General features: G+C 33.2%; 2 protein-coding genes across 2 annotated transcripts; one reads left to right on the top strand and one right to left on the bottom strand.

Moving 5' to 3' along the window:
* Positions 1-5817: 5817 nt before the first annotated feature.
* Positions 5818-7363, bottom strand: LOC132556522 (uncharacterized). The gene is made up of 3 exons (XM_060220967.1): positions 7314-7363; positions 6445-6644; positions 5818-6179 (listed from the first exon to the last, which is right to left on the bottom strand). The coding sequence occupies exons 1-3, from the start codon at positions 7361-7363 to the stop codon at positions 5818-5820; spliced, it is 612 nt and encodes a 203-aa protein (XP_060076950.1).
* Positions 7364-22948: 15585 nt separating this feature from the next.
* LOC132556332 (PR domain zinc finger protein 14-like) lies at positions 22949-57609 on the top strand. Its single transcript, XM_060220758.1, has 10 exons — positions 22949-23013; positions 38059-38318; positions 40171-40275; positions 40463-40623; positions 40912-41185; positions 50459-50588; positions 56011-56137; positions 56476-56586; positions 57098-57251; positions 57527-57609. Exons 1-10 carry the CDS (start codon positions 22949-22951, stop codon positions 57607-57609), a joined length of 1470 nt encoding a protein of 489 aa, XP_060076741.1.
* The last annotated feature ends 14480 nt before the right edge of the window (positions 57610-72089 follow it).

Here is a 72089-nt window from a genome sequence, read left to right as displayed (position 1 = left end):
AAATCAGCATTGTTGTATCTTCCAACAGGTATATTGTATCTATATAAACAGATACATTGTATCTATATAAACAGGTATATTGTATCTATATAAACAGATACATTGTATCTATATAAACAGGTATATTGTATCTATATAAACAGATACATTGTATCTATATAAACAGGTATATTGTATATATATAAACAGGTACATTGTATCTATATAAATAGGTATATTGTATCTATATCAACAGATATATTGTATCTATATAAATAGGTACATTGTATCTATATAAACAGATACATTGTATCTATATAAACAGGTATATTGTGTCTATATAAACAGGTATATTGTATCTATATAAACAGATATATTGTATCTATATAAACAGATATATTGTATCTATATAAACAGGTATATTGTATCTATATAAACAGGTATATTGTATCTATATAAATAGGTACATTGTACCTATATAAACAGGTATATTGTATCTATATAAACAGATATATTGTATCTATAAAAATAGGTACATTGTATCTATATAAACAGATACATTGTATCTATATAACCAGGTATATTGTATCTATATAAACAGGTATATTGTATCTATATAAATAGGTACATTTTACCTATATAAACAGGTATATTGTATCTATATAAACAGATATATTGTATCTATATAAACAGGTACATCGTATCTATATAAACAGATACATTGTATCTATATAAACAGGTATATTGTATCTATATAAATAGGTACATTGTACCTATATAAACAGGTATATTGTATCTATAAAAATAGGTATATTGTATCTATATAAATAGGTATATTGTATCTATATAAATAGGTATATTGTATCTATATAAACAGATACATTGTATCTATATAAACAGGTATATTGTGTCTATATAAATAGGTATATGGTATCTATATAAACAGATACATTGTATCTATATAAACAGGTATATTGTATCTATATAAATAGGTATATTGTATCTATATAAACAGGTATATTGTATCTATATAAATAGGTACAGTGTACCTATATAAACAGGTATATTGTATCTATATAAACAGATATATTGTATCTATAAAAATAGGTACATTGTATCTATATAAACAGATACATTGTATCTATATAAACAGGTATATTGTATCTATATAAATAGGTATATTGTATCTATATAAACAGGTATATTGTATCTATATAAATAGGTACATTGTACCTATATAAACAGGTATATTGTATCTATATAAACAGGTACATTGTATCTATATAAACAGATACATTGTATCTATATAAACAGGTATATTGTACCTATATAAACAGGTATATTGTATCTATAAAAATAGGTATATTGTATCTATATAAATAGGTATATTGTATCTATATAAATAGGTATATTGTATCTATATAAACAGATGCATTGTATCTATATAAACAGGTATATTGTGTCTATATAAATAGGTATATGGTATCTATATAAACAGATACATTGTATCTATATAAACAGGTATATTGTATCTATATAAACAGGTATATTGTGTCTATATAAACAGGTATATTGTATCTATATAAACAGGTATATTGTATCTATATAAATAGGTATATTGTATCTATATAAACAGGTATATTGTATCTATATAAATAGGTACAGTGTACCTATATAAACAGGTATATTGTATCTATATAAACAGATATATTGTATCTATATAAATAGGTACATTGTATCTATATAAACAGATACATTGTATCTATATAAACAGGTATATTGTATCTATATAAATAGGTATATTGTATCTATATAAACAGGTATATTGTATCTATATAAATAGGTACATTGTACCTATATAAACAGGTATATTGTATCTATATAAACAGATATATTGTATCTATAAAAATAGGAACATTGTATCTATATAAACAGATACATTGTATCTATATAAACAGGTATATTGTATCTATATAAATAGGTACATTGTACCTATATAAACAGGTATATTGTATCTATATAAACAGATATATTGTATCTATAAAATAGGTATATTGTATCTATATAAATAGGTATATTGTATCTATATAAATAGGACTATTGTATCTATATAAACAGATACATTGTATCTATATAAACAGGTATATTGTGTCTATATAAATAGGTATATGGTATCTATATAAACAGATACATTGTATCTATATAAACAGGTATATTGTATCTATATAAATAGGTATATTGTATCTATATATTGTATATTGTATCTATATAAATAGGTACAGTGTACCTATATAAACAGGTATATTGTATCTATATAAACAGATATATTGTATCTATAAAAATAGGTACATTGTATCTATATAAACAGATACATTGTATCTATATAAACAGGTATATTGTATCTATATAAATAGGTACATTGTACCTATATAAACAGGTATATTGTATCTATAAAAATAGGTATATTGTATCTATATAAATAGGTATATTGTATCTATATAAATAGGTATATTGTATCTATATAAACAGATACATTGTATCTATATAAACAGGTATATTGTGTCTATATAAATAGGTATATGGTATCTATATAAACAGATACATTGTATCTATATAAACAGGTATATTGTATCTATATAAATAGGTATATTGTATCTATATAAACAGGTATATTGTATCTATATAAATAGGTACAGTGTACCTATATAAACAGGTATATTGTATCTATATAAACAGATATATTGTATCTATAAAAATAGGTACATTGTATCTATATAAACAGATACATTGTATCTATATAAACAGGTATATTGTATCTATATAAATAGGTATATTGTATCTATATAAACAGGTATATTGTATCTATATAAATAGGTACATTGTACCTATATAAACAGGTATATTGTATCTATATAAACAGGTACATTGTATCTATATAAACAGATACATTGTATCTATATAAACAGGTATATTGTACCTATATAAACAGGTATATTGTATCTATAAAAATAGGTATATTGTATCTATATAAATAGGTATATTGTATCTATATAAATAGGTATATTGTATCTATATAAACAGATGCATTGTATCTATATAAACAGGTATATTGTGTCTATATAAATAGGTATATGGTATCTATATAAACAGATACATTGTATCTATATAAACAGGTATATTGTATCTATATAAACAGGTATATTGTGTCTATATAAACAGGTATATTGTATCTATATAAACAGGTATATTGTATCTATATAAATAGGTATGTTGTATCTATATAAACAGGTATATTGTATCTATATAAATAGGTACAGTGTACCTATATAAACAGGTATATTGTATCTATATAAACAGATATATTGTATCTATATAAATAGGTACATTGTATCTATATAAACAGATACATTGTATCTATATAAACAGGTATATTGTATCTATATAAATAGGTATATTGTATCTATATAAACAGGTATATTGTATCTATATAAATAGGTACATTGTACCTATATAAACAGGTATATTGTATCTATATAAACAGATATATTGTATCTATAAAAATAGGAACATTGTATCTATATAAACAGATACATTGTATCTATATAAACAGGTATATTGTATCTATATAAATAGGTACATTGTACCTATATAAACAGGTATATTGTATCTATATAAACAGATATATTGTATCTATAAAATAGGTATATTGTATCTATATAAATAGGTATATTGTATCTATATAAATAGGACTATTGTATCTATATAAACAGATACATTGTATCTATATAAACAGGTATATTGTGTCTATATAAATAGGTATATGGTATCTATATAAACAGATACATTGTATCTATATAAACAGGTATATTGTATCTATATAAATAGGTATATTGTATCTATATAAACAGGTATATTGTATCTATATAAATAGGTACAGTGTACCTATATAAACAGGTATATTGTATCTATATAAACAGATATATTGTATCTATAAAAATAGGTACATTGTATCTATATAAACAGATACATTGTATCTATATAAACAGGTATATTGTATCTATATAAATAGGTATATTGTATCTATATAAACAGGTATATTGTATCTATATAAATAGGTACATTGTACCTATATAAACAGGTATATTGTATCTATATAAACAGATACATGGTATCTATATAAACAGGTATATTGTATCTATATAAACAGGTATATTGTATCTATATAAACAGGTATTTTGTATCTATATAAATAGGTACATTGTACCTATATAAACAGGTATATTGTATCTATATAAACAGATATATTGTATCTATAAAATAGGTATATTGTATCTATATAAACAGGTATATTGTATCTATATAAACAGGTATATTGTATCTATATAAATATGTATATTGTATCTATATAAACAGGTATATTGTATCTGTATAAATATGTATATTGTATCTATATAAACAGGTATATTGTATCTATATAAACAGATACATTATATCTATATAAACAGATACATTGTATCAACAGGTACATTGTGTATAAACAGGTACAATGTTTCCAGTAATACTACATGGTATCTATCAGTAGGTACAATGCATCTATAAAAAGGTCCGTTATATCTATAAACATGTAGCCAGATACGAACGAGTTGCTTTGATAATGTACACATTACATATCTACAATAATATAACAGCTATCGACCAATATCTTGTGTGTCACATTTGGAGGGATCATTTACGTGCTCTCTAGATTATTGTGTATAAAAAAAACATTAAAATGACAAGCGGTGAGATGGTAATCCCTTGATAGCTTCCTGGATGCCGTCTAACGTGTGTCCGTCCAGATGACGTTTCTGACCGCTGTGTGGTATCTACACAGCCGTAGGCCGTTATAATAGGATCTCGGCTGTTACCCTGACCGATGGTTAGTCACGGTCTAGTAGTCGCTTCCTGGCCTCTAATTCAGTGTTCAAAATGTGAACCTTTTATCTCGAAATTATCACGTTTTCCTTCTTCAGTGGACTTGTTTCGTACAGATACAGAAAAAGAAGTCTCTAGTTTTTTCGTGAATGTGAAAGACGCTTCGGTAAGCATTGGACGGTGTGGACCACCATGGTACGGCGAAGCTTGCTATCAAACACCTGGTATACGCGATGGAGCGTGAACTATTCCGAATCTTAATCTGTCGACTCTTCATACCTGTGTTGAGGGAAGCGTTCCATGATGAATGATTCAGGTCAATTTGACTTTGATACACACAAACAAAAAAATTAACACTGAATACAACATAAAAACGATTTTATCTTTATCATATTAAAAGAAATGAAAATTAAATCTATCATGGCTACAAATCAAGTACCGCATTTCTGGTCTATTTTACGGGTCAAAATCTGCATGACTTTCTTCCAATACATCCGACTTATATTCTAACGAATCAATGATTCGCGATTTTGACATCTATTACACACTTGTCTTATTATTTCACAGATAAGATTTTCACGGTCACGTTAATGTACCGCGAAATAGTGAAATTGTCATCCCCGCGAAAACCAGGTTTAATATTATTATTATTTAATAGGTTTATGTCATACGATAGGCTTTGTTGTTATAATATTATCTTGCCATCGCCTTCTCCTCCGTAGTCACCATCTACATTTATCGTGATTTCCTACACCCCTGTCTCTGTCGTAATCACTTACTCAATTGTCGTCATCTACTCCTCTGTCGTCATCTACTCCTCTGTCGTCAGCATCAGCTCCTCTGTCGTCATCTACTCCTCTGTCGTCATCTACTCCTCTGTCGTCATCTACTCCTCTGTCGTCATCTACTCCTCTGTCATAATAATCAGCCTCTGTTGTCATCATCAGCTCTTCTATCGTCATCTTCTACTCCTCTGTCGTCAGCATCAGCTCCTCTATCGTCATCCTCTACTCCTCTGTCGTCAACATCAGCTCCTCTGTCGTCATCACCTGTTCCTCTGTCGTCATCATCAGCTCCTCTATCGTCATTTTTTACTCCTCTTCCGTCATCGTCAGCTCCACTGCCGTCATCATCGGCTCCTCTGTCGTCATCCGCTACTCCTTTGTCGTCAACATCAGCTCCTCTGTCGTCATCCTCTTCTTCTCTGTCGTCAACTTCAGCTCCTCTGTCGTCATCCTCTACTCCACTGTCGTCATCATCAGCTCCTCTGTCGTCATCATCTTCTCCTGTGTCGTCATTATCTTCTCATCTGTCGTCATCCGCTACTCCTTTGTCGTCAACATCAGCTCCTCTGTCGTCATCCTCTTCTTCTCTGTCGTCAACTTCAGCTCCTCTATCGTCATCCTCTACTCCTCTGTCGTCAACATCAGCTCCTCTGTCGTCATCACTTATTCCTCTGTTATCATCATCAGCTCCACTGTCGTCATCATTAGCTCCTCTGTCGTCATCAGGTTTCTTTGTCGTCAACATCAGCTCCTCTGTCGTCATCACCTATTCCTCTGTCGTCATCATCAGCTCCTCTGTCGTCATCCTCTACTCCTCTGTCGTCATCACCTATTCCTCTGTCGTCATCACCTATTCCTCTATCGTCATCATCAGCTCCTCTGTCGTCATCATCAGCTCCTCTGTCGTCATCACCTATTCTTCTGTCGTCATCAAAATCTACTCCTTTGTCGTCATCCTCTTCTCCTCTGTCGTCATCATCTTCTCATCTGTCATCATCCGCTACTCCTTTGTCGTCATCATCAGCTCCTGTTTCATCATTATGTAATTATATGAATAATAAATTAATTTCAATTCTGATATTAGCAAAGCTTTTCACAATGCATGGCACAATAGCCTAAACTAAATATATATTTACACATACATTTCAATATAATTACACAAAAATGGTATATGTAATAATGTATTGAAAGTATTATATTCCTACTAAACAGACAGAGGACCAAGAGGTATAACTGACGGATACAAATCTCACGTGAAGTCGGAAGTAGTTTTCAAACCGCTGACAGTTTAAAACATAACTCTAGAAAAATGAATCGATGAAATAAGTTGGAAATAATTTTGTAATCGGGATAAACTTTAATACATCCTATTTTCATGGCAGTTGTTTGTGAAACATCTTGGTCTGTACAACAATAATGATTTAGTCTTATTTTATGATTTACTTATGACAAAAGAATTTAGAAATGTCGGATAGAAAATCTATCGTGATTTGTGTTCGTCATATTATGGATTGCTCTTCATCCAGTGTCATCTTTGTCTAAACCTTTCTACATGATCTATAATGGAGATTTGTCACTTTTATTAGAGAATCACTTTCTGTATCAATATTGTGTATTGTATTGTTCGTCAACTACCTGACAAGGATAAGTGCGGAATGATGAATGTATGGACAACATTCCGTCATCTCCAGATCAAATTTAAACCGCGGACTGACATTGTAGTAGCCAAATTAGCATTCGCATGAAAAAAACCCAATGAAATACCAACATGTCAACATAATGATTATTTATTTAAACTAAACGTTGTCTGTTGTCCGATTCCTATTGTATTGAAATCTTTACATTAACGTTATTCTGAAATTCAATTATTACAAACATGATATACTTACAAAGTACTACAAACATGATATACTTACAAAGTACTACAAACATGGTATACTTACAAAGTACTACAAACATGATATACTTACAAAGTAGTACAAACATGGTATACTTACAAAGTACTACAAACATGATATACTTACAAAGTACTACAAACATGATATACTTACAAAGTACTACAAACATGATATGCTTACAAAGTACTACAAACATGATATACTTACAAAGTACTACAAACATGATATACTTACAAAGTACTACAAACATGATATACTTACAAAGCACTACAAACATGATATACTTACAAAGTAGTACAAACATGATATACTTACAAAGTAGTACAAACATGATATACTTACAAAGTACTACAAACATGATATACTTACAAAGTACTACAAACATGATATACTTACAATGATATACTTACAAAGTACTACAAACATGATATACTTACAAAGTAGTACAAACATGATATACTTACAAAGTAGTACAAACATGATATACTTACAAAGTAGTACAAACATGATATACTTACAAAGTAGTACAAACATGATATACTTACAAAGTACTACAAACATGATATACTTACAAAATACTACAAACATGATATACTTACAAAGTTACAAAGTACTACAAACATGATATACTTACAAAGTACTACAAACATGATATACTTACAAAGTAGTACAAACATGATATACTTACAAAGTACTACAAACATGATATACTTACAAAGTAGTACAAACATGATATACTTACAAAGTACTACAAACATGATATACTTACAAAGTAGTACAAACATGATATACTTACAAAGTAGTACAAACATGATATACTTACAAAGTACTACAAACATGATATACTTACAGAGTACTACAAACATGATATACTTACAAAGTACTACAAACATGATATACTTACAAAGCAGTACAAATATGATATACTTACAAAGTACTACAAACATGATATACTTACAAAGTACTACAAACATGATATACTTACAAAGTAGTACAAACATGATATACTTACAAAGTAGTACAAACATGATATACTTACAAAGTAGTACAAACATGATATACTTACAAAGTTCTACAAACATGATATACTTACAAAGTACTACAAACATGATATACTTACAAAGTACTACAAACATGATATACTTACAAAGTACTACAAACATGATATACTTACAAAGTAGTACAAATATGATATACTTACAAAGTACTACAAACATGATATACTTACAAAGTACTACAAACATGATATACTTACAAAGTAGTACAAACATGATATACTTACAAAGTAGTACAAACATGGTATACTTACAAAGTACTACAAACATGATATACTTACAAAGTAGTACAAACATGATATACTTACAAAGTAGTACAAACATGATATACTTACAAAGTAGTACAAACATGATATACTTACAAAGTACTACACACATGATATACTTACAAAGTAGTACAAACATGATATACTTACAAAGTAGTACAAACATGATATACTTACAAAGTACTACAAACATGATATACTTACAAAGTACTACAAACATGATATACTTACAAAGTACTACAAACATGATAGTACAAACATGATATACTTACAAAGTAGTACAAACATGGTATACTTACAAAGTACTACAAACATGATATACTTACAAAGTTCTACAAACATGATATACTTACAAAGTACTACAAACATGATATACTTACAAAGTACTACAAACATGATATACTTACAAAGTAGTACAAACATGATATACTTACAAAGTACTACAAACATGATATACTTACAAAGTACTACAAACATGATATACTTACAAAGTAGTACAAACATGATATACTTACAAAGTAGTATACACACTACATAAGTAATATAACACTCTATAATTAAGTATTACATTATATATATATATATATATAATAGTTATAAATAATCCACGAGCATTATGTAATTATAACGTACTATAAACATAAGATACATATATATAATTAAATGTCGGTTAGAAATAAACAGAATCAGTACGTAATTCTCCCTATCGATGACAATCAGAAGATCAAAGGCTGACAAATCGTTCTGCTCATCAATCATTTATATACATGTTCAGTTGAACGGGTATTGTCTGTGATTCCAATGGCACCATTAGATATTGTACTTTTACCGTTAATATGTTACAACTTCGCGACATAAATCTAGGGTAAGGAAGCCACACCGTTAGAAGCATGGATACCGCTCGATAAAACACGCCATTATATCTCTATTGGCGGTAGTTACAAGCGTAAGCTGACTTGAGGGGCGACATATTTGACATATTTCCGCCCATTAACTCGCGTTTAACACCCCGGGTGAGCACGGCTCGCTATGATGGAGTATCGGGTGATCGGTATTAGCCTTTCATATAACTCACTGTCGTGTTTAATGGTGCCGAACCCCCCAGTAGCTGTACCAGACGTTGTAACGCTGTTAACAGAGATCTGTATGTTACAGACTTCGGAAGGAATTAAACAAGGGGAGAGGACATCATGTTGGAATCATGTTGCTGAGAGCAGTTTCTCATTTCATGTTATTCCAAAACAGAAAATGTTGTTTTCTTTTTAAATTTACGCTGGCATTGTGAGTTAAACATCAATAATGAATTAAAGTAAAAACTAACTCGATTAAAAATTCCTTGTTTAAAGAGTAATATCCCTTGTTGTCTACGTTAGCAACAAACAACAGATCCAATATGGCCAGGATGCGTTTCTATCTATATTTTAGGACTATAAAAAGCCTGCCAATCAGGTCAGCAATCTTTTACAGTTGTTGGTATTGAATAACACCAGTAACATTGGCAGTGAATTTTATTTATTTATTTATTTTGAAGTAAACGTGTGTCTAGATTCGGTGTCACTTGAGTTACCAAATATTGATATAAGACCTTGTAGAATGAACCCAGAGAAAAGTATGCAATGTAGAGACAAGTACTTTACTACGATATGTTCGTCGTCAAAACGATGTAAATCATAGTAAGTATAAATGCTATCACGTGATTTGTCTAGAGAGTCTATTGACTATTACAATTATCTAACTGGTTTATGTTTTTATATTTTGTTATGTATTGTTTTGCACAATAATTTAATTATATCTGTCACTACAAGGTGTTTATCAGCAGCGAGAATGCTTTCTGACAGATTTTTTCTCCGTCTATATGGCTTTTGGTTATGGTTACGCAAGCAGTGACATTTACAGTGTAGTGATTGACACTACTGAATAGTTTGTTATAGGATGAACTTGTAAATAAAACTGTTCAAATTTGTACTTTTTACGTGGCTTCCGTCATTATTTCATTATACTAGAATCATTTATCTACAGAAGTACAGAGGCACTGCAATGAAGCGTCATCATTGAGTTTTATCTACCACAATAACTTTGAAAATCTTGTTGAAGATTCCTCTCACATGTCTTTTTATATCTAGCCATCGTAACTCTGATTTAGATTCCCCGTTTGGATAGTACGGGGCTAGAGAAGGTTTTAACTATATTAGCCATCGTAACTCTGATTTAGAGTCCCAATAGGATAGTACAGGACTAGATGTTAACTATATTAGCCATCGTATCTCTGATTTAGAGCCCCGTTAGGAAAATACAGGACTGGAGACGGTTTTAGATATATCTAGCCATCGTAACTCTGATTTAGAGTCCCCGTTTGGATAGTACAGGGATAGAGAAGGTTTTAACTATATTAGCCATCGTAACTCTGATTTAGATTCCCCGTTTGGATAGTACAGGGATAGAGAAGGTTTTAACTATATTAGCCATCGTAACTCTGATTTAGATTCCCCGTTTGGATAGTACAGGGATAGAGAAGGTTTTAACTATATTAGCCATCGTAACTCTGATTTAGATTCCCCGTTTGGATAGTACAGGGATAGAGAAGGTTTTAACTATATTAGCCATCGTAACTCTGATTTAGATTCCCCGTTTGGATAGTACAGGGATAGAGAAGGTTTTAACTATATTAGCCATCGTAACTCTGATTTAGATTCCCCGTTTGGATAGTACAGGGATAGAGAAGGTTTTAACTATATTAGCCATCGTAATTTAGAGTCCCCGTTAGGAAAATACAGGACTGGAGACGGTTTTAGATATATCTAGCCATCGTAACTCTGATTTAGAGTCCCCGTTAGTACAGGACTAGATGTTAACAATATTAGCCATCGTAACTCTGATTTAGAGTCCCCGTTAGGATAAGACAGGACTAGATGTTAACTATAGTAGCCATCGTAACTCTGATTTAGAGTCCCCGTTAGGATAAGACAGGACTAGATGTTAACTATAGTAGCCATCGTAACTCTGATTTAGAGTCCCCGTTAGGATAAGACAGGACTAGATGTTAACTATAGTAGCCATCGTAACTCTGATTTAGAGTCCCCGTTAGGATAAGACAGGACTAGATGTTAACTATAGTAGCCATCGTAACTCTGTTAGGATTTACAGGACTAGATGTTAACCCATCGTAACTCTAGGATAAGACAGGACTAGATGTTAACTATAGTAGCCATCGTAACTCTGATTTAGAGTCCCCGTTAGGATAAGACAGGACTAGATGTTAACTATAGTAGCCATCGTAACTCTGATTTAGAGTCCCCGTTAGGATTGTACAGGACTAGATGTTAACTATAGTAGCCATCGTAACTCTGATTTAGAGTCCCCGTTAGGATAGTACAGGACTAGATGTTAACTATAGTAGCCATCGTAACTCTGATTTAGAGTCCCCGTTAGGATTGTACAGGACTAGATGTTAACTATAGTAGCCATCGTAACTCTGATTTAGAGTCCCCGTTAGGATAGTACAGGACTAGATGTTAACTATAGTAGCCATCGTAACTCTGATTTAGAGTCCCCGTTAGGATAAGACAGGACTAGATGTTAACTATAGTAGCCATCGTAACTCTGATTTAGAGTCCCCGTTAGGATTGTACAGGACTAGATGTTAACTATATTAGCCATCGTAACTCTGATTTAGAGTCCCCGTTAGGATAAGACAGGACTGGAGAAGGTTTTAGATATATCTAGCCATCGTAACTCTGATTTAGAGTCCCCGTTAGGATAGTACAGGACTAGATGTTAACTATAGTAGCCATCGTAACTCTGATTTAGAGTCCCCGTTAGAATTGTGCAGGACTAGATGTTAGCTATAGTAGCCATCGTAACTCTGATTTAGAGTCCCCGTTAGGATAAGACAGGACTAGAGAAGGTTTTAAATATATTAGCCATCGTGACTTTGATTTAGAGTCCCCGTTAGGATAAGACAGGACTAGATGTTAACTATAGTAGCCATCGTAACTCTGATATAGAGTCCCCGTTAGGATAAGACAGGACTAGATGTTAACTATAGTAGCCATCGTAACTCTGATTTAGAGTCCCCGTTAGGATAAGACAGGACTAGATGTTAACTATAGTAGCCATCGTAACTCTGATTTAGAGTCCCCGTTAGGATAAGACAGGACTAGATGTTAACTATAGTAGCCATCGTAACTCTGATTTAGAGTCCCCGTTAGGATAAGACAGGACTAGATGTTAACTATAGTAGCCATCGTAACTCTGATTTAGAGTCCCCGTTAGGATAAGACAGGACTAGAGAAGGGTTTAACTATATTAGCCATCGTAACTCTGATGAGATACCACTATTTTGATGAATTAAATGATTTTTTTCCAATAATCATCGTATACATATGTGTTCCTCCATTTTGTCTTTCCCTTTCTTTGCTGTGGTAGGGTGACTTTTATGCTTGTTTATGTACCACTAGTATTGTTAACACAACACCGAAGTGTCAGTGAACCAAAGTGCATAATCTGAACGACTAGAAAATTTTGTATCATGTTACAGTAAACTGGACTTTTAAACCGATGATAAATGCAGGTATTTATTTCCGCTGAATTTGGGAAAGCTATAACACCAAATATTTTCATGAAAAAATATGTTGGTTAATTAATATTATCTAAGGAAATTTTTGTTCTTTTTTGTTTTTATTTTTGCTTTTCAACGTAACAGCAGTTATTTATTAGACTCTAGCTCATACTGAACTGAACTTCAACTGAAACGAAATAGTTTACTTATGAAAACAAGAAATATATCCTCTAAGTCCAACGTATATACCAACCAGAACTGGAAATCAGGGCCACAAGTCCTTAACGTATGCTTTACTGAGCTACATCGATAAAGATTCAAACCGACGAAATAAGGGTCAAGGACCCCGAAAGCCTCCAGTGTTTAATGTATGTGACAGCTGATTAAAAAATTTGATAATATGAATATGTGTTAGTATTGTTATGACCCCCTTCTGATAATCAGTGGTAATTTAACTTTAGCGTATCAGCGAAAGTAATGTTAAATAAATGTGTTTTATAACTAAAATTTGTTTCCATTAACATCTTATCAACCATGATACTTCAGTTTCTTTCTGCATTTTTTTTTTGTTTTTGTTTTTTTTATTCCAACAATATTTTCACGTTCCGGTCAATATACTTCCTCTCGTTACAAAGACACACGTATATAGGACAGCGCTGGACATAACATTAGTATTGGGAGGTAATTCATAAGTATGTTATTACGAATTAATCATTTTCTTCTGTATTTACTTTTCAATTTCTATTTGAAGATTGACCTTTACATATTGAATTAATTAATAGTAGATAAAATTAAGTACTGTGTAAACTCGTTTCTCTCGATAAAAGCTGGTTGTTCGATTTGATCTAGATGAAGAAGAAATAAGGCTTGTGTGCTTCAAAACTATTGAATAAGTTTCCTAATAGTATGGTAAACACTTTCAAAAGAATAAAGTGTATGTATAAAGAATAAGCTGTATGTCAGAATAAAAGAATAAACTGTATGTCAGAATATAAGAATACAACAGAGATGGGGTACCTTGTTTTGGTATAAAGTAAGGCTACACTACAACAGAGATGAGATACTCTTGTTTTGGTATAAAGTAAGGCTACACTACAACAGAGATGGGGTACCTTGTTTTGGTATAAAGTAAGGCTACACTACAACAGAGATGAGATACTCTTGTTTTGGTATAAAGTAAGGCTACACTACAACAGAGATGAGATACCCTTGTTTTGGTATAAAGTAAGGCTACACTACAACAGAGATGAGATACCCCTGTTTTGGTATAAAGTAAGGCTACACTACAACAGAGATGAGATACCCCTGTTTTGGTATAAAGTAAGACTACACTTCAACAGAGATGAGATACTCTTGTTTTGGTATAAAGTAAGGCTACACTACAACAGAGATGAGATACCCTTGTTTTGGTATAAAGTAAGACAACAGAGATGGGGTACCTTGTTTTGGTATCAAGTAAGTCTACACTACAACAGAGATAGGGTACCCTTGTTTTGGTATCAAGTAAGTCTACACTACAACAGAGATAGGGTACCCTTGTTTTGGTATAAAGTAAGGCTACACTACAACAGAGATGAGATACTCTTGTTTTGGTATAAAGTAAGGCTACACTACAACAGAGATGAGATACCCTTGTTTTGGTATAAAGTAAGGCTACACTACACCAGAGATGGGGTACCTTGTTTTGGTATAAAGTAAGGCTACACTACAACAGAGATGAGATACTCTTGTTTTGGTATAAAGTAAGGCTACACTACAACAGAGATGGGGTTCCTTGTTTTGGTATAAAGTAAGGCTACACTACAACAGAGATGAGATACTCTTGTTTTGGTATAAAGTAAGGCTACACTACAACAGAGATGAGATACCCTTGTTTTGGTATAAAGTAAGGCTACACTACAACAGAGATGAGATACCCCTGTTTTGGTATAAAGTAAGGCTACACTACAACAGAGATGAGATAACCCTGTTTTGGTATAAAGTTGGTACCTTGTTTTGGTATCAAGTAAGTCTACACTACAACAGAGATAGGGTACCCTTGTTTTGGTATCAAGTAAGTCTACACTACAACAGAGATGAGATACCCTTGTTTTGGTATAAAGTAAGGCTACACTACAACAGAGATGAGATACCCTTGTTTTGGTATAAAGTAAGGCTACACTACAACAGAATAAGCTGTATGTAAGATGAGATACCCTTGTTTTGGTATAAAGTAAGGCTACACTACAACAGAGATGAGATACCCTTGTTTTGGTATAAAGTAAGGCTACACTACAACAGAGATGAGATACTCTTGTTTTGGTATAAAGTAAGGCTACACTACAACAGAGATGAGATACCCTTGTTTTGGTATAAAGTAAGGCTACACTACAACAGAGATGAGATACCCTTGTTTTGGTATAAAGTAAGGCTACACTACAACAGAGATGAGATACCCTTGTTTTGGTATAAAGTAAGGCTACACTACAACAGAGATGAGATACTCTTGTTTTGGTATAAAGTAAGGCTACACTACAACAGAGATGAGATACCCTTGTTTTGGTATAAAGTAAGGCTACACTACAACAGAGATGGGGTACCTTGTTTTGGTATAAAGTAAGACTACACTTCAACAGAGATGGGGTACCCTGTTTTGGTATAAAGTAAGACTACACTTCAACAGAGATGGGGTACCTTGTTTTGGTTAAAGTAAGACTACACTACAACAGAGATGGGGTACCCTGTTTTGGTATATAGTAAGGCTACACTACAACAGAGATGAGATACCCCTGTTTTGGTATAAAGTAAGACTACACTTCAACAGAGATGGGGTACCCTGTTTTGGTATAAAGTAAGACTACACTTCAACAGAGATGAGATACTCTTGTTTTGGTATAAAGTAAGGCTACACTACAACAGAGATGAGATACCCTTGTTTTGGTATAAAGTAAGGCTACACTACAACAGAGATGAGATACCCTTGTTTTGGTATAAAGTAAGGCTACACTACAACAGAGATGAGATACCCTTGTTTTGGTATAAAGTAAGGCTACACTACAACAGAGATGAGATACTCTTGTTTTGGTATAAAGTAAGGCTACACTACAACAGAGATGAGATACCCTTGTTTTGGTATAAAGTAAGGCTACACTACAACAGAGATGAGATACCCTTGTTTTGGTATAAAGTAAGGCTACACTACAACAGAGATGAGATACCCTTGTTTTGGTATAAAGTAAGGCTACACTACAACAGAGATGAGATACTCTTGTTTTGGTATAAAGTAAGGCTACACTACAACAGAGATGAGATACCCTTGTTTTGGTATAAAGTAAGGCTACACTACAACAGAGATGGGGTACCTTGTTTTGGTATAAAGTAAGACTACACTTCAACAGAGATGGGGTACCCTGTTTTGGTATAAAGTAAGACTACACTTCAACAGAGATGGGGTACCTTGTTTTGGTATAAAGTAAGACTACACTACAACAGAGATGGGGTACCCTGTTTTGGTATATAGTAAGGCTACACTACAACAGAGATGAGATACCCCTGTTTTGGTATAAAGTAAGACTACACTTCAACAGAGATGGGGTACCCTGTTTTGGTATAAAGTAAGACTACACTTCAACAGAGATGAGATACTCTTGTTTTGGTATAAAGTAAGGCTACACTACAACAGAGATGAGATACCCTTGTTTTGGTATAAAGTAAGACAACAGAGATGGGGTACCTTGTTTTGGTATCAAGTAAGTCTACACTACAACAGAGATAGGGTACCTTGTTTTGGTATCAAGTAAGTCTACACTACAACAGAGATAGGGTACCCTTGTTTTGGTATAAAGTAAAGCTACACTACAACAGAGGTGAGATACCCTTGTTTTGGTATAAAGTAAGGCTACACTACAACAGAGATGAGATACCCTTGTTTTGGTATAAAGTAAGGCTACACTACAACAGAGATGAGATACCCTTGTTTTGGTATAAAGTAAGGCTACACTACAACAGAGATGAGATACCCTTGTTTTGGTATAAAGTAAGGCTACACTACAACAGAGATGAGATACCCTTGTTTTGGTATAAAGTAAGGCTACACTACAACAGAGATGAGATACCCTTGTTTTGGTATAAAGTAAGGCTACACTACAACAGAGATGGGGTACCTTGTTTTGGTATAAAGTAAGGCTACACTACAACAGAGATGAGATACCCTTGTTTTGGTATAAAGTAAGGCTACACTACAACAGAGATGAGATACCCTTGTTTTGGTATAAAGTAAGGCTACACTACAACAGAGATGAGATACCCTTGTTTTGGTATAAAGTAAGGCTACACTACAACAGAGATGGGGTACCTTGTTTTGGTATAAAGTAAAGCTACACTACAACAGAGATGGGGTGCCCTGTTTTGGTATAAAGTAAGGCTACACTACAACAGAGATGAGATACCCTTGTTTTGGTATAAAGTAAGGCTACACTACAACAGAGATGAGATACCCTTGTTTTGGTATAAAGTAAAGCTACACTACAACAGAGATGGGGTGCCCTGTTTTGGTATAAAGTAAGGCTACACTACAACAGAGATGAGATACCCTTGTTTTGGTATAAAGTAAGGCTACACTACAACAGAGATGGGGTACCCTGTTTTGGTATAAAGTAAGGCTACACTACCACAGAGATGAGATACCCTTATTTTGCCGTAAAGAGATCTGTTACATACCCTATACAGATTTTCAACTACATTTGGCACAGACTTAAGATATTAAAACTGATGACAAAATACAGCTTTGAGATAGAGATAAAATATCCAAAAAAATCAGATTGATAACTGTTTATAAATCAATAAAATAAAAAATGAAAACGACGAACCCATCATAGGAATATATTTGTTTATAAATAAATAAGTGATCACATTATATAATATATATATATATATATATATATATTCTGTTCATTAAAATGTTTAATATATATATGTATATTAATATGTATATTTGCAAATCTTCCGGAAATGTATCTGATGTCAAATGACCTTTTTGATGTTAAGAGTGTAGGAACACATTAGCAGTATATATCATATTGATTCTAAGTGCAATATACATTGGTTTACATAATTGATATACATTGTTATAAATAGTAAGTATGCATCGTTACACACAGTAAATATACATTTTTATACATAGTAATTATACATTGTAAATACACATTGTAATACATAGTAAATATACATTGTTATAAATAGTAAATATACATTGTTAAAAATAGTAAATATACATTGTTATAAATACTAAATATACATTGTTATAAATAGTAAATATACATTGTTATACATATTTAATATATATTGTTTGTATATTAACTTTGATCTAATACAGATGGATCTAATAATGACCTTCTATGTTTGGTATTGTTGTATTACTTTAGTATAATTCATTCATCAAAAAATAATAACACGAGCTGTACTACGGCAATAGCTTGGATTGTAGTCGTAAAGAGACCGATGATCAAACTCGAATACATTATATTCATGATAATGTATACCGATGTTCTGTTGAAATGACGAGATGGAATTATCATTGAATATAACGTACACTCCATCAGCATTCCGTCAGGTCTTAAAACAGTAATTGGTTTGCTCTACCTAACCATATCAGTCACGATACTTAAAACTTGTGACAGTTAAAGACATAATGTGATAGTACTATAACAATACAAGTACACGCATCATTGACCCTTCTGATTTGTCATCTGAAACGTTGCTTCAAAAGATATGCTTCACTTGTCGAGACTTCATGAATTTTTCAAATATGAAGAACTAGAAATGGCGCTGAGGGTCCCACAGAAAAAAATCTAACACCAGTGTTTCTATGTATGATAATCGTTTGATTTGTCAACCGATCCTGATTTATCATTCATAGCTACGTAAAGTCACTAGTGCTTCATTAATAAAGTCGGGGACTAACTGCCTTTGGTGTAGAGTCGGAACGACTGAGTTTTGTGTATAGTATTAGTTAAGAATTATACAAATTGTTGATAATGTTTCCAAATGCTAATTCTAAAATCAAAGTAAGCACAGTAATTGGGCATTATTTGGCCTTTGTGACATACAGTTTGAATTGAGGTTTTGTTGACATGTGGTATATTGTTTGTTTGTTGCATAAAAAACCCAAGTATAGCAACAAATAAGTTTTAATAGCTTTCGGTGTAGTATAATTCCTGAAAATAGCATTTTTAATCATAAACAATACACTTTTATCTAGCAAATATTGATACAGCATTAAATGGAGAAATGTTAAGATATAGATGGGATTCATGAAATAAGTTGACATTATTTTAGCAGCCAAATCTAATCGGACGTAGTTAGCATCGCTGTCAGGTATTTTTGATAAGCAAGCAACGATTCTTTTAAATGACGTCAGTATATATCCCGATATAAATCGATAGTTAATATGATTTTTCTCATTTGAAAAAGTACTTGAGAGAAGTCGTTTCTTCATTCTTACGTAAATTATAGCAGACAAGTATTGTTATAAAGATTTAGTTATTTAAGTTAACAGGCAGCACACATTGTTATCAATAAATATTTAGTAATGTGTGTTATCAGACAAGCATTGTTATACAGATTCAGTAATGTCAGTTATCAGAAAACAAGCATTGTTATAAAGATTTAGTAATGTCAGTTATCAGACAACAAGCATTGTTATAAAGATTTAGTAATGTCAGTTATCAGACAATAAGTATTGTTATAAAGATTTAGTAATGTCATTGTTGTTATAAAGATTTAGTAATGTCAGTTATCAGAAAACAAGCATTGTTATAAAGATTTAGTAATGTCAGTTATCAGACAAGCTTTGTCATAAAGATTCAATAATGTCAGTTATAAGACAACAATCATTGTTATAAAGATTTAGAAATGTCAGTTATCAGACAAGCATTATTGTAAAGGATTTAGCAATGTCAGCTGTCAGTCAATACGCCTTTTATCAAAGATTTGATAATATCGTATATCAGTTTAATGTGATTTGATCATGCAAGAAATAAGTATATCCTTTAGCCATTATTATCAACCCATGATATATAAGATCGACATCATTTCTAAACATAAAGTTTGAATGAACAAAGAAGAGAATCAGCCATTATTAATGAACAAAAACGTAGTATTCTGTGATTAAATCATAAGGATCAAATTTGGTCAAGTTTTCCCATTTTACTCTTGATAATACATTAACATAAAAAACTTCCTGGTACAATTTTCATTCTCCGTGTAAATTTTTCTTTTCTTTACAATTTGTCCTAGTTTAATCGAATTTGAGTTTGAATTAATAATTCAATTGACATCTCGGTAATTTTATTGTTGTCTCTTTCATTTGTTATGACTCAATATTTAAGTAAGACATATTTGAATACAAGCATTTATATATTCATGATTTGATAAATATAACTTCAATACAATCCCCCTCCCCCCCCCCCCAAAAAAAAGATAAAATAAAAACCAAACACACTTGGGTCAGTGTTAGTACAGAGCTGTTATATGAGAAGTGGAAATTAATATTGTTAAAAAAGTATATTGAAATTCATTGCTTTCAGTACTTCATATTGTGTAAAGATAAACATGTCTAAGACCTATTATCACATTATTCATATACATGGAACACTAACTTCATAGAAAATACATGTTTGTCTCTTTGCTACGTTTAAACCAAAAGTTATTACATTATATCATCAATATCACGTCTACATATAGGCGGTCCTTTTCTGTAAGTGGCGATATCTGACTGACATCCTTTTTCAGTGTACTAAAATAATTAGCGGTAGTCGCTTGTTACATGGTCGCTAGACAGGCCTACATGGAGTTATAAAGTCACTTCACATATGGTCTCCTACGACCTTTAACAGGAGAGCTCGCTCCTGTCCTCCCAGCATATGCTCGCTATTTTTTTTATTATTTTGTGTGATTTTAGTATTTTATAGAAGATGACAGCTTCAGGTCCGCAAGGCGATTTGATTTCACGAAGAAAATCAGATAGAAACACTTTGTGTATCTCTTATTCACGTGTTTAGTGTAGCAGAACAGTATGTAAACATAACTATACAGATATATATAGATTATATATGTAACTTATTGTTACCACATAAGAAAGAAAAATCAACCTTTCTGTTTTTGATGAAATAGAATGTAAATGTTTTGTCATCTAGATACGTGGCTAATACATGTTTATATTGTTTACAATGATGGCTGTTAAAAAACAGGTGAGACTAAATAAGCACTGTTTATTATTTACTTATCAGATCAGTGTTGTAGAATACAGAGCATCGATGTATAATTATATGTTAATCTTTATGAAAACAACATTTTATTATTTTCAGTTGTAATCACTCATCCGTCATTGAAGGAGATGGTTATCAATGACGGGTCATCGCGTTCGCCAAGGTTGACATTTCAATAAATCCTCGGCTTTATCCATCTGATTCGTATTTCATACGAAACATCTGTTTTAACCACAAATGCTGCTCCACTTTCTCAGTCGCCTGAACACAATGGCACTGCCAACACAGATATTACAGTGCTAATCAACTAGTAATCACGGTCATGATGCGCTCTAGAATTGTTTCATAAGATGATACCTTGTTTTCAGTTAAAATTCCACAATTTTCAGGCAGAATATCTCCGTTCGTAAGGAGGAATACTGTATTTAAAATAGTGTGTACATGTCCCTCCTTATGAGAGTAGATTCAGGTAAAACCAACACACGTACATGTTTGCATGTATCGCTGTGCACTCAATAGAGGCATTTAACTAGTTATCTAGGTACACTTGCACCTAACATATTATGAATTTATTGTATTGTTATTGTTACTCTATTACCCTTACCACGATAAAGTGTCAAAACATAGATGTCAGTGAAAGTAAAGCCATCGACACCTTGTAATGTACCTCAGGTAAAAATTGCCCCTTAGTAACAATATTTGTAGTTAATGATACAAGGTAATTTATGTAATTAATCCGATTTGTTACAGCGTTTCCTCTATAAAAAGTGAAATATGTAATTATTTAATAATTAAATTAAGCTGGCATGCTAATCACGGTTAAAATTTCGTGCTGTCCTTTCTTTTATTAACCATTGTCATTAAAGTTTCATCCTAACCACACGCGCTAAGGCACGTCAAAGAGCGAGATGCCGCCCCGGTTCCACCTCGTGCGACACTAGTTTCCTCTCGGCCTAGCATTGCATATTTAATCAGCCTTAAAACCCGCCTCAGACGAGCTATGGTACTGATAACACCATCATTGTTAACACGGGGAGCCGTTTGTGAGCAACTGGAGAGATTTAATGAGCAGAAAATTGATTGATAATTTCCTACGCATGCGCGGCCATAGCTGTCTTAGCTAGGAGTTAGCATCACACGTTCCTGATTGGTTAAAGTATAGCTGTATTAAAAGTAAATTTATAAAAATACACTATGGCTATGTTAACAATTTTAAACTAGAAGGAACTGTCGGTGAGGAAGACACAATGGAAGTGCCCAGTCTACAACCTAACTTTTATCCTTCTATAGAACAGATCACAGATTTTCAAAAGTAAGTTCTACACTTTTTGATGTTTTAATTTGATGTTACCACTTATGGACAATATACAAAGTAATAATATCCAATACACTAGTATGGTATCTACCAGACATAAATACAAAGTACTGACATCCTTATCTATTTGTTTATTTTATTTATCTATACATTTCTGATAGGTAACAATAACTATTAATTTCGTTTAAGTACGATACAGCGGCAGCTACTTTTCCAGACAAATTTTTACAATGTGTTGAAATTGAGATAAACTTTTCTACGTATTTCGCAGTAAAATTAAATATGTACTGAGGCAATATTTTATGAAAAACATTTTTTGGTTTAGAAATATTTTTGTCAATGACTTTCAGAAAATGTTTGTGAAAAAAAATACATCAACAATGTTTTAAAAGGTACGATAATTGAAGGAGTTTAACACCACAATTTTACGTTTTTTCACACGACTGAAATTAATAAGTTATGTATAAGATATTTGTCTACTTAACTTAACATAATTTAATCGTCTTATAATTACTTATAATGCACTACACATGAATTGATTTCTCGATTCGATAATGTTCAATATTTATTTTGTCGTAGTTACTTTAATTATATGGGAAGCATATTTCTCATCTGTCGTCACAATTATTATTGCACAAACACCTTAAGAAATCACGACGAACACCTTCTGTGTGTGTAGGCCTATTAAGTAACATTAAAAGCTAACTTCAGCCAAGTGCAACAGATCTAGAAGGGCGTTTAATTACCGGGTGCGACACTATTATCTGGTGTACCAGTAACATCAGCTGTATGTTTATGGTTATTTAACTAAAGCCGATTTCAGTCATTAAATGGTGCACTTGTAGAAATTCTCACACGTACCTTGAATTCCTACCGTCCTAGCCTACCGTATGTTAGAACAGATTAATAATCTTAAAGATGTTAGATATTGAATTTCTCGTCATATGGTGCATTTTATACAATAAAAATGTGTAATCAATGTCTCCGATAGTGTTCTATATTACATCATCTGGAACATGTGGAATGCACAGCCAGCATGCACGTGAATTTTAATTATTGAGCAGGCGATGTAAACCTAGTATTTTATTATCACAGCATATTGAAATAAGATATTTCTTCATTAAAATGTAAATGAAAAGTGTGTGTCATTAGTTTTACTATCAAAGATATAAATCCGTCTTTCTGTATTGAATATATTTTTTGTACCTGTCAAGCATTCAAGAATCAGAATATTATTCCATCGTTCCTTTGTAATCTGTATATTGGTATTTAACGTAATGCTGTGTTCGAAGGAAAATTAAAATTCAAGACATTTCTGTTACCATTACTCCAAAATTTAAAACTGAATATTGAATTAAAATATGTAGTTAATAACATTTTGTAAAGATTATCCTGCGATAAATGATGCTATACACAGTTTGTAAATATATTCTATAATAATTATTTAATACATACTACGTCTTGGATCGGTAAAACAGCAACAGAATAATTAATGATACCTTTTCTATGATGATACCCATAAATATTGTGTAAATATTTTTCTTCAACCTCAAGATAGAGAATTCTGTAAATTGATGCAGCGATTCCCATACATTTAGAAGAAGCATACATCTAATATGCTTCATTGCATTGGTGTTGTGAATTATGATCTGGTTAACATGACATTATCTGTGTTGGTCCTTATGTTAGTGGAAAGAGAACAGCCCATCCGAAAGTACACAGTAGCAATTCTATCGATTTTCACCATAAACGGTTACGGTGTAAGATTAATGTCAAGTTCTGTAATTATTACCATTAAGAGTTATGTATTTAAGATGTCAGATTGAGTCGGTCTTTTTGATCTTGGTCATAATAATATTTAAAGATGTGGATTGATGGCCGATAGTCACGGTCACCTGTAAAACGTTTTACTGTAAACACATGTTCAAAATTTCCTCTACCTAACTATTTGAAAGATGGAAACCATGTGTATTTTTTAAATACCTATTTCACTCTCAATAAAGAAAGATTAGTAAAGGTAATAATATATCTTTAATCTATCTCTTTGTCATCGTTAATTAAGTCCTAAAGTTTACTTCGATTAAAGAGAAAACTCCATGACATAGAAGACAATGATTACAAAATGCTCCGAACTACTGACGTGTCTTTTGTCCTACGCACTATGACAAAATGTTTTATCAGTTAAGATAGTGTTACATTTATTCCGCTAGATGATTTTATGGCTCTTGGTGAATCTTAAAAGCCATAGGTTTACAAATGTACCTGTTATCTGTATCGATGAAAGAAGCACATTTTATAAACTTTCTTGTGTAGATAAAGTTTATTAAAATATGAAATATGGAGATAACATGTATATCAAAAGCGGAAGGTTAAGTTTTATATTGACAGCCACATATAAATTTATATAAGCGTTTGTACCTTCATAAGATAAAGTGAAATATAGTTGTTTTGTGGCATTTTCTTGTTATGTTTATGTAATATTCGAGTGGATCTTGAGTAGGATTTATAATTATGAAGTACTGATGTACTTGAAAGTGGAATAAATATTTATATATATCAAAAACTAGTTATATATAGGTGTAAACATGTATTTAGAGTTCTTTATGGTGTTATATCGTTTATTTGGTTTTACTTCATTATTATTTTTTCTAATCAATATGCTATATGGTACAGATCCATCTTTTTATTGATGGAAACTTATTGTTAAAAACATAATCGCTAATACAAGGGACACTATCTAACCCAAATATACACATTCACCTGCATTTATAGGAGGTGCCCGATGTAATTTCAAAAATGATAAAAAAATTTTCGTTAACCATATATTAATACCATTTCAGTAGGGCATTACATGTAATTTCTTTTATTCTAAAATATCATTAGAGTCGATTTAAAAATTTGTAATCAATCTGTTTTGACAGAATGAAGCAATATCTGAATCCTATATTCACATAGTTTTATACACACTGTCGACAGAATTTTTCCCCTATTAATAAAGAGCGCGATTTTAAGGATAGACGTAAAATATTGTGCACATTTGTGTCAAAGATCATATCATATTGGATGTTTCATGGTATGAATTCCTGATAGGAACTAATTTTTGTTTTATGATAAATATTGATTACTATTGGTTTTTCCTAGTTCATTTCCATATTTTAATGTTTTTAGTACCCTTGCTCATGTTTATATTTATCATTATAATATAAATCAACATATTTAAAAAAAAGAGCAAAGAGCAGTTTCGAAAAGATGCTAGCACAGGAATGAATATTAATTTAATGAGTTTTGAGAATAATCCTATCAGTAGATAAAATAATTCAACATACAGCTATTTCGACTTTACTGGATTTCTCTGTAATGGTAAGGGCAAAAACAATGTTGGAGAAAAAAAACTATGAAATATATAGCTTTCCTAATAATATGCTTGAAAACAAGAGGAGAGGCGTTTATGGAATTGATTTTGAAATTTTGAAATCGTCATCTCGGATGTACAGAAACTTTTGATGTAATAAAGTTTGTACATGTTTACACCTATATATAACTAGTTTACTATTATGTTTTTTGTTAAAATTATTTTAAAGTTTATTGTTGTTTGTACTCTTTCACTACAGGTGCAGGTAATCACCTGCTTATGGTTATGTTCATCCTATTTTTTGTGGGGTTTGGCCATTTACAAAATTATGTATGCTACGTCTCTACTTTCAAATGGATTTTCTTACTCTTTTTTTCTTCGCAAACCGGGAATGATCATGAAATCTGTGTATCCTTTGTATGTATGTATTAGTGGTAGTCTATGGGAAAGGATGATGAAGTTAGCAAGACACTGCGACAGACTGGAGTTCTCTCCATATTGCTGTCAAAATTCTTGATTTTTTCTTTAATATCATTAAAGCTGTGAGTCTATGTTTGTATGGAATTATATGTGTAAAATTTTGTTTCTGTTGAACGGAAACAATAACACTATGTAAAAATGTAATAACATTTCTTAGATATTTCCGATTATAAAAAAAAAAAAAAAAACAACAAAAACAAAAAAAAAAAAAAAAAAACAAAACAAAAAAGTGATAGGCTGATGGAAATTGAGATGAAACTTGAAACTTAGTTACTCAATAGAAAAAAAATTACCACATTGAAATCCCTGTGGTTTAATAGTTTCAGATTGCCTATCCAGTTTGCGTACATACCCAGCTTGTTATTGCTAATTTTCTATTCATCATTTCAGCCAGTCAGTTCCATGAATACCTAGTAGAAAATGCTATACGTAATTCAAGTTAAGACTATTTAGATGATAAAAAATCGTTTGGTTAAAAGTTTCCCAGAAGTTTTTATTTCGATAGTTCTTTCATTCGTTCTTTATGTTCCCTTTAGTTGTTTTGATTTCGATGCATGGCTTTGATGATGTCGTACACATTGTTTTTTTAACATTTGATGTTAATAATGTTGTACACATTGTCTTGTTTACATGTAATGTTGATGATGTCGTACACATGGTCCTGTTTACATCTGATGTTGATGATGTCGTACACATGGTCTTATTTACATGTGATGTTGAGGATGTCGTACACATTGTCCTGTTATATCTGATGTTGACGATGTCGTACACATTGTCCTTTTATATCTGATGTTGATGATGTACACATTGTCCTGTTTATATCTGATGTTGATGATGTCGTACACATTGTCTTGTTTACATCTGATGTTGATGATGTCGTACACATTGTCTTGTTTACATGTGATGTTGATGATGTCGTACACATTGTCTTGTTTACATGTGATGTTGATGATGTCATACACATTGTCTTTTTTAACATCTGATGTTGATGATGTCGTACACATTGTCCTGTTTATATCTGATGTTGATGATGTCGTACACATTGTCTTGTTTACATGTGATGTTGATGATGTCGTACACATTGTCCTGTTTATATCTGATGTTGACGATGTCGTACACATTGTCCTTTTATATCTGATGTTGATGATGTCGTACACATTGTCCTGTTTATATCTGATGTTGATGACGTCGTACACATTGTCTTGTTTACATGTGATGTTGATGATGTCGTACACATTGTCTTGTTTACATGTGATGTTGATGATGTCATACACATTGTCTTTTTTAACATCTGAAGTTGATGATGTCGTACACATTGTCTTGTTTATATCTGATGTTGATGATGTCGTAAACATTGTCCTGTTTACATGTGATGGTGATGATGTCGTACAAATGGTCTTGTTTACATCTGATGTTCATGATGTCATACACATTGTCTTGTCTACATCTGATGTTGATGATGTCGTACACATTGTCTTGTTTACATGTGATGTTGATGATGTCGTACACATTGTCCTGTTTATATCTGATGTTGATGATGTCGTACACATTGTCTTGTTTACATCTGATGTTGATGATGTCGTACACATGGTCTTGTTTACATGTGATGTTGATGATGTCGTACACATTGTCTTGTTTACATGTGATGTTGATGATGTCGTACACATTGTCTTGTTTACATGTGATGTTGATGATGTCGTACACATTGTCTTGTTTATATCTGATGTTGATGATGTCGTACACATTGTCCTTTTATATCTGATGTTGATGATGTCGTACACATTGTCCTGTTTATATCTGATGTTGATGATGTCGTACACATTGTCTTGTTTACATCTGATGTTGATGATGTCGTACACATTGTCTTGTTTACATGTGATGTTGATGATGTCGTACACATTGTCTTGTTTACATGTGATGTTGATGATGTCGTACACATTGTCTTGTTAACATGTGATGTTGATGATGTCGTAAACATTGTTCTGTTTACATGTGATGGTGATGATGTCGTACACATGGTCTTGTTTACATCTGATGTTCATGATGTCATACACATTGTCTTGTCTACATCTGATGTTGATGATGTCGTACGTATAGTCTTGTTTACATGTGATGTTGATGATGTCGTACACGTCGTCTTGTTTACATCATACGATATCTTTATAATAAATTAAAATTTTATTCCATGTCTTTTCTCTCTCCTTTTTTGAAAGTTTTTGTTTCAGCACGGTATTGCATGTTATCTAATGTCCGACCTTTTAACATCAAATCCGACCTTTCATATTTCACAATATAATAAATTTGTCTTAAAACCCTCATAGAAATATGATAACAAAATGAAGGCGAGAGTAAAATGCTCACAACATTTCTACTTGAAATGTTTTAACACTTCGGTATGTATATAAATCTTTATTGGCTGATAAACGAAATATGTTATAGTTTCTCCGAGATGCGAGAGATATTCTCTGCATATCTTACTAGATATGTCCTGTCCCAGTTTTAAATACTTTTATGATATATGTCTTATAACAAATCCACGTCTATCCATTACCTGAGTTTTATTTAGTGGAATTTAGAGATATCAAAACCACTTTGTGCTTAAATATATAATTTTAGTCCATTACTGCCAAACACGGCCATGTAGCATGTTCAACACCTTTATAACCTTTTTATAGATCTGGACTCGTAACCAGGAGAGATTTGCTGTAAGTTCACTTCTGTTAAATCATGATTATTGAAAGTGGCGATAGGCAGATAATTAAAAAATTGTACACGTACCTTATATATTAGAGTATATGAGTGTGTGTGAAAGTCGTCTTCGTGATGTGCTATGTGATAATTGTGAAAAAATGAAAGTAAACATAGATTTAAGATGTGTTGATACAAAGAGCAGAGGCACTGAACAGCACTCAGACAACTGTAAAATACAAGTTCGCCCTTTATAAGTTATAGTTAGAAATAAGAAAAACAAAATGTAACAGACGAACAAATGTCAAGTGAAATATTGTTTTTATACAGAAGAAATATACATATATAACGTCCTTATTGTTACGCACAAACAAAAGATCACATTAATTAACATGTTTTGATGCAATCACTTAATTATTATATTAATTATGATGTTTTTCAACACGGAACAGAAGAAAAGATGCCAAAAACAAAATGAAAACCCATTTGTTGTGTTTAATTTGTAACTTTACCGCTGCTAATCTAACACGACATTGGTATGATATATTAAACAGTTGTATCATGTAAGGTAGTATTCATTTGTGTGTCTTCTGAACAATACTTTGTCGGAACTATGTGCACCAATAGGTAAGGTTTTTTTTTTTTATCTCGTATGAGAATATGCATGAATAAACTTGCTTTTCCATTATAACGAAGGTAAAATGCTATCAAAACCGGGTGCTTCAATGAGCTTTTCGCTGTATGACAAAGGTTAAGCGCGGTCAAATCTAGGCACACCAATGAAAACAAAGAAAATACCAACATGTCAATATAATCTGTTCAAACATAAATTCAATAAAATCAGGGCAAAATAAGAAAAAAAAGAAAGATTTACACACAGATTCCAGAAAACAGTACAAGGAGAATAAAACCAAATATTCCGGAAGGATAAGTGTCTTCTGCTTTATCGACGATACCCGTCATCTAAAGCTTGGTCAATCCAAGTTTGAAAAATAAACTTGATATTTCTCGACGGATCTCATATGTTTGAATTGCAAACGCCCTGCAGAAATATAGTTTTATTGTGTAAAAAGCCCTTCAATATCAAATCAGGTGCGACTTTTATGAAATATTCAAAATCCTGTGAACAAACAAAATGTGTTGGTATAACAAAGGTCTATTGTAGTTAAAACTAGCTGAACAAGTTATTTTTTCACTATGACAAAAGTCTATTGTAGTTAAAACTAGCTGAACAAATTATTTTTCCACTATGACAAAAGTCTACTGTAGTTAAATAGTTGAACCAATTTTTTTTCCAGATTTCCAACATAACAACAAGCTTAATTACACATTTCTCACGTATTTTCCTTGGAAATGTTTGATATATTGTTTGACTTTGTGTAGAGTTTAAATAAATACCTCCAGCTACAGGACGAAACATAAGTAACTTAGCATTGTACTTGTGTGTACATAGTGCAAACAAAAGAAAACACATTCCAGGCTATTATTAGAATTTCATTATAACGCAGTGTAGAATATGCTTATTGCGGTGAAAAATAAGTTTATTTTATCAAAATGTTAAATTTGTAGTATAATGCTATTTTTTATCTATTAGATTTATCTTTAAGTAATTTATCTATCAATCATTTTTATTATTTCAATGCATTTCTTAAAGTATTAAAATAATCACCCCAATGAGGAAATGTATATGTGATTTAACAAGAAACCGACGTTCATTACTATAAAAGTGATAGCTTGGAGGTGATCCGAAGACAAAAAATGTGAGCAATATCATTCACTTAACTTTAAAATCCTGATTCAGTAAACGAAAATTCAGATTAACACAAGTATATAATTAAGAGATTGTTTCTTAAAAAAAATTATTTTATAAACTATTTTTTGTTTATTAGAATTTGTTGGAATTAACAATCGACTGATAAAAACATGTGGAAGCTAGTATTTTGTCAGCGCTGAACTCGATATTGTAATGTGATATCTTACATGCAATATGAACGATTTTACCTTTATTATTATTCCATCAGCGGCGGAGGGCTGACACCTCAGGAATCAATAAGAGAATTTAAAAAAAAAAGATAGGTTGAGGAATATTTAAGACGAGAGTAGAGCACTTTAGAATTATATTTCACGTGAACGAATGATAGAAGCGTATCACTAAAGCCACGGATAATAAAGTCGATAAATTATACAAGAGTGCCAAGTCCATAAAGGGCTCCGTGTTTAGAAATGTTCTGTTTATGTTGACATCAACTGCACATTTACAAATAGGAGAGGATGGGTGTGTTATTTATTATTTACGAATGATAAAAAATGAAACTAGAAGTACTGACTGGGAGCAGGCGGTCGTGGTGCCAGCTACATTATCTGTGAGTTCCTTTTTTGTCTCTTGGGGTTTTAACAGAGATGAAAGATAATTAGCAAGCCGTGATTAATTATTCATGAGTTATGATGAACAAGGGGATAGATAACCTGGCGCGTGCTTGGCGCGTGTACCCCAGGAGACAGGTAGTAACAATGATAATAGATATAGACATCGGTGTAGATATAGAACGGTAGATACTTATCCTGAGTGCAGGATTTATCGCTGAATTAAAGTACATGAGATAAGTATTATCTTAGGATCTGGTAACTTCGGGAGATACGGAATCGGTTTAAGTGCAATGATGGCTCTTCTTTGTACATCAACCTTTACAATCGATATCACAACTTCCGCAAGAAGGAAAAACTTTTTTCTTTTTGGGTACAAATATCTAACGTAGAAAGATAAAAAGTCATTGTCTTTCCAGATAGTGCAAAACATATCACAGAGTATGAATAATATTTTACAGGTAATGTTAACACATATCACAGAGTATGAATAATATTTTACAGGTAATGTTAACACATATCACAGAATATAAATGATATTTTACAGGTAATGTTAACACATATCACAGAATATAAATGATATTTTACATGTAATGTTAACACATGTCATAGAATATAAATGATATTATACATGTAATGTTAACACATATCACAGAATATAAATGATATTGTACATGTAATGTTAACACATATCATAGAATATAAGTGATATTTTACAGGTAATGTTAACACATGACATAGAATATAAATTATATTTTACAAGTAATGTTAACACATGTCGTAGAATAAAAATGATATTTTACTGGTAAAGTTAACACATGTCATAGAATATAAATAATATTTTACAAGTAATGTTAACACATATCATAGAATATAAATGATATTTTACATGTAATGTTAACACATATCACAGAATATAAATGATATTTTACAAGTAATGTTAACACACGTCACAGAATATAAATGATAATTTACAAGTAATGTTAACACATATCATATAATATAAATAATATTTTACAGGTAATGTTAACACATATCATAGAATATAAGTGATATTTTACAGGTAATGTTAACACATGACATAGAATATAAATTATATTTTACAAGTAATGTTAACACACATCACAGAATATAAATGATATTTTACAGGTAATGTTAACACATATCATATAATATAAATAATATTTTACAGGTAATGTTAACACATATCATAGAATATAAGTGATATTTTACAGGTAATGTTAACACATGACATAGAATATAAATTATATTTTACAAGTAATGTTAACACATATTTATAAGTGATATTTTACAGGTAATGTTAACACATGACATAGAATATAAATGATATTTTACAAGTAATGTTAACACACATCACAGAATATAAATGATATTTTACAGGTAATGTTAACACACATCACAGAATATAAATGATATTTTACAGGTAATGTTAACACATATCACAGAATATAAATGATATTTTACAAGTAATGTTAACACATGTCATAGAATAAAAATGATATTTTACAGGTAAAGTTAACACATGTCATAGAATATAAATGATATTTTACAAGTAATGTTAACACATATCATATAATATAAATAATATTTTACAAGTAATGTTAACACATATCATAGAATATAAATGATATTTTACATGTAATGTTAACACATATCACAGAATATAAATGATATTTTACAAGTAATGTTAACACATATCATATAATATAAATAATATTTTACAGGTAATGTTAACACATATCATAGAATATAAGTGATATTTTACAGGTAATGTTAACACATGACATAGAATATAAATGATATTTTACAAGTAATGTTAACACACATCACAGAATATAAATGATATTTTACAGGTAATGTTAACACATATCACAGAATATAAATGATATTTCTTTTAGGAAATGTTAACACGTATAACAGTTTTTTTTACTAATATTATTGATCAAAAGAACATGATTAAAAGTTTTCTCAGATAATGAGAATCCATACTAGAGGGCAATCGACGATTTTTACAGATAGCACATGTCATAGAGTATAAATCAAATTTTGTACAGATAAGATTTGTCATAGAGCAAAGTTTTTACAGATAATACATATCATTGAGCAAAATTCTATATATTTTATTTACAGATAACATAAGTCACAAAGCCAAATTCTATATATATATATATTTATATACAAATAACACACGTCACAGAGCAAAATTATATATATATGTGTATTAAAACTTTTTTACAAATAACAAACGTCACAGAGCAAATTATATATTTTACATCTTTTTTTACAAATAACACACGCCATAGAGCAAAATTCTATATATTTTTGTACGGATAACAAATGTCACAGAGCAAAATTCTATGTAATTTTTACAGAAAATACGTGGAAACACATGCAACAAAGAGCATAATTCAGTTTTTACGGATGACGTGAACACGTATCACAAATATAAATGAGAATTTTTGAAGAAAATACAAAATAGTGCAAGATCAAATAATCAAATTTTTTTTAAGAATTAAGATAAGACATAATAAAAATGAAATAAATAAATATTAGGTAAATTGCAAGAAAGTACAAACAAAAATCTGCAGAAAATAAGCCCCTATCAAAGGTCATGTCAGTCAACAAGGCACAGTAAGACTTGTTCTAGTATCCCCTACAGTAAGCCATGTCCCAGTATCTCTTACATTCTGTCCTAGTATCTCCTTATGATTATATCATGCAATAAATCTGGCTAGTCGATACAAAAAAGAAAGACAAGTGCTTTCATAATTAAAGTGTCAAAGTACGTCTCATGCATAGAGGATGTTGGTTTCACTGTCATATCATTATTACCATCTCTCGCACTATCCATTAAACAGCAATATACGTATGATGGTTAGATTGACTTTGCTTTATACAAAAAGTGGCATTATACACAATAGATACATAACAGATAGGATGACGAGCTCATTACGTAGACATGAACTGATTATATTGAAGACACAATGACTTAGCAGGACGACCATGACATAGGTTATGATATCATATAGCTACAGGTTGACTGGCGCCATCTACTTTTAAATTCTTCTAGGATGTAAAGATTCGGAAGTGACCTACTTTGAATAATTGAATCGTATTGTGTTACTGATATCAGATGTGGACGCAAGACACACAGGTCAAAAACAATTGTTAACAATAAACAATTATGTTTAACAAAGACAACGGTCCTTTATCAATTTACATTCTTAATGCTTATATCAGCACGGATTCTACAAACTTGTGCTTGAATTTTGAGATATTGGTTTTTCTTGAATGCCTATAGCAGATTTCGTCGATGACATTGTCCAAGTATACCTGATTTTCCATATAATTATTTCATTTTTTCCGTATAAATCTCTTCCTTTACAAAATGTGCTAACAAAGGACAGGGATGTTGACAATGGACTACCTGAAATTGGGAGGCAAATCTATTAATGATTTTAAGAAAACGAGCCCCCAACTGAATGGATTTTTTTAACTAAAACAAGAGGGAGTATGTGTATTGCAAGTAAAAGCCAAAGAACAATGAAATAACTTTATTAGAAATATGGAATAGTTTCAACGAATACTTTATTCCGGTTCCTTATTACAATGGAACAGGATTTTGAGGAATGCAAAAAGGACACACAAACAAGTAGCAACTCTCTTTAAATGATTGTAACAACATTAAAAATCATATTCAGCAGAGTCAAATGATAAACGAAACTGCATCATACATCTGTTTCGTCCTTTTGTGACTCGTAGGGGACGTTAAAAGCCTAAATTAATAGTTAATGGGTGGGAGGCGAATGAAAGAGGATGCAATTTTGTAGAAAATAAACGTCGAAATTCTTATTGGAGGGGGTGGAGGGTGTTTCACTAGGCCCAGAAATGATTAAAAGATATGATACTGGCTAACGTCAAAAGAACACATGAATATTATGAAGCGTGAAACTATTCGAATAAGCGAGACGTGGCTTGAAATCTTTCCTTGATATCATCAGACACAGTGTGAAGGTATAACAAGCACCACTAACTCGGAGTACTCTTAACCAGTGGTCGATTAGAGTAAAATTTCAGCGTAACTACTTGTAAGACAGCGTGTGAATTATTGATATCTGGATGAGTGTGTGATCTTGCTAAAGTTGACTTTACAGAATCATAAACCGAGGCCTCGTAACTTTCATGTTTCTTTCTTTAAGTAGATGGATTGATAAATGTGATGATAAAATTGATCAGTATGTGTAACCATCGGAATTACAAGGTTATGCCTGAATACGATATTAGCCGACTAGTACGACCATATAGCCCATTACAGGTGAAATGCCGACGGTTAATTCAGCATTGATAGTCAGACTGTAAGGTACTAATTCTAAAATGAATTATTCATCAATATCCAATTTTTATTGTTTAAAGATGTGAAGTACAAGTGAGAATCAATTATGTTATCCTGTAGGCATGTCGGGTAAACCTGAATGATTTAAACATAGGATCATCAATCTCACCTGTCTTAGTCTAGTGTTGTAGATCTAGTCAGGTGTTACGTTACCACACCTGTGTTAGTCTAGTGTTGTATATCTAGTCTGGTGTTACGTTACCTCACTTGTGTTAGTCTAGTGTTGTAGATCTAGTCAGGCGTTACGTTGTCTCACCTGTGTTAGTCTAGTGTTGCATATCTAGCCAGGTGTTACGTTACCTCACCTGTGTTAGTCTAGTGTTGTATATCTAGTCTGGTGTTACATTATCTCACCTTTTTTAGTCTCTGGTGTTGTAGATTTAGTCAGGTGTTACGTAGCCACACCTGTGTTAGTCTAGTGTTGTAAATATAGTCATGTGTTATGTTACATCACCTGTGTTAGTCTAGTGTTGTATATCTAGTCATGTGTTACGTTGTCTCACCTGTGTTAGTCTAGTGATGTAGATCTAGTCAGGTGTTACGTTACCACAACTGTGTTAGTCTAGTGTTGTAGATCTAGTCTGGTGTTACGTTACCACACCTGTGTTAACCTAGTGTTGTAGATCTAGTCAGGTGTTACGTTACCTCACCTGTGTTAGTCTAGTGTTGTAGATCTAGTCAGGTGTTACGTTACCTCACCTGTGTTAGTCTAGTGTTGTAGATCTAGTCAGGTGTTACGTTACCACACCTGTGTTAGTCTAGTGTTGTAAATCAGTCAGGTGTTACGTTACCACACCTGTGTTAGTCTAGTGTTGTAGATCTAGTCAAGCATTACGTTACATCACCTGTGTTAGTCTAGTGTTGTATATCTAGTCAGATGTTACGTTACCACACCTGTGTTAGTCTAGTGTTGTAAATATAGTCATGTGTTATGTTACATCACCTGTGTTAATCTAGTGTTGTAAATCAGTCAGGTGTTACGTTACCACACCTGTGTTAGTCTAGTGTTGTAGATCTAGTCAAGCGTTAGGTGACCTCACCTGTGTTAGTCTAGTGTTGTATATCTAGTCTGGTGTTACACTATCTCACCTTTTTTAGTCTCTAGTGTTGTAAATCTAGTCAGGTGTTACGTTACCACACCTGTGTTAGTCTCGTGTTGTAGATCTAGTCAGGTGTTATGTTGTACATCTAGGCAGGTGTTATGTTGTACATCTAGGCAGGTGTTATGTTGTACCTCTAGACTGGTCTTGTGTTGAACCTTTAGACGGGTCTTATGTTGTACATCTAGTCAGGTGTTATGTTGTACATCTAGGCAGGTGTTATGTTGTACATCTAGGCAGGTGTTATATAGAGACTTGATCAGAGCAGCATACCTGTTTCATAAAATGCCATTACACCATTACCCCAATGCCTCGTCATACAAAGTCTTGTTGTTGTTTTTACTCCATACTGTAATGTGTCATACTTCTAAAGAAATATACACGTAACATATCTGCCCTGTTATCAGTAAGTGAGTTTTCATATCTATGAAACTACTTTTTTCATTATTTTATCATGCCTTTGGAGCATATGAATTTTATATTAATTATAGAAAGAGACAAAAGTAAGATCCCTTACCTACCATATATTTATATAAATGAAGAATAAACTCAAGTTGATAGGAATGCTTAATAGAAAAAGTTTTTAAAAAAGAAACATATTCCAACACATTTATGATAAATTGGTTTACATTTTTGCCTTTCAGTGCCTTTTTCCAAGCCCCAATGGGACACATGGGCGTGGATTGTATGCCTCAGTTTCGTCCACCCGTAATGAACTGTAAAGCTCTGACGGACATATCTAACCGTATCTACCCTTCCACTTCGTCCCAGCAACGTCCACCTGCCTTCTATTTTACACAAGAGGACTTAGATTTCGTCCTGTTTGGCTATTACCCAGTCAACACGTGCAACGGGACTCCAGCGCACGCTTTAAGTGGTCTGAAAGTAGGAGAGATAAGTCATGGTAAGTAACTCTGATATCTACTCCCGAAATTATTTTACAATGGAAAAATATTTCTCTTTACATTTTTACAATTCTCTTTAAATCTGAACAATACCAAAATTCCGAAAACACTTTACAGGAGAAAAAAAAGAAAAGAAAATCCTCTTTACATTTCCACACTTGGAAATTAGTTACGGCAGAAATGAAATGACCGGAAATGCCTTCCAGTTGCTGAATCTTTGTCCTGAAGAACTAAACGACTGAGAAACTCTCACCTCTACCAGTAGATATAGAATGCGCTTTGTACAACTCGACAAACTGATAATCCTATTGACTATCAGTAAAATAAAATGTCATGATTCTTCTTTTATTTATTTCACTGTTGTGTGTTGTATATATATTTAAGCATGCGATGTTATCAACCATTCAGAGATCACTGTACTGATTTACTACTTTAAACACCAGAGAGTATCATGCTGTTATATTTACAAAGTTATTTTCATATAAATTGGATGAGTAAGTTTCCGATCATAATAACAATTTTTTGCGATACTCACGCCCGCAATAGTCATTATCCATGATCGTGCTGTATGATACTGCTATTTCGGTAAAAAAGTTTCTTAATTTACAGATCGTTTTGTTACAAATGACCGAGCAGGGACTTAAGATTGTTTAATGTAACAATTTACATAGGATCCAAACTGTTGTCGTTTTTACAATTGACTGCAAGTGCCCTTAACTAATTGGATATCACTTGCCGTTGAATGCAGTAATCTCTCTGCCGGATCCAACTGATAATTAGGGACTTAATCGTTAATGGTTGTAAAGGCATCGAAATAGAGATTTAAAAGGAATTATTTATCGAAGGACATTGTAATACGTTGTTATACTGTGTTACACCACTTGATTTTTTAATGCATTTTAGAGATAGCAGTTTGTTTTAAACATTTTCAAATAGTGTGATATCATAAAAATAATAAGACTTCAGAGGATCAGTATGAAATATTAAATACAATGTGTAGTGATTGATTTTTCTTAATTTCCCTTATGAATTAACACAAAAAATGCAACTATTTAACGAGAATGATATCTATTCTGATCAATAACTTCAATAAACCTGTGTTAAAGAAATCGCACCGTTTAACGGACGTATACATATGGCCTAATGGTTAATTTACGCTGTATAAAAACAACAGAACATTCTCATTTATACCGTCTGTAAGCAAGACGACAACTTTTCTTTATCAAACACTTCTTATTTCTTGTTCCTGGATAATTCATGTGTCGTCTAATCTCAAACAAAAATACAATTAATATGGCGGATAATTTTTGGCTAGTACGCCCCGAGGCCATATTCACTGGATATAAACTATCCGCCGCTGCATTTGTGAGGTGGTAGTGACAGATTCAGCCAGGCTGTACAGTACATTTTATTCATAATGTATGGCATTCATAGGTCTTTTGTTTAATGTTATTCTGTGTAGCATAATCTGATTATTTTTATGAATAATAAAGATGAACATTTACTTGTCCGCCAGTTATATCCTGAGAGACTGTTAATTAGAGTGTATGTGATGATTAAACCGCTGTTATCTCACACGTTTCTCGGTGAATACTTAAATATGCAAATGAGCAAATCCGTATCTCACCGGCACCAATTTGTTAGATACTGTAACATGATTATAATATAATAGCACCTGTCTATCTGAAGTTGGTCAAGTGTGCATTTTTAAGATGTAAAACAAATTACCGTGATGTGATTTTATCAAGAAAATGAAACTTTCAACATTTAAATATTGTATTATTTAATGTTTTACGATATTTTGTATCATCCATCCTTCACAATATATAAATGTGCACCATACTTTTTTAGGCATTGAAAGGATCTTGTCCCAAAACAATGGCATGGCGTCCCCTTTCCCGGTCAGTACCTGGAAACTTTCCCGAACGGACCCTCCACCTCACGATCTTCCTGAAGGTAAGAATAGCATAGTTATTCTCAACAATAAACAGTTAATTATTTATCAAACGGGAATCATGCTAGTCATTCACAACTTCTTTAATCTAAACAGTTTACAAGGCAGACGAGAATTAAAATAATTTTGCAGTGGAAATCTCAACTCCATATTTAAAAAAATATATAAACATTTAATGTTTTTTTACAGAGTTGTGCATTTGTCCAACAACATTTGCTGGTATCATACATTACGGTGTATTCTCTCGTCGTGACATTCTCGCGAAGGGCACGAGATTTGGACCTTTCAAGGGCAAGGTCGTAAATACCAGCGAAATAAAATCCTTCGATGATAACAGCTACATGTGGGAGGTATGTAACACTTCATTTCATTTCATAAGTCATATTTATAAGCAAGATGTTCACACCTAAATACTATGAAATGTAGTTCAAAAAGTCATATATTTTAATATATCGTGGAAAAATGAACGAAACCAGTCGTGCTCATTTGCAGGTATGTAATGGTGAAACCCAATTTATACAGATTGTGTTTTTGTTTTATACGCTTTTATATTTTTAGAATCGATTTTTCTCCTCTTTATTTTGTATATTCTTTAAAGTAGTAAACTTACGTTTCCATATTTATACTTAAAATCGTAGATCTTCAAAGGAGGAAAGCTGAGCCATTTTATAGACGGTCGCGGAGCTACGGGGAACTGGATGTCTTATGTTAACTGTGCCCGGCACACGGCAGAACAGAACGTGATAGTGGTTCAAGAGAATGACTGTATATACTATGAAGTGTATAAAGACATTCCGATGGGTTCCGAACTCCTGGTATGGTACAGCGACGTGTACGTTCAGTTCATGGGGATACCTGTGACAATGAAAGAATCCATAGAGGTGCAGAATGCAACTAAAGGAGAAAAGGAGGGTGAGTTTATGACCTCGAGGAAACTGCTGGTATAACGGCAGGGCCGTTAATTTTATGTTCCATGTACATAATGTATTACGGCGAAACATTAAAACATCCAGATCTCAATAAATGTTACGTGAATATTTGCTTCCCAAATGCCACCTAGAATTATTTGCAGGGACATATTTACCTAATAATCGATATTTTATTATCGATCTCTATAACATTTCACTACAGTTCAAAGTCAAGGTCAAAATGTAAGTATCGCTAAATCATATTTCATTGGTCAAGTAATATTTACTGTTCTATAACAAACGGATAACAGATTGTCGTCTTACTACCAAACTCTGTATAACATAGTATATACATTATAACAGATTGTCGTCTTACTACCAAGCTCTGTATAACATAGTATATACATTATAACAGATTGTCGTCTTACTACCAAGCTCTGTATAACATAGTATATACATTATAACAGATTGTCGTCTTACTACCAAGCTCTGTATAACATAGTATATACATTATAACAGATTGTCGTCTTACTACCAAGCTCTGTATAACATAGTATATACATTATAACAGATTGTCGTCTTACTACCAAGCTCTGTATAACATAGTATATACATTATAACAGATTGTCGTCTTACTACCAAGCTCTGTATAACATAGTATATACATTATAACAGATTGTCGCCTTACTACCAAGCTCTGTATAACATAGTATATACATTATAACAGATTGTCGTCTTACTACCAAGCTCTGTATAACATAGTATATACATTATAACAGATTGTCGTCTTACTACCAAGCTCTGTATAACATAGTATATACATTATAACAGATTGTCGTCTTACTACCAAGCTCTGTATAACATAGTATATACATTATAAAATATTGTCGTCTTACTAAACAAGCTCTGTATAACATAGTATATACATTATAACAGATTGTCGTCTTACTACCAAACTCTGTATAACATAGTATATACATTATAACAGATTGTCGTCTTACTACCAAGCTCTGTATAACATAGTATATACATTAAACATTATAACAGATTGTCGTCTTACTACCAAGCTCTGTATAACATAGTATATACATTATAACAGATTGTCGTCTTACTACCAAGCTCTGTATAACATAGTATATACATTATAACAGATTGTCGTCTTACTACCAAGCTCTGGATTTGATTTTAGATTTTTTATACTTTTTTACAGATTGTCGTCTTACTACCAAACTATGTATAACATAGTATATACATTATAACAGATTGTCGTCTTACTACCAAGCTCTGTATAACATAGTATATACATTATAACAGATTGTCGTCTTACTACCAAGCTCTGTATAACATAGTATATACATTATAACAGATTGTCGTCTTACTACCAAGCTCTGTATAACATAGTATATACATTATAACAGATTGTCGTCTTACTACCAAACTCTGTATAACATAGTATATACATTATAACAGATTGTCGTCTTACTACCAAGCTCTGTATAACATAGTATATACATTATAACAGATTGTCGTCTTACCCAAGCTCTGTATAACATAGTATATACATTATAACAGATTGTCGTATATACATTATAACTTACTACCAAGCTCTGTATAACATAGTATATACATTATATCAGATTGTCGTCTTACTACCAAGCTCTGTATAACATAGTATATACAGGATAACAGATTGTCGTCTTACTACCAAGCTCTGTATAACATAGTATATACATTATAACAGATTGTCGTCTTACTACCAAGCTCTGTATAACATAGTATATACATTAAACATTATAACAGATTGTCGTCTTACTACCAAGCTCTGTATAACATAGTATATACAGGATAACAGATTGTCGTCTTACTACCAAGCTCTGTATAACATAGTATATACAGGATAACAGATTGTCGTCTTACTACCAAGCTCTGTATAACATAGTATATACATTATAACAGATTGTCGTCTTACTACCAAGCTCTGTATTATATACATTATAACAGATTTGTCGTCTTACTACCAAGTCGTCTTACTACCAAGCTCTGTATAACATCTGTATATACATAGTATATACATTATAACAGATTGTCGTCTTACTACCAAGCTCTGTATAACATAGTATATACAATAAACATTATAACAGATTGTCGTCTTACTACCAAGCTCTGTATAACATAGTATATACATTATAACAGATTGTCGTCTTACTACCAAGCTCTGTATAACATAGTATATACATTATAACAGATTGTCGTCTTACTACCAAGCTCTGTATAACATAGTATATACATTATAACAGATTGTCGTCTTACTACCAAGCTCTGTATAACATAGTATATACATTATAACAGATTGTCGTCTTACTACCAAGCTCTGTATAACATAGTATATACATTATAACAGATTGTCGTCTTACTACCAAGCTCTGTATAACATAGTATATACATTATAACAGTATATACATTATAACAGTCGTCTTACTACCAAGCTCTGTATAACATAGTATATACATTAAACATTATAACAGATTGTCGACTTACTACCAAGCTCTGTATAACATAGTATATACATTATAACAGATTGTCGTCTTACTACCAAGCTCTGTATAACATAGTATATACATTATAACAGATTGTCGTCTTACTACCAAGCTCTGTATAACATAGTATATACATTATAACAGATTGTCGTCTTACTACCAAGCTCTGTATAACATAGTATATACATTATAACAGATTGTCGTCTTACTACCAAGCTCTGTATAACATAGTATATACATTAAACATTATAACAGATTGTCGTCTTACATTATAACCAAGCTCTGTATAACATAGTATATACATTATAACAGATTGTCGTCTTACTACCAAGCTCTGTATAACATAGTATATACATTATAACAGATTGTCGTCTTACTACCAAGCTCTGTATAACATAGTATATACATTATAACAGATTGTCGTCTTACTACCAAGCTCTGTATAACATAGTATATACATTATAACAGATTGTCGTCTTACTACCAAGCTCTGTATAACATAGTATATACATTATAACAGATTGTCGTCTTACTACCAAGCTCTGTATAACATAGTATATACATTATAACAGATTGTCGTCTTACTACCAAGCTCTGTATAACATAGTATATACATTATAACAGATTGTCGTCTTACTACCAAGCTCTGTATAACATAGTATATACATTATAACAGATTGTCGTCTTACTACCAAGCTCTGTATAACATAGTATATACATTATAACAGATTGTCGTCTTACTACCAAGCTCTGTATAACATAGTATATACATTATAACAGATTGTCGTCTTACTACCAAGCTCTGTATAACATAGTATATACATTAAACATTATAACAGATTGTCGTCTTACTACCAAGCTCTGTATAACATAGTATATACATTATAACAGATTGTCGTCTTACTACCAAGCTCTGTATAACATAGTATATACATTATATACAGATTGTCGTCTTACTACCAAGCTCTGTATAACATAGTATATACATTATAACAGATTGTCGTCTTACTACCAAGCTCTGTATAACATAGTATATACATTATAACAGATTGTCGCCTTACTACCAAGCTCTGTATAACATAGTATATACATTATAACAGATTGTCGTCTTACTACCAAGCTCTGTATAACATAGTATATACATTATAACAGATTGTCGTCTTACTACCAAACTCTGTTACTTACTCAGTATATACTTTCAATATATCAAAAGATGACTATCTTACTGCATGTGTCAATCTATATACGTATAAATGTTATATATTAATCAGTCTTAATTAACTTAATCTTAACCCTCAATAAATAACTAACAATTAAGAAATATTCACTTACAGTATAACACTCATGACCTTAAAATTACATTGGTTGATAACATAACAGATTTCGATATTTCATTTTAACTGGGTTTTTTTTTTAACTTTTCTCTGTCAATGATGAAACACAGTTGAGTTCTAGATACTTTTTAATGCTATTGTGTTTTTGTACAACCCTTACCATGTAACGAAGAATGGACAATATCCAAGTTTAAATTAGTGTTTATATAAACTTTATTTATTTTACAACAATTGCGAAACAAGTTATGTCAACTTATACTAATCACTCTTGTTGGCCCGGATGTAAGCGCGCGAGGGGTCTTATTGTGGGAGGAAACCGGAGTACCCGGGGAAAACCCACGTGGTCGGGTAGGTGACCCCTTACCTTTTCACGTCCGTTCCGGGAATCGAACCCCGGTCGGCTAGGTGAAAGGCGAGTGCGTTACCACTAATTAGTGTTTATGTATAGTGATGTATGAATCATTTAACCAGGTATATGAAACTGTCCTGCTGTACATAAGTTAGATGTACAATTTATATAACTGTTCATAAGTCTAATAAATAATTCCTAAAACTGTTTATAAGTTATATATATAATTTGTTTAACTGTTTACTAGTTAGATATTAGATTTATTTAACTGTTTACTAGTTAGATAAATGATTTATTTAACTGTTTACAAGTTACTGTTTATAGATAAATGATTTATTTAACTGTTTACAAGTTAGATAAATGATTTATTTAACTGTTTACTAGTTAACTGTTTACAAGTTAGATAAATGATTTATTTAACTGATATATATGATTTATTTAACTGTTTACTAGTATATATATATATATGATTTATTTAACTGTTTACTAGTTATATATATGATTTATTTAACTATTTACTGGTTAGATAAATGGTTTATTTAACTGATTACTAGTCAGATATATGATTTATTTAACTGTTTACAAGTTAGATAAATGATTTATTTAACTGTTTATTAGTTAGATAAATGATTTATTTAACTGTTTACAAGTTAGATAAATGATTTATTTAACTGTTTACAAGTTAGATATATATTTATTTATTTAACTGTTTATATGACTAGTTAAATATATGATTTATTTAACTGTTTTTTTAGTTATATATATGATTTATTTAACTATTTACTAGTTAGATAAATGATTTATTTAACTGTTTACTAGTTAAATATATGATTTATTTAACTGTTTTTTTAGTTATATATATGATTTATTTAACTATTTACTAGTTAGATAAATGATTTATTTAACTGATTACTAGTCAGATATTAGATTTTTTTAACTGTTTACTAGTTTGATATATAGTTTACATAACTGTTCACTACTTCAGTACTTTACATAACTGTTCACTAATTCAATACTTTACATAACTGTTCACTAGTTCAGTACTTTACATAACTGTTCACTAGTTCAATACTTTACATAACTGTTCACTAGTTCAATACTTTACATAACTGTTCACTAGTTCAATACATAATTTACCCATAAATTGTGAAATGGTGTTCAGTAGTTACATAACTACATATTTGTTCGAAATGTAATTTACCTGCCTGTCCTCTAGATTGATATATAAGTCACATTTGTATTAATGTTATATCTTTTTATTGGAAAGTGATGACGTATCCTCTATAAAGGCCATACCATTGAAAAAAAACCCATAAATATTCGAGAGCCCTTTACTTTACACTTTAATTAGTTAATACCAGCTATCATCTATTTTTAGCCCCACGGGTTTAAAAGTTTTGGCCCGTAGTATCACTGACGAGTCCTAAAAGGTCTTCTTAATGTATCCAAAGGTGATATCCACTTGTGTGTCATTTGTACAACCTTTGAAAACCCGGTGATTAAGGTTAACTCTTCATACATGGCTTGATGTATGTCAGCTTGCTTCCGATAATCATGTTTTTTTTTTTCAAATAAATGAATGAATAAAAATGACGATCATTCACTAAGGTCTAACTGACTTATCTAGGATTAGAGTTAGACATGTGATCAATTTAATAGATTTAAAATTATATAATTTTGATAGGTGCTATTTTCAGTCTGTTTTATCGTGCTTCTGTTGCTCTGCGTTAAGTTTCTCTTACTTTCATCATAAAAGAAATTTGACAACTGTGGGTAAATATTCGTGTCCGATGTCCGGTACAGATAGACATTAAACAATTTTTAATGATTCAGCGATCTTAAAACCTTTTAAATGAGAAACCTATTTCAAGGCAATCAATTAACTGATAATGTTATCTCGCCCTTGTCATTACTTTTTGTCGCAGTTGATTCAATATAATAGGCCCTGTTCCCATTATCACGATTTTCGTGCAAGATGTCGTCAACTGACAAACTCATAACACAGGGGTTCAAAAGATGCAGGTTGATGAAAGGAAAGTTTTACGGTTGTATAGCGATCTCATTGAGAAATAGTCTTTTTCTTTGTGTGGTATGAAGCTGGATGTATGTGGTGCTCATTAGTTTGCCTGTCTGTTCCGATTTAATATATACCTTGTTCTCAACTGACATGACTTTTTTGGATTGATCAAGATTTACATGGCAGGTGTCGTTGAAGCAGTAGACGCTTTTTCTCCCAGAACACCCGGTCTTTTTCTTCTTGTACCCTTGTACTTCTTCGGGAGTTTCCGCGTAATTTTTTCTTTTGTTCATATTTTGACTTTATTTTATTAAATTTGAGTTTGGATCATGGTCGTTGACATGTTGGTATTATCTTGTTGTTGTTGTTTTTTTGTTGTTTTGTTTTTTGTTTGTTTGTTTGTTTTTTTTGTTTGTTTGTTTTTGTTTTTTAATTTTATTTTAATGGTGAAAATACCTGTTGTCAGTTTTAACGATTATTTCTTTTAAGGGTTTGGGGTAGGCGTCATTTATTTTCCCAAGGAAATCTCTTTCTGGTTAAGGTACTGTTTCCCTTAAAGCTGTTGCTACCTATTGTTGTACTTTGTTATCATGGATGTTTTTTTGTTTATGGGTCACCGTGACATCAGTACTAATACTTTTATGGTGTTTCCTTCCTGTTCTCATTCCTGTTGTTGAATTATCTACTCTTATTGGTTGGGTCCACGTGACCTCAGTACAGAAACATTTTCTCGTGTTACTAAGCCCTTTGAATTGTTTAATTGCATTACCTTCTCTCGTTACTGTCTTTTGTCTGGTCACCTTGACCTCAATACTGACATGGCTTTATACATTTTTCTCATTTCTGACTTGTGGTTTTCCTTTTGATAATTTTTAAAAACTTTTTACTGTCCCGCTCGATATGAAACTTTTGATACAACCTACCCGATTCAGCTATTCGAGTCACTAGATCTAACACCGCAAACTTTGTGCATCTTTTCCTGTTTATATTGCCTGGCCTTGGCGTTAGAAATCTCTACGATATCTTTGTCAGAAGGACTGTAATTTCGAATGGATGATTTTTTTTACGCTTATGATGCATTAATTAAAAAAAATCTTAGTAATCAGCCCGTGTAAGTTTCTAAGTTTACCCCCGTCACGTGTGGGTCTGAATTTCGAGGGTTTTTTTTTACTCCTTGATATTCTCCGTATCCCATTGGTACGTATTTCACGGTTTCAATGCTTTCATTATATTTAACACCACATAGAAAACAATATCAGTTTAGGATAAAAAAAACACTACCCAAGATTTACGTACGGTTTGCCAATAATCCCTACTCTAGCACTCCGAAACATGGCAGCTCACTCAGGTTTTTTAGTATGTATACATGTACGTTCGCGGGTATAAAACAAATTGAAATGCCTCATGTTAACGGTTCTAGGCACGCTGTCATGTTTGTAATACGGATATCGACGCACCGGCGTCAATTTGTCAGGGTTAGTGTGGAAACTTGGGTCTGTGGAGACATGCAACCAGGCTTTATGCATCACGTGGAGATTTCACGAAAAAAACTTTTAGCCCTGCTATTTTAAAGTTTTTGAGCCGAAATGCGTTAGTTTTAAGGAAAGTTTATAGCTATTTTGACAAGCAGATGGTACTAAATTTACATTTTATAGGCATTGAAATGGCGTATAGCAACAAGGATGGCGACATTTAGTAGCTTAGTCTTCGCGTTAGGGGCATGTCACGTGTTTGAAGAAGGTTAATACTGACTTTGAGCTGTATTATGTGCAAGGTGTTGTAAATCAAGCTCCTGTTGCCTGATTGTTAAAGCAATTACTCCACATCACCATGTCCTACTGCACGCTGCCATCTTAATATCACGCCGGTAATCCTCCATTTACCGCACCCATTACGCGCCCATTCCTACAGCAGGGGAGGTCCAGATCACAGTCGTCTTACGATAGTATTTGTTTTACGATCATCCGCGGTTCCATAAACCCCTTTCCTGATTTAGTGCCCCCAACACTCAATCTCCTTCCAATTAGAGACGTGGAGAGATGCTTAATGAATAGATTTGTTTGCTGGTCGCATTTATGATGAAGAACGTAAGCGTACTTAGCAAGGGCTTATCTCAGCATAAACCGGAATTACAGTCCGCGTTTCCGTGACGCTTGAAGGAAAAGAATACACTTTGGTGATAAAACAAGAAAAAATCAGATTTAACTCCCTCTATTATAGCCGGGCCTTAAAACTAACTACAACACCGAATTCCCCTAGGAACAGACAGTTTTTATCTCCAGTAAGAAGTCTCCGGTATGGTCTTGTCCTAGTCGAATCTAGCTTTGTCAAGACGCGGGATCCATTAAAGAATAGGGTAATAAAACGCTGCCGCCTTTGACAACAACAGTCATATATTCTCTTTATGTAGAATTGTCATGTTTGCTTAAACGTTTCGCCCACCTCTCATTCTATGAACAGAGGAGAAATAATTGCAGTGAATGACTTCTCCTACTCAAAATGGAGGATGCCAGGCACTGAAACATTTAAAGTTGAATGTTCTCAAATGTATTTCCTGTGATAGGTTTCTCATTTATGACAAAAAGACCCGGATTTGCTTGTTGTTCATTTAATTGTGTAATTATTCAGATTGTAAATATATCACGAGAAGTCGTTTCGTCAGCATTACACTTGCATTATCGCCAGATCTTAAAATGCTTATAACAGAGACGTTTTCATTCGATATGCCCATGTTACTGTCAGCTGGCTGGCACGTCGAAAACGTCTCTCAGCTGACGGACCATGCCCCTTTGACTTGTGATAGAGACATAGAATATCGGTCGGAGACCCTGGTTTGTCTACTGTCGGGGATTTCGACAGGAAGGCGTTTCCCTCAGATGTTTCACATTATGAAGTAAATTATACAACCCATAAGTATTGGTTATACGAATAAAATTTCATTTGTATTAAGTTTGATATTGATAACATATCTTTTATCCCATCTATTGTGTTGTGTTGGATAATCTTATCAGCTCAGTGTATTTTATGTTTCTTGTTTTAGCCGCGGAGGGATATCAATGTGAACGATGTGGGAAAGTATTTGCATATAAATACTACAGAGACAAACATTTGAAATACACGAAATGCGTCGATCAGGGAAATCGTAAATATCCATGTCATCTGTGTACAAGGTAAGTAACCCGATGTACTGTTAACTGTGTACAAGGTAAGTAACCCGATGTACTGTTAACTGTGTACAAGGTAGGTAACCAGGTGTACTGTTAACTGTGTACAAGGTAGGTAACCAGATGTCCCCTTGTTAATTGTGTACAAGGTAAGTAACCAGATGTACTGTTAACTGTGTACAAGGTAAGTAACCAGATGTACTGTTAACTGTGTACAAGGTAGATAACCAGGTGTACTGTTAACTGTGTACAAGGTAGGTAACCAGGTGTACTGTTAACTGTGTACAAGGTAGGTAACCAGGTGTACTGTTAACTGTGTACAAGGTAGGTAACCAGGTGTACTGTTAACTGTGTACAAGGTAAGTAACCAGATGTACCCTTGTTAACTGTGTACAAGGTAAGTAACCAGATGTACTGTTAACTGTGTACAAGGTAAGTAACCAGATGTCCCCTTGTTAATTGTGTACAAGGTAAGTAACCAGATGTACTGTTAACTGTGTACAAGGTAAGTAACCAGGTGTACTGTTAACTGTGTACAAGGTAGGTAACCAGATGTACCCTTGTTAATTGTGTACAAGGTAAGTAACCAGATGTACTGTTAACTGTGTACAAGGTAAGTAACCAGATGTACTGTTAACTGTGTACAAGGTAGATAACCAGATGTACTGTTAACTGTGTACAAGGTAAGTAACCAGATGTACCCATGTCACCTATGTACAAGGTAAGTAACCAGATGTACACTTGTTAACTGTTTACAAGGTAAGTAACCAGATGTACTGTTAACTGTGTACAAGGTAAGTAACCAGATGTACTGTTAACTGTGTACAAGGTAAGTAACCAGATGTACTGTTAACTGTGTACAAGGTAAGTAAACAGATGTACTGTTAACTGTGTACAAGGTAAGTAACCAGATGTACTGTTAACTGTGTACAAGGTAAGTAACCCGATGTACTGTTAACTGTGTACAAGGTAGGTAACCAGATGTACTGTTAACTGTGTACAAGGTAAGTAACCAGGTGTACTGTTAACTGTGTACACGGTAAGTAACCAGATGTACTGTTAACTGTGTACAAGGTAAGTAACCAGGTGTACTGTTAACTGTGTACAAGGTAGGTAACCAGATGTACTGTTAACTGTGTACAAGGTAAGTAACCAGATGTACTGTTAACTGTGTACAAGGTAAGTAAACAGATGTACTGTTAACTGTGTTCAAGGTAGGTAACCAGATGTACTGTTAACTGTGTACAAGGTAGGTAACCAGGTGTACTGTTAACTGTGTACAAGGTAGGAAACCAGGTGTACTGTTAACTGTGTACAAGGTAAGTAACCAGATGTACCCTTGTTAACTGTGTACAAGGTAAGTAACCAGATGTACTGTTAACTGTGTACAAGGTAAGTAACCAGATGTCCCCTTGTTAATTGTGTACAAGGTAAGTAACCAGATGTACTGTTAACTGTGTACAAGGTAAGTAACCAGGTGTACTGTTAACTGTGTACAAGGTAGGTAACCAGATGTACCCTTGTTAATTGTGTACAAGGTAAGTAACCAGATGTACTGTTAACTGTGTACAAGGTAAGTAACCAGATGTACTGTTAACTGTGTACAAGGTAGATAACCAGGTGTACTGTTAACTGTGTACAAGGTAAGTAACCAGATGTACTGTTAACTGTGTACAAGGTAAGTAACCAGATGTACTGTTAACTGTGTACAAGGTAAGTAACCAGATGTACCCATGTCACCTATGTACAAGGTAAGTAACCAGATGTACACTTGTTAACTGTTTACAAGGTAAGTAACCAGATGTACTGTTAACTGTGTACAAGGTAAGTAACCAGATGTACTGTTAACTGTGTACAAGGTAAGTAACCAGATGTACTGTTAACTGTGTACAAGGTAAGTAACCAGATGTACTGTTAACTGTTTACAAGGTAAGTAACCAGATGTACTGTTAACTGTGTACACGGTAAGTAACCAGGTGTACTGTTAACTGTGTACAAGGTAAGTAACCAGATGTACTGTTAACTGTGTACAAGGTAGGTAACCAGATGTACTGTTAACTGTGTACAAGGTAAGTAACCAGATGTACTGTTAACTGTGTACAAGGTAGGTAACCAGATGTACTGTTAACTGTGTACAAGGTAAGTAACCAGATGTACTGTTAACTGTGTACAAGGTAAGTAAACAGATGTACTGTTAACTGTGTACAAGGTAAGTAACCAGATGTACTGTTAACTGTGTACAAGGTAAGTAACCAGATGTACTGTTAACTGTGTACAAGGTAAGTAACCAGCTGTTAACTGTGTATGTACTGTTAACTGTGTACAAGGTAAGTAACCAGATGTACTGTTAACTGTGTACACGGTAAGTAACCAGATGTACTGTTAACTGTGTACAAGGTAAGTAACCAGGTGTACTGTTAACTGTGTACAAGGTAGGTAACCAGATGTACTGTTAACTGTGTACACGGTAAGTAACCAGATGTACTGTTAACTGTGTACAAGGTAAGTAACCAGATGTACTGTTAACTGTGTACAAGGTAGGTAACCAGATGTACTGTTAACTGTGTACAAGGTAAGTAAACAGATGTACTGTTAACTGTGTACAAGGTAAGTAACCAGATGTACTGTTAACTGTGTACAAGGTAAGTAACCAGATGTCCCCTTGTTAACTGTGTACAAGGTAAGTAACCAGATGTACACTTGTTAACTGTTTACAAGGTAAGTAACCAGGTGTACTGTTAACTGTGTACAAGGTAAGTAACCAGATGTCCCCTTGTTAACTGTGTACAAGGTAGGTAACCAGATGTACTGTTAACTGTGTACAAGGTAAGTAACCCGATGTACTGTTAACTGTGTACAAGGTAGGTAACCAGATGTACTGTTAACTGTGTACAAGGTAAGTAAGCAGATGTACTGTTAACTGTGTACAAGGTAAGTAACCAGATGTACTGTTAACTGTGTACACGGTAAGTAACCAGATGTACTGTTAACTGTGTACAAGGTAAGTAACCAGATGTCCCCTTGTTAACTGTGTACAAGGTAGATAACCAGGTGTACTGTTAACTGTGTACAAGGTAAGTAACCAGATGTCCCCTTGTTAACTGTGTACAAGGTAGGTAACCAGATGTACTGTTAACTGTGTACAAGGTAAGTAAACAGATGTACTGTTAACTGTGTACAAGGTAAGTAACCAGATGTACTGTTAACTGTGTACAAGGTAAGTAACCAGATGTACTGTTAACTGTGTACACGGTAAGTAACCAGATGTACTGTTAACTGTGTACAAGGTAAGTAACCAGATGTACTGTTAACTGTGTACAAGGTAAGTAACCAGATGTACTGTTAACTGTGTACAAGGTAAGTAACCAGATGTACTGTTAACTGTGTACAAGGTAGGTAACCAGATGTACTGTTAACTGTGTACAAGGTAAGTAAGCAGATGTACTGTTAACTGTGTACAAGGTAGATAACCAGGTGTACGGTTAACTGTGTACAAGGTAAGTAACCAGGTGTACTGTTAACTGTGTACAAGGTAAGTAACCAGATGTACTGTTAACTGTGTACAAGGTAGGTAACCAGGTGTACTGTTAACTGTGTACAAGGTAAGTAACCAGATGTCCCCTTGTTAATTGTGTACAAGGTAAGTAACCAGATGTACTGTTAACTGTGTACAAGGTAAGTAACCAGGTGTACTGTTAACTGTGTACAAGGTAGGTAACCAGATGTACCCTTGTTAATTGTGTACAAGGTAAGTAACCAGATGTACTGTTAACTGTGTACAAGGTAAGTAACCAGATATACCCTTGTTAACTGTGTACAAGGTAAGTAACCAGATGTACTGTTAACTGTGTACAAGGTAAGTAACCAGATGTACCCATGTCACCTATGTACAAGGTAAGTAACCAGATGTACACTTGTTAACTGTTTACAAGGTAAGTAACCAGATGTAACCTTGTTAACTGTGTACAAGGTTAGTAACCAGATGTACTGTTAACTGTGTACAAGGTAGGTAACCAGATGTACTGTTAACTGTGTACAAGGTAGGTAACCAGGTGTACTGTTAACTGTGTACAAGGTAAGTAACCAGATGTCCCCTTGTTAACTGTGTACAAGGTAGGTAACCAGATGTACTGTTAACTGTGTACAAGGTAAGTAACCAGGTGTACTGTTAACTGTGTACAAGGTAGGTAACCAGATGTACCCTTGTTAATTGTGTACAAGGTAAGTAACCAGATGTACTGTTAACTGTGTACAAGGTAAGTAACCAGATATACCCTTGTTAACTGTGTACAAGGTAAGTAACCAGATGTACTGTTAACTGTGTACAAGGTAAGTAACCAGATGTACCCATGTCACCTATGTACAAGGTAAGTAACCAGATGTACACTTGTTAACTGTTTACAAGGTAAGTAACCAGATGTAACCTTGTTAACTGTGTACAAGGTTAGTAACCAGATGTACTGTTAACTGTGTACAAGGTAGGTAACCAGATGTACTGTTAACTGTGTACAAGGTAGGTAACCAGGTGTACTGTTAACTGTGTACAAGGTAGGTAACCAGATGTACCCTTGTTAATTGTGTACAAGGTAAGTAACCAGATGTACTGTTAACTGTGTACAAGGTAAGTAACCAGATATACCCTTGTTAACTGTGTACAAGGTAAGTAACCAGATGTACTGTTAACTGTGTACAAGGTAGGTAACCAGATGTACTGTTAACTGTGTACAAGGTAAGTAACCAGGTGTACTGTTAACTGTGTACAAGGTAGGTAACCAGATATACCCTTGTTAACTGTGTACAAGGTAAGTAACCCGATGTACTGTTAACTGTGTACAAGGTAAGTAACCAGGTGTACTGTTAACTGTGTACAAGGTAGATAACCAGGTGTACTGTTAACTGTGACAAGGTAAGTAACCAGATGTACCCATGTCACCTATGTACAAGGTAAGTAACCCGATGTACTGTTAACTGTGTACAAGGTAAGTAACCCGATGTACTGTTAACTGTGTACAAGGTAGGTAACCAGATGTACTGTTAACTGTGTACAAGGTAAGTAACCCGATGTACTGTTAACTGTGTACAAGGTAAGTAACCAGATGTACTGTTAACTGTGTACAAGGTAGGTAACCAGATGTACTGTTAACTGTGTACATGGTAAGTAACCAGATGTACCATTGTTAACTGTGTACAAGGAATGTCACCATATTTACTTTCGTTATCTATGTATAAAGTATGACTGAAATATGTTGGTAATCAGTGTGAAACATAAATATGTTATGATAAGGACCAGAGGACACAAAGCTGGTGTCGACCAATATTTTTATAAAGTCAATATTATATTTATTTGATAAACATTATGGTTATTTAATAAACATTCATCATACACGCCTTTGTATCGTATAAATCATTGTTTTTTTTTTTCATGTAGGTCATTTGAGAAGAGAGATCGTTTACGGATCCACATTCTGCATGTTCATGAGAAGCATCGTCCTCACAAATGTAGTGTTTGTGGAAAAAGTTTCAGTCAGAGTTCCAGCTTAAACAAACACATGAGGGTAGGTTGAGATACATAGCTGCCTAACATAAACATGTTAAACATACACAATATATTATTTACTGTTTATAGTATTTACTATGTATACCATAATCTTAATATGTATTGTTGATATCGTACATTTTACAGTCAATCAATTTTGAGTAGTTTAAATCGCTGAAGTTATCATGTCATATTTTGTAAGATTTATTTTTTGTACAAGATAAATACTATTCAACTTCAAAGGTCGTCATTAAAGTCAGAATTATAATATGGAATAATTTTTTGGTATCCTGATGACATCCAACATCTCTACTTCATTCGCATAGTAATCCCCGATTTAATATCTTTTATTGACAGGTACATAGTGGTGAGCGTCCGTACAAATGTGTATACTGTAGTAAGTCCTTTACAGCTAGCAGCATACTGAGGACACACATACGACAACATTCGGGGGAAAGACCCTTCAAGGTCAGGATTTATACCTTCATTTACATAATATCATATCCACTTTGACATATTAATATTACATTTGCAACACTAAGGTACCAATATCCAATTTTTTATGATGTCATATCCGCATCTACCTTTTTCCTACTCGTAGAATTACTGTTTTAGAATATCAGACATCAAGACAGATCATTGATAAGAATGCATGTTAAAGTGATCTAGATAGCCAACATATTATTGTTGTTATCGAATAACAAAAGTGATATCCTTCTATTGTGCATAGTTATATGTTATTTAAAATAAAAACAAAGTAATTCTGATTTTATTTTCGTTGTGTAAAAACTTAAACCAAACGTAATCAACTGTTAATTCATACAGTATACCGTAAAGGTCCTGTGGTAGGCCTCATCAAAGGAAACGCTACAGCATTTGGTAATTTGTGTAATTAGACGTTTTTGTGTATAATTTTTTTGATTTGACACCATTCCCAGCTGAATGTTTCTTTATAAAACTCTTTCTAATATCATTTCAGTGTAAATTTTGCGGGAAGGCGTTTGCATCACACGCAGCTCACGACAGTCACGTGAGACGTACGCACGTGAAAGAGAAAATAAACTCGTGCAAATTATGTAGTCTAGAATTTAGCAGTCCATACGAACTCAAACTACATACCAAGTCTAAACACGGTGAGTTGATGCCAGCAGAAATGAAAGTACAAAATAAAGAAGAGAAATCAGAAATTGTTTTCCCTTTAACATCGAAATCAAAATATGGATATATGTCAATATTTGTCAATCACTCTGCAAATTAAAGAATAAAAATGTGTTTCCATAGTAAAGCTTATAACTCCAGAATTATAACAAAAGTATGGACAACAATCTTCAAAGGTAAACAGTGATGTTAACCATGAATTAATCTAAGAAACAATTCATCTTATTCTTTCAATCAATTTTGTTTTCAGACAATATGTTACCGAACCTGTGGGGCGTACAGGATTCGCATCTTCCAGTCTCGGGATCAAGCCTGCATCAGTTACAAGCTTGACAACAACGTTGATCATCCGTCGGAGTTTTCAACATTACTACTTCCAGTGTCAGTTCTGCATCAGCTACACGCTTGATAACGACGCTAGTCATTCTTCAACGTTCTGAACTTTATTATTTTCGGTATAGCCACACGAGGTCTACTTCCAGAGTAACAAATGTTCTAACTTCTTGGACAAGTCTTTAGTACAAAAATTTTCTTCTTTGTTTACATTTGCAGAACTTATTAGAACATGACACAAGAAGAGACTCGTTCTACAACAGAGATAGTATCTGTTTGAGGGATCATCAATACCGTCAGTAACAATCATTTGTATAATATATCACATCTGTTACAATAGATATGATAACTGACTATCGCACTTCAATCAATATGAACGAAATTACCATAGCACGAAAGTCCCCCTTTCTTTCGGAGGTAATCTTGTAACTTCACTGTCTAAGCATGGTGTGATGTGCGAACACATGCCTACCCTTCACACTCTGGGCTGTGATAAACGCTCACGTAAAATATCTGTCAAGAAAAAGAATCGGGTATATATGTAATACGTGTATGATGACCTTCTCCTTTAAAACAACGGTTTATATATTGTAATGTTGATTGAAGATTTTTTTTCCGAAATGGTTTTATTACGTATGTCGATGAATTTGGCTTAGATTTCCAAGTTCATTCATTTAACCAAAATGTTTATTTTTGAAGCTAATTACAACCATGACATTTAACATTACATTTAAAAAAAAAATATCTTGATAGACTCCTATTAGAAAAATCACTAGAATAGAGGCTACTGAAGAAACATAAACAAATGGTCTAGTCATTGTTGATACGTAATTAAGTAATTAGTATTGGTAAGACCGAATTTTTTCTATAATAGTAGGCGTTTGTATGTTCATGAGCTAACAGAACAACTGTGGTATTAGACCGAATCTCCTATCTTGTTACATTCCTTATTTGATGTTACCAATGAGAATAACGACGTCCCATAGTGTATAATGATTATTACCGCCTGTACCTGTTTGTTGTATTACATATCTATTCTAATTAAGGCTGTGCTAAATATATTTTGTTGATTATTTTTGTGTTAATGTAGATATCCTGTATATTAATAAAACTAAAACATATTAAGTTTTTATAACAATTCATATATAACGACCAAAATGCTGTTATAAAATCAATTGATGATGGAAAAGACACTACCACAGGGATGACACTCAAAGTGAAATACAAAGAACATAATCAACATCATGACAAGGACTATGATTTCTCTGTCAGTATTATTTTTCGAGAGGTCAATTTGTTGCGATTTTATTTCATTCTCAAGAATAGTCAAGAAGGAAAGATCTGGAACCGACACAACAGACATTTACGACAAGAACAACATGCAAAAAATTATACGATTGCAACAACATAATATAACTAACAACATAATCATACTTCAAACTCAAATTCCATAAAACTAGGACAAAATAAGAACAAAAGAAAGATTTACACGGAGACTCCTGAAAAAGTACAAGAAGAATAAGACCAGGTGCTCCGGGAGAGTAAGCATCTTCTGCTTCATCGACGACACCCGCCATATAAATCTGGGTGAATCCAAGTAAATAATGTCACGTTCTCAAATAAGAACAAGGTATAAAACAACGGAACCAACAGGAAACTAACGAGCTTCGTGTCACACAAAGAAATAGAATATTTCTCAATGAGATCACTTTGGCGAACCTAAAATTCACCATAATTTTTATCAACCAGCATCGTTTGAACCTTTGTGTAACGAGTTTGTCAGCGAGTTGTCGACTTCTTGCACGAAAATCGTCATAATGGGAACAGGACCTTGAATATCGAATCAACAGTGACATGTAAATATCATAGGTTGGAGATGCAGGGTTATTTCTATCCAGTAATGGAACATTCACAATATGGAAACTGAAATCTGCACGATTATCATACAACTTGATGGCAAGCTTTCCATGCTGGCTTCATGGCAGGAAAAGTTCAAGATAAGCGGCTGATGTAGAAGAATTTGTCGTATCTTTGATTTCCAGTTCTGGTGGATAAACACGATGGGCGTCGTCAATAAATGTCTTGTTATTTAAAGACGCCATCAGTATACCTGACGGTGAGATTAATCGACTTTACAAGGTAATCGTGACCAGTTTTGAAAAGATCTTCAATAAATTCAGCCTCGTTTGAACACAAAAACAAGTAAACAAAAAGTGCAATAGTTTGCCAATAGTCTGTTCGAAGATCTCACCAACAAACTCGATGAAGAAACCAGAAACACTATCATTTTTATGAGATCGTCCTCCGTATCTTTCTTCTTTGATTTGGACTTGTATCTTACGAATTATGCTTCATTATAGTTCACAACCATATATTTATACCGCCGTTCACCTTTCTTGGAGAAGAAATCTCTTGTAACAAGAAAACGATCCTTCAGTTTAGAATGGGATATGGTGGTGTGCAGATTTGAAAAAAATTAAGTGTTCTTATAGAAGAAATGTTTTTCAGAAGAGAATGGTAAAGATTGGTCAAAAACATTTTGGAGTTCTTCAAAATCCACATATTATTAATTCCAGTTCTTGAGAAAATAGCATCACAATAAGACTGTAATCCAGATTTTATTATATTTAGGATAGAAGTTAGTAATTTAGACAAAGGCTTGGTTGAACAGTGAGACGAGTCAGTTATGAAACGTTGTTTATATGGATTTTTGTGAAATTTAGGGATCCAATATAAACGGGGGACGTCCGTATCGTTGTCATTAATAGGCAATCTAAATGATTTTAATACCGGAGCATGATTAACTAGAATTTCGTTTTTTGAAAGATTTCATAATGTATAGGTGGGGTTTCCTTCGTTATCAAGCAAGCCCAGTTGTTTTTGTACACAGGAAATGTAATAATGTTTGCAGGCACGGATTAAATTGTTGGACGCCTTATCTGCAGGCACAATAACATACCTGTCATGTAAATGAACTGAAATATTCAAGTCCATGGTTAATGTATACACTGACATATTATTTAAACTCATAGGCAGGAGTTTGAAGGAAGAAATTGGCTGAATGTAGACAAGAAATCTTTTAAAAAAATATTTGGAAATTGAAGAATTTCCTGGAATGTGAAAAATGTTCGATTTAGACGCTTTGATAATTTCAGAAGATGAAATATTGAAATATTTGATAATTATGTACACTCCTCGAATATAAATCTCTACCGAACATAGACTCGAAATATTGAAATATTGTATAAAATAAAAAATCGGATCAACGTAGAAGATGAAATATTGAAATATTTGATAACTGTAGGCACCCCTCGAATGTTGATGTCGACAGATTCCTAATCCAAACTAAAATTTTGTAAAACTAAAATAAAATAAGGCTTAATCCAAATAAGTAATGTCACGTCCCGAAAACACGGTAAACAACAAAACAACGTACAGGTATACTAAGGAATATGTCAAAATGAAATACTTATGATACTACATAAAGAATATCTGTAGACACATACATTTATAGGTCTTTCCACACGATTCAGACAGGAATATCGAAATATTACGCTAAATTAGATGCAAAATTATAAAATTATCAAAAATATTTCCTTAAATGTTTAGATTAGAATATCGACTAGTTCAGTTAATATACAAGTATAGACACAGAAAACCTTATCTATGAAGAATGAAGGCATTTATATAGTATTCACTGAAAAAAAGATGTTCACCACACCGATTCTTTCACTCTGATTTTGAACAAATCACCATCCGAGAAATAATGGGAAATGACGTTATAAGGGAGATAACTGGTAGAAACACACAAATGTATGTAAACTTCCATATCAGTTACCTCCCTTGACTGTACTTCGTTACACATATGCACAAAAACAACAGAGAGAAAATTCAATCCACAGGTTAATAGAAATGTACGAACACGTGAAATATGAATCAACAAGGTTTTCACACATTTTTTATTCGATTATACAAGCCGAGGTCACATGCTATCATTTTAAACATAATTAAATTTAGTTCCTATAAAAACTACTACATTTGAACCTGAATGCAAATAAAATAAGCGGACATAAGTAAAACAATTGACTCGGATTAAAATAAGCGGATATTAGTTAAACAATTGACCATGTGTAAGATAAGCGGATATAAAAAACATCCAATTGACCCTTACTGAAATAAGCGAACATAAGTTAAACAATTGACCATAAGTAAAACAAGCGGATATAAGTAAAACTGCTGACCCTAAGTGAAACAAGTGGATATAAGTGAAATAATACATGGTAATATAGGCTGTTTACCTGTAGTCCTCATCAACCTACATCTCTCGAAGTTAAAAGAAAAAATAATGATCAATACAAAATTTCCAGTCTTTGCTGTTTTGAAAAGTACATGTATATATCTTGAACCGTGCCACAATTCGTATGAACGAAACATGGCCTGGATTCGAATCTACATTTCCTTGACACGGTGTGAAGATAAACCATGCACCACTAACCTGGGGTACGTCCTAGCTTGTGGTCGATTATAGTAAAATATCAGCGTTATTATTTTTAAGACAGCGTGTGAATTATTGATATCTAAATGGGTGCGTGATCTTGCTATGGTTGGCTACCGGATCATAAACTGAGGTGTCGTAGTGTTGTTATACAACATGGAATGATATATATGATGATAGAATTAAAATTGATCAGTATGTGTAACCATGCAGGGCTATGCCTGAAAACGATATTAGTCGACTGATGTGAAATACGATTTGGAATACACTATGAAACCATGTCGAGTAACTTTGAGGTATTCGACTCGACAGACTCATTTCAAGCCGTCCACTTTCGCGTATCCCACAACGAAAACGGCTGAGACAGCTTTACACCACTTTCCCGATGGTAAATTTTCCATTTCTGGATAGCAGTATACTTTTATCCTCTACGTACTGCTGCGTTTACAAGCCGCAGTTGATTAGAAACTCAAGTTTCCCCGGTGAAACCATACGAAATGCATTATTTAGCTGCCAATAATTCGGACGATGTCTGTAGATTTTGACTACGCCTGATGAAGAAGAAGAATGAGAAGAAGAAGAAGAAAAAGAAGAAAATATGATTTATGCGTCCCCTCCTCTTCTCTTCGTTAGGGAGACATACACTCATGTATGTAATATTTAGGAATAGGTCATTGAATGCAATATGACACTCCCTGGTAGACATCAAGTATTACCTTTATTGTACAATAACATACTGAATCAGTATATGGATGATTGATTCAACAGCGTTTGCACATCCATTTAGCTTCATGTACGAAAGGCTTTCAATGCTGGTAATCAGAAAGTAAATTGAAAAGTCGGAAATAATTCATAAAAAAAATATTTCCAGAATCAATAAGTCAAACGTCAGTCAGCACATCGTCAGTGAACACACGGAGCGCATGCGTGTTGTTTCGTATTTAACTCAGCTCAGTACCCGGCCGTTTTCCCGACATGGACATATCAGTGATATTACTCTTAATTTGTCTACGTCACAGTCAATGCCAAGGTAAGACCTTTGATCATATTTCAATCAGACCATTTACAAACAAAAGACGAACGATAATTTTATGTTGGTGTGTAATGATAAAATCTACAAAGGAAGGGAAAGAAAAAGAAACTTCTACAGTTTATTAAAAGCGATTATCCGACCCAATTGACTCAGGCGCTCACCTCCTCTATTTCTACAACGAATTCGGCGGAGACAGGTTTACGCCAATTTTCCGGTGCTGAATTTTTTTCCATTTCTGGATAGCACTGTATTTTTTCCTTTATCTTCTGCTCTGTTTACAAGTAGCAGTTAATTAGAAACTCAAGGATTCGTCTTAATATCAAACTCATTTCAGAAGATGTAGATTGATGAAGATTTTGAGGTCGTTAAATTATCTCATGGGGAAATACTGTACACTCTGTGTGACATGAAGTTAAACACGGTGGATGGTAGTTAGTAGGCCCGGGGATTAAGTTGGTACTTCCTTTGTGCTCTGTTGGGAACACAAGATCACTTACTTGGATTGGCCAAGACTTACGTGGTAGAAATCGTCGGTGAAGCCGGTAGTCTTATTCACCTTGTACATTAAAACGGTTTCTGATTAATTATTTCTCATTTTTTTTTACATATTTTGCCCTAGCTTCTTCGAAGTTATGTCTGAATCCAAATTCTGTTGATATGCCGATTTTTAATGTTTTCCAGAGATCTTTATATTTGTATGCATAATAATCTTAATAATAATCGATTGCAAGGGGGGTTACTCTGTACAAACTTTCCCGGTGAAACATACGAAATTCATTATTTAGCTGCCAATAATTCGGACGATGTCTGTAGATTTTGACTACGCCTGATGAAGAAGAAGAAGAAGAAGAAGAAGAAGAAGAAGAAGAAGAAGAAGAAGAAGAAGAAGAAATAAGAAAGGATAAGAAGAAGAAGAAGAAGAAGAAGAAGAAGAAATAAGAAAGGATAAGCAGAAGAAGAAGAAGAAGAAGAAGAAGAAGAAGAAGAAGAAGAAGAAGAAATAAGAAAGGATAAGAAGAAGAAGAAGAAGAAGAAGAAGAAGAAGAAGAAGAAGAAGAAGAAGAAGAAGAAGAAGAAGAAGAAAATATGATTGATGCGTCCCCTCCTCTTCTCTTCGTTAGGGAGACATACACTCATGTATGTAATATTTAGGAATAGGTCATTGAATGCAATATGACACTCCCTGGTAGATATCAAGTATTACCTTTATTGTACAATAACATACTGAATCAGTATATGGATGATTGATTCAACAGCGTTTGCACATCCATTTAGCTTCATGTACGAAAGGCTTTCAATGCTGGTAATCAGAAAGTAAATTGAAAAGTCGGAAATAATTCATAAAAAAAATATTACCAGAATCAATAAGTCAAACGTCAGTCAGCACATCGTCAGTAAACACACGGAGCGCATGCGTATTGTAACGAATTTAAATCAGGTTAACGAAGACAACATAGCTCCTGTACATATGTGATAAATATTTCGTAACAATATATCCCAAGACACAATATATTTGTTATAAAACATGTATTATATAATTGTAAAAAAAAAATTCAGATTAAAGGTACCATATTGATTTGCTAGACTGACAGTGAATAATTCATGTGGATTTATTTCATTTCTTTTTTTATTATTATTTCTTTTATTTCCTCCAAGTGTGAAGAGTTGTACAAAAAGAACATACAACAATTGGTAATTTAGAATCATATAGAGTCACATCACATGATACACTTGATTGTTTTTGGCATTGAAAACAAGGACCTTAGATTTAACGGAAGAAAAAGTAAATCTCCACTTTCGGCTGTATAACTCACAGACTGAGAGTATATGCTGTAAATTGTTAACGTTGTTACTAACAAGACTTATATCATCGGATTGTGTGGGTATATTAACACGTGAGGATAACACTACTGCCCCTTTTCCGCTAAATTCGACATCATTTAGCAGATCATTTATAAAAACCAAGTACAATTTCGCAGATAACGACCCACCTTGTAAAATCCCTCGCTTCATAGTTATGTAATTTGACTTAAAACCATTGAAAACAACTCGACGGGTAAAATGAAAGTACATCTGATACATAATGTTCCATGTTTTCCCTTTAATACCCAAGTTGTAAAGCTTATAGAATAGCCCGTCTTGCCATACACAATCGAAGGCTTTATTACTATCTAAAAAGGCAACAAACACTTCGGATGCATGGTCTAAATTATAATTGATGCTTTCTTGTAAATTAAAGGACGTACATAAACTACATAAATTATTGCGATTGACTGACTGGTGCCGGTTTGGAAATGAGTCTGACTCTAGTACTGGACTCAAATATCTTGAAAAATACAGGAATTAATGTTATGCCCCTATAACTGTTTGGATCGTCCTTCGGTTTCCGATTACCTTTGTACAGTGTAATTATCGTGCCCAATTTCCACGATTTTGGAATATATCCATACTTTACAATAAGATTGAAAAGATATGTTATATGTGTGACAGGTAAATTGATTTAACAGTATTTAACATGCTCATACACCAGACCGTCTGGACCACCTGACTTTTTTGTTTTAAGACCTTTACATATCGAATAAACCTCTTCAAATGTAAACTCATTTTCTAGAAACGTCTCATGGTCAGTTTTGATGTTTTCCTTAATTGTCAGTATATCATGTTGAACCTGATTAAAAGTATTAGCATCAAACATGTCGTTACTTTCACTTTCAAAAAGCTTACCAAAATGTTTACCCCATGCATTTACGATTTCTCTTGGATCGCGTAGGACCCGGCCATCATACTTCAACTCAGTCTGTGCTAATTTCGGTTTACGTAATTTAGATTTATATAATTGCCAGAATAGTGCTTGATCAACTTCACCGAACTGATCAATTTCTTGAAACTGCCGACTCATATACGTGTTGAAAGCATTCCTAAGTTTAGTTCTAAAAGTATTTTTGCTTAATTTGTAATCTAGAAAGTAACCATCATTACCTCTACCTTGACCGTTATCTTTCCACAATTTCCTTTTAAATAACATTTTGCTATGTAACTCTGTTAATTATTTGTTCCAATATGGCTTAAGATGTCCCTTGAATGTACATTTCTGAATGCAATGTTCTGACGCATTTAATAAAACATTTTTTAAACTTTCATAATATGAGTCAATCTCGTCATTTGATTTGATTTTCTCTGGAACATTAATTCAACTGAGCTCAGACTCTACAATAAACTTGTAATTGTTAATTTGACCATTATTCAATGCCTTCCGCCAGTTATATTTCTCACCAAATCCACCATACTAATTTCAACAACAATATGGTCTATCATTGTGCAGTTGCCAGAAACAGGACAGAACATGTATTCAGGCCCACTGCAAACATCTTGGACATTAACAGATACTAAATTATTTCTACTAAGAAAAGTTTCAAAAGCACTTGATCTCGCGTTACTGGGAAACTGATAACGTGGGCCATTAATTTTCACGTTAAAGTCTCCAATAATAATAACCCTCCCCTTTTCTGAATATACGGATACAAGAGATTCTAATGTATCTATAGCTTCCTTGAAAACATCCAAGTGTCTTGATGATGCTGGCACGTATACCGAAAAGACATAGATATAATTAAGTTCAGATTCCTGAATCTCCATGCCAACCATTCGAGGGCAATCTATAGTAATTTCCTGAACCCTTAAACTAGATTTGTACAGCATGCAAACACCACCTCTAATATTGCACTTATACCGAAACGGGTCTACCTCGTGGACTGGTTTTACAACGCATGAATAACCGGATTGGATGAAGGTATCAAAAAAAGACAGGTGATATTCCCTTATCCAATGTTCTGAGAGACCGCAAACATCAATTTTACGGTCTTCCAAACACTTTAACAAATATGGTGTACCTGACATTATCCCTTTAATGTTCCAGCACATTATGTTGAGGTTGTTAGACATTTTGTTCATGATCGTTTATAAAGACATTTCTGGGTAGCCATGGACGAACACTAACACCGTCAGTCCAGAAGGATTGGTCTTGCAACTTGTTGTGTTCGTCATCAACAACGTTTACTTGAGCAGATGCAGTTCTTTGCCAGCTTCTTTCGAAGTATCGTAAGAATGTAACTGTCACATTTTTTTCACGAAGGTAATCGCGCACGCCACTTTCAGACGATTGTTTTTTTATTAATACCATGTACGTAGTACCTACGTGTTTTCCTATGTTTTTCTGTAGATCGGAATCCTGTAAAATTGAACTTTTTTTGCTGTTTTGGCTGCTGGTTGCACACCGACGACGGAAAGTGTACAAGTATAGATGACGTTTGCCGGTGTTTGGACGGTGTGTTATCATTTTCCGATTGCTGTGTAACAATTGTGGAATAGCTCCTTTGCTGAACAGGCGAGATACGTGCCTCTGTATTGGCGGCGGCTGCCGGTACATTGTTAGGAAGTTGCTGAACATCGGCAGCTGCTTTGGAAGAGTACTCTCCTGTTTAGGGGCGCGGGTCAGACAACGGACTATATATGTTGCTCATCTCGATTTAGTAAACGTCATGAGGAGGTTCAGTTTTTTGTGTTGTTGCTCGTTCTTTGTTTTTCCTGAGGCGTTTTACTTCGTTCAACTGTTTTTGTGTTTATTCTGATGTTTAAGGATTTAAGCGCGTCCTCGATCACATGAATGTCGTCTTCACATTGTTTTGTCGTTTGTCCTACATGCTTCTTAAAACCTTCAATACCATTTAATGTATTGTCGTCGAATCGCTGAGCGATAATGTGGCAGTCAGTAGCCTTCTGGTGTATGTCCTTCATTGATGTTTTTATTTTGTTGACATTTCTTTCAAGCTCTGAGATATGTTTCCCCACTTCTAACTTTTCTTCTTTCATGTCTTGGATTTCACAAGACATACTCTTGACGCTTTTTCTGAGTTTTTCATTTTCTTGTATGTTTTGCTGAAGTGTTTTGTGAATGTCATTATTTTCTTCTGTTAAAGTGTCGATTTGTGTTCTCATTGTTCTTAATTCCTCGATGTAATGTTTGTTTTTATCTTTTGACTGTTCTCTTTCATTCTTTAAATCAAAGATTCCTTTACTCAGATTGTCCATTTGTGTTACAAAAGTAGCGTTTTTGGTTTTTATGTCTAGTAAGTCCGATTTAATTGTCACAATCATCTCTTTTAATAGTTCCGTGCCTCCTTCGTCTGTCACTTGTTGAGGTTTGGGTGGTTGTTCGTGAGTTTTTCTTGTTTTAGGAACTATCTCATAAAGATCCTCTGTGTATTCACCTGTGATGGCCCGAAGAAGAACAAAACAGTCTTTGGCAAGTTTGTGATGAATTGCGGGAGATCCGGATTTCCTAGAGGCTAGTCGTTTCCGAAGATAAACTTCTTTAATTGGAAAGTCGTCTCTAGCTCTAGCAAGTTCTTATAGCTTATACCGGAGTTGTTCAAGGTCAGGGACACTGTCGTGGGTGAGTGAACGAATTTGGTCTCACCAACAAACTCGATGAAGAAACTAGAAACACTATCATTTTTATGAGATCGTCCTCCGTATCTTTCTTCTTTGATTTGGACTTGTATCTTACGAATTATGCTTCATTATAGTTCACAACCATATATTTATACCGCCGTTCACTTTTCTTGGAGAAGAAATCTCTTGTAACAAGAAAACGATCCTTCAGTTTAGAATGGGATATGGTGGTGTGCAGATTTGAAAAAAATTAAGTGTTCTTATAGAAGAAATGTTTTTTCAGAAGAGAATGGTAAAGATTGGTCAAAAACATTTTGGAGTTCTTCAAAATCCACATATTATTAATTCCAGTTCTTGAGAAAATAGCATCACAATAAGACTGTAATCCAGATTTTATTATATTTAGGATAGAAGTTAGTAATTTAGACAAAGGCTTGGTTGAACAGTGAGACGAGTCAGTTATGAAACGTTGTTTATATGGATTTTTGTGAAATTTAGGGATCCAATATAAACGGGGGACGTCCGTATCGTTGTCATTAATAGGCAATCTAAATGATTTTAATACCGGAGCATGATTAGCTAGAATTTCGTTTTTTGAAAGATTTCATAATGTATAGGTGGGGTTTCCTTCGTTATCAAGCAAGCCCAGTTGTTTTTGTACACAGGAAATGTAATAATGTTTGCAGGCACGGATTAAATTGTTGGACGCCTTATCTGCAGGCACAATAACATACCTGTCATGTAAATGAACTGAAATATTCAAGTCCATGGTTAATGTATACACTGACATATTATTTAAACTCATAGGCAGGAGTTTGAAGGAAGAAATTGGCTGAATGTAGACAAGAAATCTTTTAAAAAAATATTTGGAAATTGAAGAATTTCCTGGAATGTGAAAAATGTTCGATTTAGACGCTTTGATAATTTCAGAAGATGAAATATTGAAATATTTGATAATTATGTACACTCCTCGAATATAAATCTCTACCGAACATAGACTCGAAATATTGAAATATTGTATAAAATAAAAAATCGGATCAACGTAGAAGATGAAATATTGAAATATTTGATAACTGTAGGCACCCCTCGAATGTTGATGTCGACAGATTCCTAATCCAAACTAAAATTTTGTAAAACTAAAATAAAATAAGGCTTAATCCAAATAAGTAATGTCACGTCCCGAAAACACGGTAAACAACAAAACAACGTACAGGTATACTAAGGAATATGTCAAAATGAAATACTTATGATACTACATAAAGAATATCTGTAGACACATACATTTATAGGTCTTTCCACACGATTCAGACAGGAATATCGAAATATTACGCTAAATTAGATGCAAAATTATAAAATTATTAAAAATATTTCCTTAAATGTTTAGATTAGAATATCGACTAGTTCAGTTAATATACAAGTATAGACACAGAAAACCTTATCTATGAAGAATGAAGGCATTTATATAGTATTCACTGAAAAAAAGATGTTCACCACACCGATTCTTTCACTCTGATTTTGAACAAATCACCATCCGAGAAATAATGGGAAATGACGTTATAAGGGAGATAACTGGTAGAAACACACAAATGTATGTAAACTTCCATATCAGTTACCTCCCTTGACTGTACTTCGTTACACATATGCACAAAAACAACAGAGAGAAAATTCAATCCACAGGTTAATAGAAATGTACGAACACGTGAAATATGAATCAACAAGGTTTTCACACATTTTTTATTCGATTATACAAGCCGAGGTCACATGCTATCATTTTAAACATAATTAAATTTAGTTCCTATAAAAACTACTACATTTGAACCTGAATGCAAATAAAATAAGCGGACATAAGTAAAACAATTGACTCGGATTAAAATAAGCGGATATTAGTTAAACAATTGACCATGTGTAAGATAAGCGGATATAAAAAACATCCAATTGACCCTTACTGAAATAAGCGAACATAAGTTAAACAATTGACCATAAGTAAAACAAGCGGATATAAGTAAAACTGCTGACCCTAAGTGAAACAAGTGGATATAAGTGAAATAATACATGGTAATATAGGCTGTTTACCTGTAGTCCTCATCAACCTACATCTCTCGAAGTTAAAAGAAAAAATAATGATCAATACAAAATTTCCAGTCTTTGCTGTTTTGAAAAGTACATGTATATATCTTGAACCGTGCCACAATTCGTATGAACGAAACATGGCCTGGATTCGAATCTACATTTCCTTGACACGGTGTGAAGATAAACCATGCACCACTAACCTGGGGTACGTCCTAGCTTGTGGTCGATTATAGTAAAATATCAGCGTTATTATTTTTAAGACAGCGTGTGAATTATTGATATCTAAATGGGTGCGTGATCTTGCTATGGTTGGCTACCGGATCATAAACTGAGGTGTCGTAGTGTTGTTATACAACATGGAATGATATATATGATGATAGAATTAAAATTGATCAGTATGTGTAACCATGCAGGGCTATGCCTGAAAACGATATTAGTCGACTGATGTGAAATACGATTTGGAATACACTATGAAACCATGTCGAGTAACTTTGAGGTATTCGACTCGACAGACTCATTTCAAGCCGTCCACTTTCGCGTATCCCACAACGAAAACGGCTGAGACAGCTTTACACCACTTTCCCGATGGTAAATTTTCCATTTCTGGATAGCAGTATACTTTTATCCTTTACGTACTGCTGCGTTTACAAGCCGCAGTTGATTAGAAACTCAAGTTTCCCCGGTGAAACCATACGAAATGCATTATTTAGCTGCCAATAATTCGGACGATGTCTGTAGATTTTGACTACGCCTGATGAAGAAGAAGAAGAAGAAGAAGAAGAAGAAGAAGAAGAAGAAATAAGAAAGGATAAGAAGAAGAAGAAGAAGAAGAAGAAGAAGAAGAAAATATGATTTATGCGTCCCCTCCTCTTCTCTTCGTTAGGGAGACATACACTCATGTATGTAATATTTAGGAATAGGTCATTGAATGCAATATGACACTCCCTGGTAGACATCAAGTATTACCTTTATTGTACAATAACATACTGAATCAGTATATGGATGATTGATTCAACAGCGTTTGCACATCCATTTAGCTTCATGTACGAAAGGCTTTCAATGCTGGTAATCAGAAAGTAAATTGAAAAGTCGGAAATAATTCATAAAAAAAATATTTCCAGAATCAATAAGTCAAACGTCAGTCAGCACATCGTCAGTGAACACACGGAGCGCATGCGTGTTGTTTCGTATTTAACTCAGCTCAGTACCCGGCCGTTTTCCCGACATGGACATATCAGTGATATTACTCTTAATTTGTCTACGTCACAGTCAATGCCAAGGTAAGACCTTTGATCATATTTCAATCAGACCATTTACAAACAAAAGACGAACGATAATTTTATGTTGGTGTGTAATGATAAAATCTACAAAGGAAGGGAAAGAAAAAGAAACTTCTACAGTTTATTAAAAGCGATTATCCGACCCAATTGA

Source organism: Ylistrum balloti, unplaced genomic scaffold (genome assembly GCF_031769215.1).
Source record: "Ylistrum balloti isolate Yb309-2 unplaced genomic scaffold, AGI_CSIRO_Ybal_v1 Utg369566, whole genome shotgun sequence".
Taxonomy (NCBI): Eukaryota; Metazoa; Mollusca; class Bivalvia; order Pectinida; family Pectinidae; genus Ylistrum; species Ylistrum balloti.
The sequence above is the reverse complement of the archived record's forward strand: the minus strand, read 5'-3'. Positions and strand labels throughout refer to the sequence as shown.

What these genes read in the sequence shown, in the direction of transcription:
- LOC132556332 (XM_060220758.1), top strand. Translation starts at nt 22,949, where the DNA reads ATGGAAGTGCCCAGTCTACAACCTAACTTTTATCCTTCTATAGAACAG. An exon ending in CAGATCACAGATTTTCAAAA is followed by an intron (nt 23,014 to 38,058) that starts GTAAGTTCTACA and finishes TTTGCCTTTCAG; the next exon opens with TGCCTTTTTCCAAGCCCCAA. An exon ending in CGGGGGAAAGACCCTTCAAG is followed by an intron (nt 56,587 to 57,097) that starts GTCAGGATTTAT and finishes ATATCATTTCAG; the next exon opens with TGTAAATTTTGCGGGAAGGC.
- LOC132556522 (XM_060220967.1), bottom strand. Translation starts at nt 7,363, where the DNA reads ATGACGGAATGTTGTCCATACATTCATCATTCCGCACTTATCCTTGTC. An exon ending in TCCGCACTTATCCTTGTCAG is followed by an intron (nt 6,645 to 7,313) that starts GTAGTTGACGAA and finishes TGATGACGACAG; the next exon opens with AGGAGAAGAGGATGACGACA. An exon ending in TGATGACGACAGAGGAATAG is followed by an intron (nt 6,180 to 6,444) that starts GTGATGACGACA and finishes ATGACGACACAG; the next exon opens with GAGAAGATGATGACGACAGA.